General features: G+C 35.5%; 3 protein-coding genes across 8 annotated transcripts in view; 1 reads left to right on the top strand and 2 right to left on the bottom strand.

Moving 5' to 3' along the window:
• The window catches only part of LOC106881313 (mitochondrial import inner membrane translocase subunit Tim9-like), a 13,719-nt gene extending 8,050 nt beyond the window's left edge, over nucleotides 1–5,669 (top strand). Inside the window, exons 1-3 of one of the 2 annotated variants that reach the window (XM_089351814.1) lie at nucleotides 1,633–1,760; nucleotides 3,115–3,210; nucleotides 5,430–5,669. In XM_089351814.1, coding sequence (XP_089207940.1) covers nucleotides 1,719–1,760; nucleotides 3,115–3,210; nucleotides 5,430–5,600 — 309 coding nt within the window. In that variant the 5' untranslated portion in view covers nucleotides 1,633–1,718 and the 3' untranslated portion in view covers nucleotides 5,601–5,669. Of the gene's footprint in view, nucleotides 1–1,632; nucleotides 1,761–3,114; nucleotides 3,211–5,429 lie in introns of those variants that run through there. The other variant, XM_089351815.1, reaches the window with a different exon arrangement.
• Nucleotides 5,670–8,825: 3,156 nt separating this feature from the next.
• Nucleotides 8,826–15,473, bottom strand: LOC106881317 (endoplasmic reticulum membrane protein complex subunit 7). Its single transcript, XM_014931661.3, has 3 exons — nucleotides 15,296–15,473; nucleotides 12,134–12,427; nucleotides 8,826–9,711 (listed from the first exon to the last, which is right to left on the bottom strand). The coding sequence occupies exons 1-3, from the start codon at nucleotides 15,458–15,460 to the stop codon at nucleotides 9,457–9,459; spliced, it is 714 nt and encodes a 237-aa protein (XP_014787147.1). The 5' UTR covers nucleotides 15,461–15,473; the 3' UTR covers nucleotides 8,826–9,456.
• A 4,063-nt stretch (nucleotides 15,474–19,536) lies between these two features.
• LOC106881319 (etoposide-induced protein 2.4 homolog) lies at nucleotides 19,537–54,531 on the bottom strand. 5 transcript variants are annotated; one of them, XM_089351809.1, is made up of 11 exons: nucleotides 44,832–45,196; nucleotides 44,409–44,543; nucleotides 35,788–36,034; nucleotides 34,967–35,027; nucleotides 33,262–33,328; nucleotides 32,446–32,570; nucleotides 31,862–31,978; nucleotides 28,210–28,321; nucleotides 23,791–23,902; nucleotides 22,713–22,790; nucleotides 19,537–21,070 (listed from the first exon to the last, which is right to left on the bottom strand). In XM_089351809.1, the coding sequence occupies exons 3-11, from the start codon at nucleotides 35,928–35,930 to the stop codon at nucleotides 20,983–20,985; spliced, it is 903 nt and encodes a 300-aa protein (XP_089207935.1). In that variant the 5' UTR covers nucleotides 35,931–36,034; nucleotides 44,409–44,543; nucleotides 44,832–45,196; the 3' UTR covers nucleotides 19,537–20,982. The 5 variants fall into 5 exon arrangements, with proteins under 5 accessions (XP_089207935.1, XP_089207934.1, XP_089207936.1 ...); XM_089351808.1 differs by lacking the exons at nucleotides 44,409–44,543; nucleotides 44,832–45,196 and adding an exon at nucleotides 54,390–54,531; XM_089351810.1 differs by lacking the exon at nucleotides 44,409–44,543 and having other exon boundaries at nucleotides 44,832–45,198.
• Nucleotides 54,532–60,000: the final 5,469 nt, after the last annotated feature.

Here is a 60,000-nt window from a genome sequence, read left to right as displayed (position 1 = left end):
GTCATGTGTGTGTGTGTGTGTGTGTGTGTTTATGTAAGTGTGTTTGTGTTTCTGTGTGCCTGTATATATGTATATATATATATATATATAATTTATACGTGTTGTGTGTGTGTGTGTGTGTGTGTGAATATATACACCCATTATAAGTTATATAAGTTATATATAAGTTATTTTCAATATGAATGTCAAAACCAGCATCATTTGCACAAAACAATTTATAAATCACAATTTTGAATGTCTTAGAATTATTGTAGAATCTTCTCAGCTCAAAGAAGTTTTCTGTTTTCTAAACCTCAGATGAGTACTAATATCATAATTAAGAAGCATAATTAAGAAGCATGGCAAAGTACACAAAAGACAGACACAAAACTGGCATTTCAGCCTGTTTAAATCCATTACGTTTAACAATTTCTTCAGAATTTTGTTCCTTGGAGATGACCCAAGCCCTCATATGATGATATCCAAAGATTCTGGCTGACAATCCAGTTTCTACAATTTTTCTCTGCAAATGATGTCAAAGGTCTTTGTTATGTAAACAAGGATTTGATACAGAGGTACCAGCTGCTCAGTACTTTTTCTTGAAGTGAACTCACAGGGATCATGTTCTTAGTACTTCTTTCTGAACAAAAACCAGATTTTGCTTCAGTTGAAGCTGATGTCACTCATTAATTAAATTCACCAGTTGTCAAGGTAAAATTTTGCCAATGGCCTCCAAGAGAGATTGCAATGAGAATTATCACATTCAGATTTATACTAGACATAAATCCTATCAATCCATCCTAGTGACATAGGAGTTTCTTCCCGTTGGTTTGTTATCAAATTAAGTACGACAGATGAAGTCTTTTTGCTCTCATTTGAAAGGATGTTCTGTAGGCCACATAATTTGTTGATGTGTTGCCAATGGAAACCTTATCCATCATCATTATCGTTTAACGTCCGTTTTCCATGCTGGCATGGGTTGGACGGTTTGATTGGGGACTATCAAGCCAGTAGGCTGCACCAGGCTCCAATCTGAGCTGGCAAGGTTTCTACAGCTCGATGCCCTTTCTAACGCCAACCACTCCGAGAGTGTAGTGAGTGCTTTTTATGTGTCGCTGGCACTGGAGCCAGACAGGCGGCACTGGCATCGACCACGTTCGGATCCCAGTATATAAATTTTGGTTTAGGTAGTTATTTACTGTGAGAAGCTGTGTAATGGCGAATCAAGAAGTATAGTTGATATGTTATTGATCTGCATTATTTTTTCTGAATAAAAATTTATGAACGGATGATTGGTGTCTGATCTTCACAGAACCATTACAAATAGTTAACATCTATTACAAATAGTGAAACATATGGGAATTAGCAACGTGTAATTTAGTAATTTCCCCAAGGTGACGAGCTGCCAGAATCGTTAAAGCGTAAGTAGGTGAAATTCCTGGCAGTATTTCTTCCAGCTCGTTAAATTCTGGGTTCAAATCCGGCCGAGGTCAATTTTGCCTTTAACTTTACCGGGGTCGATGAAACAAAGAACCAGTTTAATACTAGCGACAATGTTATCGATTAATCTGTAGCCCTTGAGCTTAAATTAAAAACAGTTGTGTTATTCCCCAGTTTTATACTATGTTCAAAATAAAACCTTAAATTTCGAGAAAAATTTCAATAATCAGAAGTAAAATCAGATTGTAAGGGTAGATAACTCTAGGTGCTAGAGGTCACGTTTCTACAAGAAAGGAAATATGTCGGCAACTAATTTATCTGATGAAACTCAACAACGTAATGTGAGTTCGTATGCATTAATTATTAACATATCAATTTGTTTTCGGTATCCAAAAGAAAAGTTCTCATTACAATTATCTTAGACTATCGATTGCTTGTATTTTATAGCCTTATGTTTGTCGAAAGTCTCCGAATATTTCCAGCCGGTCGTGCGCAAACACTATTCTTAAAATGTTACTTAAGAGATTTTGGTTGAAAAAAAAAGAGAATCGTTGAGGAAAACAATTATTATTAGCATAAAATATCCATATTGTAGATTATTCATTTCTCGATGAACACTAATTTAACCTGACTATATTCAATTTGTAAATGAATTCAGATTAAAATTCAATTTTTTCATTAAGTATACTTAAAATTGATAGACATCAGCTAATTATTTGTATTACATGCGTAATAAAAGGTCAAACAAAACCAGCGGGTTCACAGACCCTTGTTTTAATAATTTGATCGTTCCAGTATTTAATGGAAACAAAAACAATGTATGTATGTAGGGTAAGGTAGTCTTGGATATTTATATCCGTTTACGTTAAAGTCGACTTCGCCCCTAGGGATGATAAAATAAGACCAATCAAGTTCTTTTCAAAAACAATATAGAAACGAATAGCAAGAAATATTTTATTTGCAATTTTGCATTAGTAGGATATAATATAAGTTGTTTGCTTTTTTTATTTTTTGTTCCTTTGTCTTGGTTCTTGCTTAAGTAGTATACATTCTCTCATTCATATTGCTCCAAGTGTGGAGGTGCAATGGCCCAGTGGTTAGGGCAGCGGACTCGCGGTCATAAGATCGCGGTTTGAATTCCCAGACCCGGCGTTGTGAGTGTTTATTGAGCGAAAACACCTAAAGCTCCACGAGGCTCCGGCAGGGGATGGTGACGAACCCTGCTGTACTCTTTCACCACAACTTTCTCTCACTCTTACTTCCTGTTTCTGTTGTGCCTGTACTTCAAAGGGTCAGCCTTGTCACATAGTGTCATGCTGAATATCCCCGAGAACTATGTTAAGAGTACACGTGTCTGTGGAGTGCTCAGCCACTTGCACGTTAATTTCACGAGCAGGCTGTTCCGTTGATCGGATCAACTGGAACCCTCGACGTCGTAAGCGACGGAGTGCCAACAACTAAAATTGCTCCAAGTAAATATAAATACAAGTCTAATCCACTATACATTCAATTCAATACTGTACCATTGCTGTCATCCGGTGTTCTTGTGTCTGTCAAACCCATCTATGCAATAGATTGAATTATTCACTATTAACACTTTATTGTTACTGAAGTTTTAAAAAATAATTATTGCTTAAACTTTCCCGTGTATTTATTCATTATGTATTTTTCTATATTATTTTATATATTTTAAAGGTAAAGGATTTCTTGTTACTGTATAACAAACTCACTGAGCAATGTTTTCAGAATTGTGTATCAATATTTTTTGAGAACAAAATCGAACATTTTGAGGTAAGATTTTTTTTTTTTTTTTTTTACTTTGCATGGAGAAATTTGAAGTGGAATTGATAAAATCAATTTTGTTACTTCATATACAATTTCAACCCACCTATTTAGCCTTCATTTTTTCATGTGGGTATAAATAAGGCACAGGAGTGGCTGTGTGGTAAGTAGCTTACCTACCAACCACATCGTTCAGGGTTCAGTCCCACTGTATGGCACCTTGGGCAAGTGTCTTCTACTATAGCCTTGAGCTGACCAAAGCCTTTGTGTGGATTTGGTAGACAGAAACTGAAAGAAGCCTGTCGTATATATATATATGTGTGTGTGTGTGCTTGTGTGTCTCTGTTTGTCCCCCCACCATTGCTTGACAACTGATGCTGGTGTGTTTACATCCTCGTAACTTAGCAGTTTGACAAAAGAGCCTGATAGAATAAGTACTAGGCTTACAAAGAATAAGTCATGGGGTCCATTTGGGATCTATTTTAAAACGGGGGCCACATTTTTCATTAATGTTTTACGTAGTGTTTTTGGTACGGAAAGACTTTCAAACTTCGTATACTTATCTATTTTGTGTTATAGAACAGAAAAATATTTTTGTATTCGAATTTATTTCATGTAAAAAATTGTCTTATTTCGATAATTTCAACCAATCACTGACAAGTATTCAGTTGTTTATATTTACTCCTTTGGCTGATTAAGCGATGTAAAGCGTATTTAATCTCCATACCTCCGTTTTATTTGCTTTTTTCATTTTAAATTTGCTTTAACCCTAACCCTAGGGTTGGGGTTAGGGTTAGGGTTAATTGTTTCAGAATCGTTTGTTTATGTAGTCGGCACTTAATGTATATCGGCTGAATGGACGTCAGTGATTGGTTGAAATTACAGAAATACGACAATTTTAACATGGAATAACTTATGGATTTCTTTTTTTTTTAAGAAGACTAAGAGAAAAAGATGTTTTATATGACACATTCTACCAGTGTTCCAAGTTTCAAAGTGTTTCATTAATGAAAAATGTGGCCCCCGTTTTAAAAAAGATCCCTGGCAGAGTTTCTACAGCTGGATGCCCTTCCTAACGCCAACCACTCCGAGAGTGTAGTGGGTGCTTTTACGTGCCACCAGCACAAGGGCCAGTCACACAGTACTGGCAACAGCCACGCTCAAAATGGTGTTTTTTACGTGCCACCTACACAAAGGCCAGTCCAGCGGCACTGGCAACAACCTCGCTCGAATGATTTCCTAACGTGCTTAAGTTATCATAAATTCTATTGTGGAATCTTTAACGACAAAGATCTGTCAATGAAAACTATATGTTGCTCATCTGTTTTCTTCAATAAACTATAGGATGTCAGAATTGATAGAATCATTATAGTCATTTGTATATCAGCAGTTATGTTTCACCAAAAGCAATGCATTTGCAGTTTCAAATCCTGGATATTCCATCTTACTTGGTGTTAATTCCCATTACCACTTTCCTAGCTTTAAACTCTACTCCATTCTAATATTTACTTTTGCTGAAATTGCTGTATGTTGAGTTATTTGATTAGTTTATGTTTAAGCCTGATTAATCATTTACAGTTTTTGCTAAAGCGTATCATTCATGTGCAAAATTTAAAGTCATAATAACTGATACCACATCACAGATTCTGTTATAAATTCTTGAACACAATAGTTTACTTAAATGAGAACACATACGAAAATTAGAGATTTGGATTGGCTGCAATGTTGACTAGAAATACAGTTTAGCAATTCAAAGCTAAGCCTTGCAACTATGAACAGAAAAAGAGCTAGTGGCCTCCCTTTCCTAATTATTTATTGTATCAGCAACCATAAAACACATTCTAGATCAGTGGTTCCCAAAGTGGGCGGTATTGCCCCTCTGTGGGGGATGGAAGTTCCAGGGAGGTGTTGAAGAAAAGTGGGGCGATAATGGGGTAGCAATTCATGTACAAATTGGGGTGACGATTCATGTAAAAACAACAAAATAGTGGGTTCATTAAGTTAAGTTTTATTTGTGAAATACAGTTGCTTTGAATTTGCTTCAGAAAGAGGTCTGTTTCGATGGTTAGTTGGGGTGAGGCCTGGGTGTCAAGGGGGTGGCAACTCAAAAAAAAATTGGGGAACCACTGTTCTAGATATTTAAAGAGTTCTGTAAAATACTTCAAAATGTTAACTGAATAGTTTTGTCAGCTGTGAGTAAATTTTTATATACTTCTAATTTTTTGTAGGCCAGCTGTTTAGAAGCCTGCACTGACCGCTATGTTGCATTTAACCAACGCTTAATGAAGGTCTTTATGGAGCATCAGAAATCCAGACAAGAACAGAATGGTGGAGCGCTCTCTCCTATCACAGCAGGAATAAATCCAAACCCATCACAGAACCAACCTACTGAATCTTGACATGCCTGAACCATGAAATGCATGTGTATAAATTTTTTTCTTATTAGTATAAATTCTTGTTTGTTCCAAGTAGTGTCTTGTTTTATTACCTTATCTAAAATTTCTTCAGAAATATCTTCCATGTTTTGGAAAAGAATTTGGAATCTGGCAATGATCAAGATAAAGGTTGCACATTCTAATGAAAAACAAAAAAGGAAGGAAATCAAAGAAGTCACATGATGTAGTTCTTCGGGTTTTTAACTCAGATAGAGGAGACATCAATCCGTATTAATTACTTTTAGCAACACCATTTGGAAAAGAAGAGCAAAACAAATTGAGCTGAAATATATATATATATGTGGGTATAGAAGTAAATGTAGGGATAAGCAAATTAGGCAGATCAGTATATAAAGTATATTAAATACATGAAATACAAAATAGGTATATATGTATACATATAAAAAGGTCCAACTTACACAGAGTACAAATGATATAGAGAAATAAAGGGATGGAAGAAAAGTATTACAAATCCAACAGCTGTTTCTGGGGGCTTGGTGGTCCAGTTGTTGGATTTGTAATACTTTTCCTCCGCCCCTTTAATTCTCTATATCGTTTGTACTCTGTGTAAGTTCGACCTTTTTATATGTATACTGACATACATTTTTTGTATTTCATGTATTTATACTTTATATATTGATATAAATATACTTAATATATTGATGTCTAATTTGCTTATCCCTACATTTACTTATATATATATATATATATATTTATTTTTTGGGGTCGGTTGCTGGTGTGGTTGTGTGGTTAAGAAATTTAGTTCCCAGCTACCTGACTTTGGGTTCAGTCACTTTGGGCATGTGTCTTCTATAGCCCCAGGCCAACCAAAGCATTATGAGTGGATTTGGTAGATGGAAACTACAGAAAGCCTGTTATGTGTGGATCTATAAATGTGTTTGTTTGTGTCTCCATATCTTGACATTGCATGATAATTGTATCATTGATATTCATTTCCAGTATTCTGCAAGAACGTGTCTACCACGTGCAAACAAGACCATAATAGGGCCAAAACATGTCCAGTGGTCCCCGGAAATGAAGATGTTGATTAATAGGGCTGGTTTTTATTTTGTATTTTTTCTCTCACTGCACAATAATTTTTGTGTATCTCTTAATTCTCGTTGGATCAAAAGTTATAAAGGCAGTGATTAAAGATTAGTTGATCAAGACTGGAAAAGGCAAACAGAACAAAAATGAAATTCAAAGAGAACAGGTTGAACAAATTGGAGAGAAAACTTAGCATGTTAAATTTTGGGAAGCCACTGAGGATGTATGTCAATAAGATCTTGGGCTTGATTGAAAAAGGGACAATTGAAAAAAGAAACAGAGAGTCTTATTATAGCAGCTCAAGATCAGGCACTGCAGACTAAAAATTTGATTTTAAAAAATATGGGGAGAAGATGTCAACAAAATGTAGAGCATGTGGAATTTTAGATGAAATGATGGCACATGCTGTTACAGAATGCCCTGAGTTCGCCCAGGAAGAATTTTAGAAATGGAGCATGTTCTTTTACACTGGAAGCATTGTCAAAAATAGGGATTTAAAGCAGGAAGTACATGGTACAATCATTGGATAGACCAAGTACTTAAATTGAAAACATGTAAGATTTTGTGGGATTTTTCTATCGAAATGGATAAAACCAGGTATTGCAGTTAAAGACAAAGTCAAATTTGTATATTGATTGATCCATTGTATCTATTAAATATTTAATATTATGAAGAAAGCTGATCAAAATTTGAAAAACTTCAACCAGTTGAAATTTGAGATTGTGAGAGTTTGGAACATGGAATCTGTAACAATTGTACCTGTATTTAGTGTAATTAGTGTATTTGGAACTGAGTGATAACAAAGACAAATGGATAAAGATCATAATGGTGTGTCTTGTAGAGCTTCTACAAAAGATTTGCCAATTAAGAACAGATAAGATCATCAGATGGGTTTTGAGCACTTGATGACTTAAAATCAAGTGGATATCTTTAAGTTTACAGGAGTAACACACCACCCACAAAATCTACCAGGAATAAGATCAATCCTCGGTAATGATAGCAAGTTCTTTCTAACTTTGGCACAAGGCCAGCAACCCCCAAAGGGACAAGTTGGTTACATAAAACCTAGTATTTGGCTGGTACTTTATTTTGTGTCTCCAACAGTATTTGAACTAAAAATGCAAAGAGCTTGAAAAAATGTTGCTAAACAGTTTGTTCTTTGCACTAACAATTCTGACAGGTCACCACCTTTCAATGGTCTCAAATTTTGGCACAAAGCCAGCAGTTGGGGGGGGGGTGAATCAATTATGTCAACTCTAGTGTTTAACTGATACTTATCTTATCAAAGCAAACTTCTCAATAAATATGCACAGAACTTGGAATTTACAATTGAAGCAGTATTAAACTAAAATAGCCATCTATGTATCACATTTAATGTATACATGTTGACAGGCTGCAGTTTTCTTTGAAGATAAAACCTCTTATGGACGTAGTGTTTTCATTACACAGTGTACACTGGAAGGAGGTAAAAAGTCATACCAGCAGCAGCTAGCAAATATGCCAGATGCATTTCAGTGTTGTTGAGCTTTGTCAATGATGTGTACTTGCAACCAGCCATATGACTAGACAAGATTTGTTGCCTTGGTTTTCTTACAAGCCACTGCTACTACAATTCTCCCCCACCACTACGGTATTTGTTTTCTTAAACATAGTATGTCTATAACAGATTTCAATAATATGAACATCATTCACTACTATCAAAGCAACAAATGTTGTTATACAGGTAAAACCAGTACGGTAAATGTTGATATGACTGTATAGTTAAGAGATTCGCTTTAGAATCACTGCCTAGATACTGTTGGCTGATGTCTTCTATAGCCAAGACTTGACCCAATCCTTTTCTGAGTGAAATAATTTGCTAAACAAAAACTGTAAGAAGTATATTATGTAATTGTGTGTCTTTTCTTTGCCTTGACATTCAAACTTTAATTGTAAACAAAATAACTTTCTAACAAATGACATCAGTTGTTCTACACTTCTCTATGAAAGCATGTCTAGCCCCTGAGTTGTTTGTTATTCAAAAGACCAGGGGAATATTATCTTATTTGGAAACAGGCAAGTCTTGGGGATAAGAAGAGCATCTGGCTGTAGAGATTAATTTCTCAATGGTTGCCCAATTCCCCAAAAAGATAATGTAACTGATTTTTCATCACATTTGTGTGATATAAATAAAATAATCTTTATTTATGACTTCACATAGTGATATTATATAGTCGAGTCTACAATCAATGTGCAATAACAATCTCACCAGTTTGCCTCGTATAACATTTGTTCAGAGACATACACTACAAAAATGTATAAATAAAACAATATTTAGAATATTTGCTGTGAACACATCTGGTCACAACTGAAAAACATCTTGTGAACCAACTACTCCAAAATCTATTTGTAAAGCTAAAACAATTAAATAGTTAATAAAATTTATTTATTAAATTTTTTTTTAAAGAATATTCTTTTTCTATTTTATCCCCAAAAATTTAATGATTTTTTTCACTTTTAAATTTTTATTGAATACTTTTTTCTTTTTCTTCTTTTTCATTTAAAAAATTATCTGGCAACAAATCATTACTTTTGAAATTCAAATAAATAGCTAAATTCAGAGATAAGGCTTTATATAAATCACAGTATACGAAATTGAATATATGTGGAGTTAATGAATAGAGAAAAAAAAACTGTATTTTTAATATTCTTCGAGATAAATTTTGAGAATAAAATCTTTATTATTGTTTCTTAAGCTTTTTAATGTCTAATCAATGCTCTTAACTTGTAACTCTCATCTTTTCTTAGAAGATGATTTGGATTTTATAGGTTTCTTGCCATCTGAAAATAAAGATGTAAAAAACTCAGACATGTCTGGTAAACTCTGTTTAGCATTAAGAGCATTCATTTGAGTTTGGACCTCTCTTTGAGTATCAGGATCTGCGGCATTCATCATCTTTGGTAGCACCATAATAATAAGTAATGGCAAAACCATAGTCAGAACCATTGGGTTAAACAGGAAGTCTGTCATACGCCATTGCTCTCGCATCTGACAAAAAGAAGAAAAAAAGAATAATGATTAAAAAAGAATAATGATTAAGACAAGATAAAGAAAATATAATTGCAATTTCTTTTGATATGACCAATTTTGTTATAGAAAAAGATATATACTCTCTCTCTTTTACTTTTTTACTTGTTTCAGTCATTTGATTGTGGCCATGCTGGAGCACCGCCTTTAGTCGAGCAAATCAACCCCAGGACTTATTCTTTGTAAGCCTAGTACTTATTCTATCGGTCTCTTTGGCCGAACCGCTAAGTTACGGGGACATAAGCACACCAGCCTCGGTTGTCAAGCAATGCTAGGGGTACAAACACAGACACACAAACATATATATATATATATATATATATATATATATATATATATATATATATATACGACGGGCTTCTTTCAGTTTCCGTCTACCAAATCCACTCACAAGGCTTTGGTTGGCCCGAGGTTATAGTAGAAGGCACTTGCCCAAGATGCCACGCAATGGGACTGAACCTGGAACCATGTGGTTGGTAAGCAAGCTACTTACCACACAGCCACTCCTTCACCTATAGTCAATTAAAATAATATGTGATTATTTTATAGACCACAGAGCGACAAAAGTCAATCTGATTAAAATTTAAACTTAGAAAGAACATTGAGGCACCAGGCTGTCAATGAATGCAAAGATTTCTGTCAGTAGTAAAGTATCTAGCAATAAACATCAATTTTAATTAGTAGCTCTAAATAAATGTCAAATTCATGAGAAGGGTCTCATCATCATCATCATCATCAACAACATTGTTTTATGTTCACTTTCTCAGCTGGTCTGGCTCAGGAGACCATAACTTGCTTTTAGGTTTCATTCTGGCTTGGTTTCTATGGCTGGATGCCCTTCCTAACACCACCATCTGCTTACAGTATATATATTGGATGCACTTTTTCATGACTACAGTACTAGAGAGGTTGTTGAATTTTCAACAAGATTAAAAGGATCTTCTCGACTTTACACCTGATGTTATGTACTGGGTGCATATTATTGCAGCATCAATACCACAAAGGATAGCAAAAGGCTTCAACTGCTTTGTGAAGCTGTATCAACCACATCCAAATTCATGAAAGATACCTCACCTATGATGGTATGGCAAACTAGATGAGGAACAATAACATTTAAGAAATTAATCGCAGACCAGTAATGTGAACTGTTAGAGAAGTTTTAGAAATGCTTGACCAAGCTTATCAAACACCAGGTACGAAAATTTCTTAAGATGCTAATTAGACTACAATAACAATTAGAGTATTTTGCATCAACCATTCTTCAAAATGAACATTTAAGATCTTGTCGACCACATTTTATTATTTTACCAAATCCTTTTTTTATTTCTGTTTTAAGTACAAATTTAAGCTGCAAAGTGTTAAGTAGCTCTGTTTCTTCAAGACAAGTTTATCTTATCACTGATGCACAAATACATTGCCTAGTGATGCAGAAGGTTTGTGTTGGTTTATTCAGACAGTGTCACTGTAATAGTGTCAGATACTTCAGAAATCTATTTCCAGCAGGAAATGTAAATTCATAAATTGATTACTTAAAAGAGGAATCAAACAAACAGAAATAAAAATCATATTTAAAACTACATAAACTTCACTGGATCTTTCACAGTGTTCAGACTTACTCTAGACATGGTCAATATTTCAATAGTAAAAGAATTGTATGGGACTGATTTTTGACAGAATGTGCAGTGGTGTTTTCTTTATTTATACTTGTGTAACAGAGAAGCCACGTTGTATCTGTAATAATCCCAATTCTTAGACATATACAGTGCATTCTATCATGTGCATGACATTGGAAACAGTAGCACCTTGGATACTGTGAGTATAGGGCCACCTAACATGAGTGGTTTTGGGTTTCATCTGACAATGTGGCACCTTGGCCAAGTGTCTTCTACTATAGCCCAGCTCTGGCCAAAACCTTCTCAGTGGATTTGGTAGATGGAAAGTGTAAGAAGCCTATTATGCAAGTGTGTGTATGTTCATTGGACTAAACAGAACAGGAGGATGAGTTGCTGAAGAGGTCACAGATGTGTAATGAAAGATTTCCAGACAATGAACATACAATAAAATAAAAAACAATAATAAACAAGTGAAGAATGAATATATAGTGAGTGGGTTTATTTGGAAAAAAAAAATGACCATCCCAAAATAATATAATATTATATGTATGGGCTTCTCTCAGTTTCCTTCAACCAAATCCACCCACAAGGCTTTCTTGACCTGGGGCCCTAATAGAAGACATTTGCCCAAAGTACTATGCAGAGGGACTGAACTTGACACCATGTGATTGAGAAACAGATTTCTTAACCACACAAGCATGCCAGTTAATACATACATACAAAAAGAGAAATAATAATTCTGCCCTGATAACATTAAATAGCACACTCACCTGAAAGTAGTTAGCTTTCCCTCGCTCCCGGAATTCTAAAGGGTAGGCTATTGTTTTTAATGAACCAGGCTGAAGGTTATTTACTTTACGACCTCGTATTTTACCCTTTGAGCTGATATCAACGCGTGCTGGTTCAAACAGAAATGCAGGATGGTGGATTTCTACAACATATGAACCTGATGGTAGAGCTCCAACTGTAAAAGTTCCATCAGTTTTTAAGAAGCCTGTATATTCTCCTCCATCCACCAAAATTTTGATATGAGGCATCCAGCTTTTATCAGAAGCAGATAGAACCTGAAATAAAGACAAGTAAATAATTATTTGTTAAATAGATTAATAAATTAACAATTACATATCATCATCCTCATTTTATCATCCCCTTTTCCAGGGTTACATGGGTTAGACAGAATTCACTGAGATTTTCTACATTTTTTTCTCTGTGACTTATGATTGAGCTCCATTCCGACTGACAGATTGTAAGTCAATCTGGTCATATGTCGAATTTATATTTTTCAACATAATTTTCATTCAAATGCAACTGAATGAGAGAGTGGATGCCTGAGTTGAGGGAGGCCTGCATTGCCAGATACTGCCATGGTTATCATACACACAGCTGCCCAACATTCAAATATCCATTTTTTATTTATTTATTTCTGTGGTCATAAGTCAAAAATAAGGTGTAGCTGGATATCCTTCTTGTCACCCACCCTTGCCTGTTTCCAATAAATTTCTCCCTGTCCTGACACATTTTCATGGAAAATTAGAAACAAAGGCATCCACTTGCATAATGGTAATGTTCATTTACAACTACAGTAATGTCAAGACAGACAAAGACACACATGTATATACATACACTGTGCTTCTCCCAGTTTCCACTTACCTACCAAATCCACTCAAGTTTTTGACTGGCCTGAGGTTATAGTAGAAGACAAGTTGCCATGCGATGGGACTGAACTGAAAACCGTGTGGCTGGGAGACAAGCAGGCTCTGCTAGATGTGTGATGTTAGCTATGTTATTGTGCATAAACAATGGGACACAGATGTGCAGAGAGAAAAAAACTGGGCATCATAAGGTGAAACGTGTCAAATTAACACAAGCGGAAAAAGCGTGTGGAAGGAGAAGACTTTAGAAAATATGGAAAGAAGTGTTAAGATTTGATCTAAGATGGTGGCAAAAGACTGCTTCAAGTGGAGAGCTGCTGTGTAAAAAAACAGACCCATACAACCCATGACAACATGAAAAATTGTTTAGTGGGAAGGAGTTTAAACCACAAACAATCAGCTAAAACAAAAAAGTATATATATATTAGCAGGTCATGGGTGGAAGAATATATATACTTCTGGTTGTGTCTGAATATTAAATATTTTTCAAGACAATGGTATGGCTGTGTGGTTGAGAAGATTGCTTCCCAGCCATGAGGTTTTGAGTTCAGTCCTACTTGGGGTAAGTGTCTTCTACTCTAGTCCCAGGCACACCAAAGCCTTGTGAGTGAATTTGATAGAGGGGAAACTGAAAGAAGTGTATCATGTGTATGCATAGGCATGGTTGTGTGGTAAGAAGCTCGCTTCCCAACCACATGGCTCCGGGTTCAATCCCATTGCAAGTCAACCAAAGCCATGTGAGTAGATTTGGTAGATGGAAACTGAGAGAAACCCGTCATACATATTTGTGTTTGTTTGCCCCCACCTTCGCTTGACAACCGATGTTGGTGTGTATACTTCCCGTAACATAGCGGTTCGGCAATAGAGACCGATAGAATAAGTACTAGGCTTACAAAGAATAAGTCCTGGGGTCGATTTCTTCGACTAAAAACCCTTTAAGGCGGTGCTCCAGCAAGGCCGCAGTCAAATGACTAAAACAAATAAAAGAAAAAAATATGTATGTATGTATGTATGTACGTACGTACGCACATGATGAGCTCTGTGTGTGTGTACGAATGGAGGGTTGTAGAATATCTGCTTCAACGCTGATCGATTCAGAAAAATTATCAGCTACAACTTCAAAAATGTAGAACTCATAATTCATGTAAACAAAAATACAGTTCGCTTATTAAAAAAATGTATATCAAAATGTTAACAATATACATCCAAAAATTCATACATACATGTAGACTATTTAATTTAACGTCTTTTAAAAAGTAGTCCTAAAACCATTTCTGTAGCAATATATTTTGAAAACCAGTCAGGAATCCATAATTTGTGAGTGTGTATGAATTAAATTTATGAGAAAATTATGCTTAAAACTACATTTCAGCTATTTTATAAGTTAGAAAAATAGTGCACGTTTTCCACTTCATGTACAATATAGAAATTAGTTCAGCGAAGTGGTCTTGCATCGTAGATGACAAAATCAAGCAAGACCGATTGGAAAACAACAATTTAAAAGGTGAGAGGGGAATTGCTTGAGGACTGGAAGTTCATTAAAATATAATAGGAAAAATATTAACGATTCAATAAATATTAATATCATCTGTTGTAAGCGGATTACAAGTCTGGGTCGTTTGAATAGCTAACACTTCAAGATTCCGTATTATATAAAGTAGGTAAGCGTAGAGAATAACAAGAGAAAAACTGCTAAACCGTATAGAATGATTGTTCACTTTTTTATTAAAATGTTTTTACAAATAACTTCGCATTAAAGCACACACATATATATTAGAGATAAAATCCAAAATTACAGGTATAAACTCAATTAAAATCAATTTATTAAAATTAAATTAAGTTTCTCGATATTTACTTTGTATTATATTATACTCAGTTATTGTGCTTTTAATTATTAATTTTTCTATATGTGACTGGATTTTCATCGATGAGTTCATGAACCTTGGTTCTTTTCCCTAAAACTATATATATATATATATATATATATTCATATGTTATGGACATATATATTTATATGATATTCATGTTATGGACATGTGTATCTAAAATAAGGAAACATGATCTTTCATTGAGTTACAAGGAATGTAAAATTAAATGTTTAGCCATCCTTGTATCTATGCTTTCTTCGTGTATATTCAGAGCAAAGTGGGGTTAAGTATAGTAGGAATTCATGAGAGTCATAGAAATATTGATATTAAAGAAATATACAAATCGGTCCCCATTTTAGCAGACATCAAGAAAAGAAGGCTCCTAAAAAGTGTTTGAAATATACCATCTTACCTCTACACGTCCATCGATTCTGTGGCCAATATTATTTGTAAGTTGTGGAGAAGGAACTGTAGCTTCTTCCAAGACTGATTCGGTTGCATTGCACGACAAAGAAACCAATAATAATAAGGTAAAATAGAGTGTGAAAGGAAAATACATAACAGCGGACGCAGCCATATTTAGTGACGTCAAGGAACAGGAAACACTTAAAACCGGAAACATTAAAACGGAATAGCAGCCGATATTTTATGCTTAAATTAATGCAGCGATCTGGCAGAATCGTTTGCACACCGGAGAAAATGTTTAGCGGCATTGTTTCCGGTTTTTCCGTTCTGAGTTCAAATTCGGCCGAAGTCGATCCTGCCTTTCACCGCTTCGGGGTGGATGAAATAAGTACCAGTCAAACACTAGGATCGATATAATCGACTAGCCTTCCTCCAAAATTTCAGGTTTTGTGCTTATAGGATATTATGTACTTTAATTTTCATTTCGTTCGCTGGTGGTGGATCTTTGTAGTACAACGACTAAGATTCAATTGTTCGGTCAGCTGATTATTATTTTTGGGGGGGTTAATGCTTACAATATTACCCAGAAACAAAAGAAAAAAGAAATAGTACAACGGGTGTTCCTAAAAACGTGTAGGAAACGAATATGAAAACAAAAATGCAAGTAAAGCAACAGGGTGGGGTGGGTGGAGTGAAGATTTCGGAAAATTCACAAGATCCGAGTTTTTCCCCCATAACTTTTAGGAAAATGGATATATTGATGAAATTTATGAGGAAAATGTTTTCCTGAAAGTTATGAGGGAAAAAACCCAGATCATTATGAGTTTTCCGAAAGTCCTCTAACCACCCCGTTCGTTTGCATAAATTTTTGGTTTCATATTCGTTTTCTACCCGTTTTTTTTTTTTACACCTAGTAGACTTTTTTTTTTTTTGTGACCGGGCGCTAGACTAGATCCTGAAAGTCATGAGGGAAAAATCGGATCTTATGAATTTTCCGAAAGTCCTCTCCCCACCCGGATCTAGTTCAAAACGGGGGCACCAGTTTTCATTTATGTTTTATGTAGTGTTTTTGGTACCGAAAGACTTTCAAACTTCGTATACTTATCTATTTTGTGTTATAGAACAGAAAAAAAATTTTGTATTCGAAGTTATTTAATGTAAAAAAATTGTCTTATTTCGATAATTTCAACCAATCACTGACAAGTATTCAGCTATTTATAGTTACTCCTTTGGCAGTTTAAGCGGTGTAAAACGTATTTAATCTCCATTACTTCTGACATTTTGCAGAGAGGCAACATACGCGTGTTCGTTTTCCTTCGTTTTATTTTTAATATAATTTCGTTAACATCTGCCTGAACTGTATGTGTACAACATTTGCCCTAACCCTTCCCTCAAAAACCAGGCCTTGTGCCTATAATAGAAAGGTTTATTAGCTACTGCCAATATGTTTCAGCCATTTTTTGACAAGGAAATAATAATTTTATCACCGCCAGAATCGTTTGTTTACGTAGTCAGCACTTACTGTATTCGGCTGAATGGACGTCAGTCATTTGTTGAAATTACAGAAATACGACAACTTTAACATGAAATAAGTTGCAATATAATAATTTTTCTTAAGAAGACTAAGAGAAAAAGATGTTTTATATGACACATTCTACCAGTGTCCCAAGTTTCAAAGTGTTTCGTTAAGAAAATACTGGCGCCCCCGTTTTGAACTAGATCCAAACTTCATCTATATATATATTCATTTTCCTGAAAGTTATGAGGGAAAAATCGGATCTTGCGAATTTCCCGAAACAATGTATTAAATATGACAGTATAAGACCCCGTTCGTATGTGCAATTTTTTTTTTTCCATATTCGTTTTCAGTGCTTTCTGGTTATCTCATCCCCATTAAAAAATTGCCATTAAAAAGTTGGGTTATCTCCCCACTAAAAATTTGAGCTTATGTGGCGACAAGAGATAGGATTAAAAGGGTTAGATACCTGTGATTCAATACTTCAACACATTGTTGACTTTTAGCCTCCTCAATAGGCATGGTATGATTTGTTATGAAAGTGTTATTAGATTCAATAAGATGTTTAATCGTTTCAGGTTTCATGTTTATTAATTTTTTCATTTTTTTTTTTTTTTTGAGGGTTAAACAATTTTTTTATTTGGGAAATAATCAAAAGTACCGATATTTTTCATAAAACGAGGGGAGATAACCCAATTTTTTTATGGGGTGAGATAACCAAAAAGTATCTCGTTTTCTACACACTTTTTTTCTTTTACACCCAATAAGCTGTGTTTTTTTCTTTTGTTTTTGTTAACAGGTTTCAAACTTTATATTGACCAAATTTTACACGTCATGTGATGCATAAGGACGAGGACAGATGTGTAAAGAAGTGCCAATCTTTGTGGAAGGAACCTGTGGTAGAGGTATACCCAGAAAGGCATGGAACGAGATGGTGAAGCATGATCTTCGAACTTTGAGCCTCACAGAGGCAATGAACTAACTGGTGACCAAGACCTTTGGCGATGCGCTGTGCTTGAGAGGACCCGTCAAGCCAAGTGCACCCATGCTGGTGGCACATAAAGAACATCTTTTGAATGTTGGGCCTCACAGAGGCAAAGTGGCTGAGTTCCTTTCAAGCAATGGGCCTCATGAAGGCAAAGTGGCTGAGTTCCTCTCGAGCGTTGGGCCTGATGGAGGCAAAGTGGCTGAGTTCTTCTCAAGCATTGGGCCTCACGGAGGCAAATTGGTGGAGTTCCTTTCAAGTGTTGGGCTTCATTCAGGCAAGGTGACTGAGTTTCTCTTGAGCATTGGGCCTGACGGAGACAAACCAAGGACCTCATGGTTGGTGGTAAATAAACTTCTTAACCATTTGACTATATTATGCCTTTATTTATTGAAATTTATATAAAGTAGGGTGGGGGAAACAGACTGACAGGCTGAGATACAGAAGCATACACACATAATCTCATCAAAAAGTCAGTTCCAGCAAACCCACCTCACCCACACATTAGCTGTTACTTGTTATGCATGACCACTTTCCCCAACCATCACACAAACACAAATGAATGACATTGCTCGTATGACAGTAACACTCACAGTTATCACACGATATCAAAACAAAGAGACACAAATATACATACATATCATGCATACATGATGGGCTTCTTTCAGTTTACATCAACCAAATCCACTCACAAGGCTTTGGTTGGCCTGGGGCTATAGAAGAAGACACTTGATAAAGTATCAGACAGTGGGACTGAACCCAAAACCATATGGCTGTGAAGCAAACTCCTTGACCACACAGACATGCCTGATAATTTTATCTAACAGATAATATTCAGCTCATTCCTTTCTAGTACTTAGAGATCTGCAGACATCATCCATGTTTCATTGTCTTATACTGTCATATTTAATACATTGTTTTCTAAATGGATGGAGAAACTTTCTACTTTAGCCAGTAAAAAATGACATTTTAAGTACTCATTAAAATAGCATATTCTTTCACAAGCAATTTAATTTTTGTTTAATACCATTAACATGCTAGATTTAGGGATTTCGTAAATTTGTGAAGAAGAAATTTAACACAGATTACATGTATATGAACCACTGAATCATCATCATCGTCGTCGTTTAACGTTCGCTTTCCATGCTAGCATGGGTTGGACGATTTGACAGGACTGGTGAACCAGATGGCTACACCAGGCTCCAATCTGATTTGGCAGAGTTTCTACAGCTGGATGCCCTTCCTAACGCCAACCACTCAGAGAGTGTAGTGGGTGCTTTTCCGTGTCACCCGCACGAAGGCCAGTCAGGCAGTACTGGCAACGGCCACACTCAAAATGGTGTATTTTACATGCCACCCGCACAAGAACCAGTCCAGGGGCACTGGCAACAATCTCGCTCGAAAGTCCTTACACATGCCGCGGGCACAAGTGCCAGTGCCAGAATATTACAATGAAAATAGCACTTATTCTTCTACTCAGAAGATTGGTTCAATGAGAGCACCTTGATAGTGCTCCGACATGTTGTAATACAATCACTTGACTTCTATTTCATGATCTCTGGGTATATAATCATTCACTTCAACTATCCAAACAATACATTCATGTGAGTGTAAGTAAACATACATGCAAGTATGTATAATAATGATATCACATATCGTTATTTTTGAGAGGAGTCACAGAGTAACATGTATTGGTGTATGTGTTAAAATACTGGAACCTGAAGATAAGAGAAACAATAAAACAATGTAGATAGTAAAATGAATGAGGCAGCTTAATTTATATCCATTCAGGTACCATTAACTGGAAAGATAAATTCATTACTCTGTACATATGTATTATTAATGAAAATGAATTTTATGTATCAAACTCTCCTGTGCAACATGCTTTATAATATATACATTTTATTTTATTATTGTCATTTTCCTTTTAATACTATTAAATAGTGTCATATCGAAAGCTTTATTGCTGTATAGTGAGATAGCATAAAATAGAAAATGTAGCCATGCCCTTCACCTTTTTTGCTTTTTACTTTTTTGCTATGCAGTCATCAGAACATAGATTTCAGTTATTTATTAAAGCATCTAAATGAGAAACCAGTCATCACTTATATTACATCCAATAGACAATTCTCAGTAGGGAAAAATGAGCCTGTCTGCATCCTTACTTCAAATTTTACTATTGAAACAAACTGTAAATGAATAAGAAGCACATGAATGTTTTCGTTACTTTGGCAATATTTAAGTTTAACAATTTTTTGGTATGAAGTTCCATTGTAAATGTAGTGTGAGGATAAATTTTTTAAACTAATAACATACATACATTTAAAAAAAAAATGGTGAAAGAAAAATTGGGGAAAATGTTCAAGGCTTTATTGAACCATCTAATTTTGAAAAATATATGTGATGAAATTTTTAATTTGTTGACACACACATATTAATTTCCAATGAAAATAAGCCTTTCTATGTTTTCACCAAAATATCCTTACTTGGAATTTTTCTTCACCAAGGGCAATAAGTATTTGAATATTTAGAAATTTGGTGAAAAATTACCACTGGTAAAATTGGACAAATATATCTTTTCACAGATATGTATCAGTGGTAACACTTCCTGATGATATGTCTCCAGGATATATATAGGATGCAGGTGCATTAGAAATGTTTCTAAAGCCTTCATTAAGCACATAAAATTTGCAGCAAGGACTTTTCAAAGAGTTTCCACAGTATATTAAAAAAAAAACTAGCAAAATGAAAAATTATATTTGTTGTCGTTTTGTTGCTGTTGTAAAATTGAATCTTGAATTGCAGTTTCATTTTCTTTCGAATGGAATTTAATTGCATAGTTTAACATTCAGTAAACACTTGTATAGTGGTATCGGTTGCTAAGATCTCCTCTGCAATTGGCAAACAAAACAGTTTCTGAGATCTTCAAATGAACTTGACATCATAGTGAGTATTTTATATGTCACCATCAAAAATGATTGTTTTATTCAGCTTTTTTATTGTTATTGTTTTTCAATTTTGTTTCCTCTCACATCATATTATCTATTTTCATATATCAACGCACATTTAAAAGTGCCTTTTTTTGGAATATATTTTAATCTCTGTTCAGAACATATCCTTCTTTGCTGTTTTGCTGCCTTGAAAGTACACCAAAGAGGTAGATTTAAGAGATAATATAAGTGAGGAAGTCTTTTCAGGGAGCTCGAGGATTTGTCAAGAAACAAAAGATTGAATTAGTCAGTTTAGCTGATGGTGTGAACAGTTTCAATGTGAAAGGACTACTGCAAAAGAAAGAAAAAAAAAATTTTTTTAGAAAAACAAAATAGGATATCAATTATTCAGGCAGTAGAAATTCATTTTGAAAATACCTCATTTATTTTGTAGTGTGATGTAGTTTGACTTTCATTTCTTAATATCAATATCTCAATATGTCATCTTTCTTCTTCATCACTTAGAACAAGCTCAATCATCTACCTCTCTTTTTTTTAACTATCATCATCATCATTTAGTGTTCATTTTCCATGCTGGCATGGGTTAGACAGTTTGACTGGAACTGGTAAGCCACAGAGCTGCACCAGGCTTCAGTCATCTGTTTTGGCTTGGTTTCTACAGCTGGATGCCCTTCCTAATGTCAACTGAGTGTCTTTTATGTGTCACCAGCACAAGTGCCATTTACATGTCACTGGCATGGGTGTCTTTTACATGTCACCAGATCTAATTGCCTAATAAAGAGCAGTGCTCATAGCTTGCTTAGGTCCTCCCATATAAGATGAATTTAATACAGAACAAGCAACAGAAAGAATAAAGTACAATGAAACTGCTATGAGGAGGGGAATATTCCAACCTTTCAGACAGAGTCCTTCTTCAGTTTAGAGGCAAGAAACACAGCAGAGTTTTATATTCTCTATGTTTTGGGAAATTGGCCAGCCACTTCACAGGGGAATTTCACTGTACCATTTCTGTTGCTTGTTCCTAATAAAACAAGTATCTTGCCAACATAGTCTACCAGCAGGAGTTTCCCTAGATTCTGTTTATTGCAGAATTGCAGGAAGCAACAAGAGTAGGAACAATGTTTTGTAGAATGACATGTTTTAGTATGTAGTCTGGGAGAAGAATACACAAACATGAGTGAAGCTCATGATGTTATAGAATTCATAAATTCTAGAAGAGACAGAAAAAAAGACACGACTCATTTGTTGGCTAATACTTTCAGACTGTACAGCAGTGAAGGTTGTCTTGCTAGGCAAACATTTAATTCTCAAATGAAATCTAATGTGTTTATGTGAGTGTGAGAGAATACATACACATACATGTGTGGTTCTGACTAGTTGGGTTATTATTTTTTTTTTGGAGTAAGTCTCCTTCAATTCTGTTTCGCGTCAGGCAATCAATAGATCCATTCGCTTGATAAAATGTTATCAAACAAAAATTGCCCATCAAAGCAGAAATCGATTTACATGAATGTTTAGATGGAGGCAGATAGAAGAAGTGAATGCATTGTTTTTAATAATAATGTAGTGAGAGAGAAGACTAAGAGGTCTGTGTAGATGATGAAGTGGAATATAATGTGAGTGTAGTTGAAAATTATCACAAAATCCCACTGAGGTAGTCATAATATCATGTGCTGGTTCCCCAGGAAAAGAAAGAAAATCAGAATTAGGAGATAGAAGGTAGTAGTAATGGTGGTGGTGGGTAGAAGAAGAAGAAGAGATGGTAAAGTAATACCTGAATCATTAGGACACCCAATCTACACAGGTCAGTAGTTTATTTATTTTACAGAAAATGCTTCAACTGTTTTTATGTTTACACAGTAAATGAGGAAAAAAAAAGTGAAATTGAAATTTTCTAAAATGATGGATTTCGCAAAGCATTCAATTTATAATATAGGTGACATAGAAGAAAAAAACAAAAACTAATACTTACAATACATTGCTTTGTCTAAGTTCAGCTTCATTTGCACTGATGATGAAGAGAGGAAAAAGAAGCGAGAAAACACAGCCACTGAAGATATATAAAACATATTGATAAGTACAATACGCAGCATATTTGACACCAGTAAGTATGAAAACAAATGCTGTTAAATTCATGCCCTTCCCCAGCAATTTTAATGCATTAAGTGAAATAACTACCATTCCAACCAAACCTATGTGATAGTCTTATTTTACCTGTATCTTGACACTTAATGCAATAGCATTTAACATTTTGCCTTTGTACTAATTAACATTAATGCGTAGTGTCCTAGAAACAAGGCAGACAGAAAATTACTCAGAATGAAATATTCATTGATTGTAAATAATTAGTAGATAAAATTTGCACTTTGTGCACTGACAATGATGACAGTCTCTTGTGCACCAAGAAAGATTTTTCTGCAATTTATAAACAAACAACCTGCACATAGGGTTTGTTTATAGTGAGCAAATCAAATTAATGTTGCCTGACACAGGTGTCCTGTGTACTGTCAGGTATCAAAGTGACCACAGAGTAATATGAAATGCTCAAGAACATAATGCATCACCCAATCCAGAAATTGAAACTATGATCTTGTAACACTCTAACCATTAGGCCATGTGCCCTCACACACTATGCATTAATGGGTTAAAAACACATAAAAACAAAACAACTATATAGTAAATTTTAAATTTCAAAAATAAACAATTATTATTTAGTGGTAACAAAATCATATATTTTAAATATTCTGAACAATTAATCTACAATTTATTTCTCAGTTATACCAACTTATAATATTATAATATCTAAAGAAACTACAATTTTTGCTTTGTTGTAGGTAACATTATTAGAGTGCATAATGTTCTCTGTAAGCAGAGATTTCTAAATATTTTAACTGGTATTTCTATCATAAAAGCAGCGTGTGTATTGTGTTCCTAGGAATCCATCAGTCAGTCAACTTCTCCAACCCATGCCAGCACAAAACATGGACATTTAATGATGATGATGATGATATATGAATAACCATTAGAAATTATGAAATAAAGATAATTACCTCACAAGTTGAGAAGAAACCATCAGTGTACAAAGTGCAAGAGGTAAACCAAATCCAAAGTAATATGGCCAGTTTTTCTCAACACAGGCTACTCTTTGGTGCACTTCCCAACCTGAAAATGGAAAGGACATGTCAGTCTGCTTTTAGGACAAATTGCATTCTATTGTATTGTTAACAGGCTTTTGAAACAGGAAGTGGGAGGGCAATATATGTAGTACCGCAATCAAATCTGAAAGAAAGTAAAATAACTTCTCTGCAGTTGCTGCTAGATTTGAAGGAGAGAGAAGCTTGCTGACATGCGATATAATGTTGGGTTGTGAAATCCTCATATTTAACTCCAGGAAATCAATGCTATACATATTAGATCAATCAAACTTCTGAGAGAACATTGTTATTTGTTACTGTTGTTGAACAGCACTAATCAGGTGTATTCAAGTACCTGAAACTAAATATGCATAGTTCTGTGATGCAACCAATCTTATGGTCTGCAATACCAACTTCAGGAAACCTGCCAGTCACCTAGTCACCTACCGCTCCGGCAGACACTCTAGCCAAATCGACTACATCCTCGCCAGAAATAGGGAACAAGGGCGGCTTATAAATGCCAAAACCTACCCTGGCGAAGAATGTACCCCACAACATAGATTAGTAGTTAGCGACTTTGGGATCAAGGCAAAATGGAAGCCCAGAATTAGACAGGCTTAGAGAAGAAGGGTGTGGAAGCTTAAAGACCCTGCAAACGGACAGAGACTTAGAGACAAGTTACTTGAAGCATTTAACGAAATAGAAGGGGATATAGCATCATACAACGTGGAAGACAATTGGAGATTTCTGCGGGACAACCTGTTGAAAGCCACCGACCAGATTTGTGGGTGGTGTAAGGTCCCCTCCCGACCCAGAGTAACGTGGTGGTGGAACAAGGAGGTAGACAGGGCTATTAGACAAAAGAAACAGTCTTGGAAGGACTGGAAGAACGGTGGTAGCAGGGAATTGTACCAATGTGCCAGAAGGGAGGCTAGGCGACAGGTTTATTTAGCCAGAGGGGAAGCAGATAAGGAAAGATTTGCCAATGTTCTGCACCGTGAGGACCAAAGACTCGAGGTATTTCGTGTTGCAAGACAGTGTAGGAGAGAGAATAGTGATGTTGTAGGAGAGAAATGTGTTCGCATGGATGATGGTACGCTTGCATTAAATGAGGATGCAAAGAAAGAGGTCTGGAGATGCCACTACGATAAATTGCTTAATAAAGAGAATGAATGGGAGAAAGAGAGCCTGCCGTATGTCGACCCAATAGAGGGACCAGCTATCCGAGTTGATAGTACCAGGGTAGATAAAGCAATTAAGAGTATGAAGACCGGGAAAGCCCCCGGCCCATCAGGAATCACTGCAGAGATGCTCAAAATATCTGGCAGTGTTGGCTATAGCCTAGTCACCCGTATTACGAACCAGGTGATACACGAAGGAGTCACACCCAATGACTGGTGTAGCAGCATCATAGTCAACTGCTACAAAGGTAAAGGGGACGCTTTAGATACAAATAATTACAGAGGCATCAAGCTGTTAGATCAGGTTATGAAAGTTACAGAGAGGGTCATAGCCCAACTAATTAGGGAGCGAATCAATTTAGATGAGATGCAGTTTGGGTTCGTGCCAGGTAAAAGCACTACTGATGCCTTATTTCTAGTGAGACAGTTGCAGGAGAAATACCTAGCTAAGGATAAACCTCTGTACCTGGCTTTCGTTGACATGGAGAAAGCCTTTGACAGGGTCCCCCGATCCCTTATCTGGTGGTCAATGAGGAAACTTGGGATAGAAGAATGGTTAGTGAGAGCTGTGCGAGCCATGTACAGAGATGCTGCCAGTAAGGTGAGGGTTGGAAATGAGTACAGCAATGAATTCCGGGTAGAGGTCGGGGTCCACCAAGGTTCCGTCCTCAGCCCCCTATTATTTACCATAGTCCTCCAGGCAATCACAGAGGAGTTCAAGACAGGTTGCCCCTGGGAGCTCCTCTATGCTGATGACCTTGCCCTAATTGCGGAGTCACTCTCAGAACTAGAGGAGAAGTTTCAGGTGTGGAAGGAAGGTCTAGAATTGAAGGGCCTTAGAGTCAACCTAGCTAAAACCAAAATCCTAATAAGTAGGAAGGTAGATAAAACACAAACCCCTTCAGGTAGATGGCCCTGCTCAGTATGTAGAAAAGGAGTAGGTAGTAACTCTATAAGATGTACCCGGTGCAAGCTATGGACACATAAGAGGTGCAGCAACATCAAAGGCAGGTTAACTAGCAAGTTAGTTTTTGTTTGTGGCAGATGTTCAGGTGCAATAAAGACTGCAAACAAACAGGAAACAACTTCTATCTCATTCCAGGGTGAAAAACTAGAGGTAGTCGATAGCTTCCGCTATCTGGGCGACCAAGTTAGTAGTGGGGGTGGGTGCGCTGAAAGTGTAGCTGCTAGAATAAGAATAGCCTGGGCAAAGTTTAGAGAGCTCTTACCCCTGCTGGCGACAAAGGGACTCTCACTCAGAGTAAAAGGCAGACTGTATGACGCATGCGTACGAACAACCATGCTACATGGCAGTGAAACATGGGCTGTAACTGCTGAGGACATACGTAAGCTCGCAAGGAATGAAGCCAGTATGCTCCGTTGGATGTGTAATGTCAATGTGAATACCCGTCAGAGTGTAAGTATCTTGAGAGAAAAGCTGAACATTAGAAGCATCAGTTGTGGCGTGCAAGAGAGACGATTGCGCTGGTATGGACATGTGGTGAGAATGGAGGAGGATAGCTGCGTGAAAAAGTGCCACACCCTAACAGTTGAGGGAACCCGTGGAAGAGGTAGGCCCAGGAAGACCTGGGCTGAGGTGGTGAGGCAAGACCTTCGTACATTGGGCCTCACCGAGGCGATGACTACGGACCGAGACCTTTAGAAATGTGCTGTGCGTGAGAAGACCCGGCAAGCCAAGTAAGATCGTTGCCAGTGCCCCTGGACTGGTTCTTGTGCGGGTGGCACATGAGATGCACCATTTTGAGCGTGGCCGTTGCCAGTACCGCCTGACTGGCTCCTGTAGGATTTTCGAGCGAGATCGTTGCCAGTGCCCCTGGACTGGCTTGTGCGGGTGGCACATAAAAGACACCATTTCGAGCGTGGCCGTTTTCGTGCGGGTGACACGTAAAAGCACCCACTACACTCTCTGAGTGGTTGGCGTTAGGAAGGGCATCCAGCTGTAGAAACTCTGCCAAATCAGACTGGAGCCTGGTGTTGCCATCCGGTTTCACCAGTCCTCAGTCAAATCGTCCAACCCATGCTAGCATGGAAAGCGGACGTTAAACGATGATGATGATGATGATGATATACATTCTTACATTGTTATTGTAGTGTGCAGTATGTCAGTTAGGACAGACATTATCGTTTTTTGTCAAGACTGTTCTCGTATATGGTTGAAAGATCAAATAGTAGCTACAACAGAGATGATCTTAATACTTTACTAAAATAAGTATCACTCATTGTAAGAGGCACCATAACTAAGACATTAAGGAGCTGGCTTACTCATTACATAGACAACCAAATCTAGTTACAGCTACACATGATACTGCTGACTAAGTCAACCAAGAAATCAATACACATCACTCCTACTTTTGGTTGCAATTATCAAGTTGGCAATTGACTTTGCAGCCATTTTGATATAAAGATATTGGGTTGGCAACTAAGTTCGTGCCGTTTTTTTTAAATTTTGGAATTTATTGCGTTTTTAAATTTTGGAATCTATTTTTTCGAGAATTCTATTTTTGAATCATTTGGGAATTTATTTTGTTTTTTTTTCCTAGTTAATTTTAGTTTATTTTTGTTTATTTTCATGCCATTAAAATGGAATGTCAAGTTAAGAAAAACGAGCACTTTCAACACCTCCTTCTTTTTGCTTTTAATCAAGGTTCTAAGACCGCAAAAGCTGCTCCCGGCATTTGTGCTGTGTATGGAGAAGGTGCCATAGTTGAAAGAACCACTCATGATTGGTATGCCAAGTTCAGAAATGGAAATTTTGACCTCAAAGACGCATCTCATTCTGGCCATCCAGCTGAGTTCAATGAAGAGTGATTAAACCAACTTTTGCACAAAAATTCTCATCAAACGACAAGGGAACTGGCAGAGAAAATGGAATGCACCCACACTGATATAGAGAAGCATCTTCACTCGATGAGAAAGGTTCAGAAGTATGTTGCATGGGTTCCGTATGCTTTAGGTGACAACAACAAAAATTAACGAGCCACACTCTCTGCTGGTTTGTTTGCTTGTCACCACTCAACTCATGGACACGAGCAACGATTTCTTTACTGAATCGTTACTGGCGATGAAAAATGGCGCCTATACATCAATATGAAGCAGCATTTACAATAAAAATGATAAACAGATCAATACTTACCCATATTAAACCATCTGTATTCAAAAGCGTAGGACGAAGATAGCAGAGACATATGTAGAAGACCAATAAATGTTCCAATTCCCTGAATTGGGATCAAACTTGCCAACATACTCTGGAAGAGAAAGGTTGGTAAAATTCTCAATAGGGTGTGTGCAGTGAACTCTCATTAAACTGGATCCCAATAAGCCAGGTCTCAGATAAAATGGACAAAATTAAGTTATGAGTGACGATCAATGTTGACTTCTAATGCTATCTTTGAATATCAGTATTGTAGAGATGTTTATTCAGAGTGTGCCACCATCATTTTAACTGGAAGAAATACTGTCTCTTTGCCACACTGTACTCCACATTTCCAAATACTGTATAACAGAGTTGTGAAATATTCCTTTATTCTTTTACTACTACTACTACTACTACTACTACTACTACTACTACTACTACTACTACTACTACTACTACTGCTGCTGCTGCTACTACTGCTACTACTACTACTACTGCTGCTGCTGCTGCTACTGCTGCTACTACTACTACTACTACTACTACTACTACTATGACGATGATGCCACCGCCACCATTGTCGTTGTTTAATGTCCGCCTTCCAAGCTGGCATGGGTGGGACTTGTTTCAGTTATTACCCTGTGACCATACAGGGATACCACCTTCAACCCCAGGACTTATTTTTTCAAGCCTGGTACTTACCTGTCTCTTTTGCTGAACTGCTAAGTTACGGGGACATAAACACAGACACACATATATGTGTATATATATATATGACAGGCTTCTTTCAGTTTCCATATGTGTATATGTTAATCACTAGTGTATTTTTTGGCAATTTAATAACGAGTTTATATATATATATATATGTATGACAGGCATTCTTTCAGTTTCCATTAAATCCACTTACAAAGCTCTGGTTGGCCAGAGGCTGTAGTAGAAGACACTTGCCCAAGGTGTTACATGAAGCAAAGTATGTTATATATGATGTATCGGCCATGTGAGTTCCTTCTGAACATTTGACTAACAAATCTCTTTAAGCTACATGGCAACTAAAATCACAAGCCAATAAAAGAGCGTCTACTTTGCCATTTAACTGCACTATCCCCAAACTAACTAGCATCTTAATTTATCTGCTATTTGAAGTCATTCACCCCTCCTTTCCAACCAAAAATGGTAAATTTACTATAAATATTAAGCTTGCTCAAAAATATAATCATAAATAATAATCCTTTTTACTATAGATACAAGGCCTGAGATTTTGTGGTGGGAGGGGACTAGTTGATTACATCAACCCCAATGTTTCACTGGTACTTAATTTATCAACCCCGAAAGGATGAAAGGAAAAGTTGACCTCAGCAGAATTTGAACTCAGAACATAGCGACAGGAAAAACACTAAATATTTTGTCCAGCATGCTAACGATTCTGCCAGCTCACCACCTTTATAATCATATAATAATAATAATAATAGCAAACTATTTGTCCCTTGTTACATAATGTTTTGGTAGTTGTTCAGAGATTGCATGCATATCTCATAGATAGTTATATCATGATATGTCATGGCTAGATGGCCAGATTAACAAACAATGCCAAAAATAAGGGCCAAGGGAGAGTGATGTTTCACTAGAATACATCCTGTTATTTTACACCTGCAAAAAATATACCTTTTCTCCCGAGCACTCTGCACCTTCCCCTAAATAACTAGCTTGTTAATTTACCTACTATTTGAATCCCTTCAACCTTCTTCTCCCTACATCTTTTAATATATTCAATATGGCTTCATCTCTGAACCCAAAATTGGAACTTACAAGGCAATTAGAGGAGAAATAGAAATGATATTAACAGTCTAGACAGCTAGCCAACTTATTCATAAATTAAAATTAGGATAGGCGCAGGAGTGGCTGCGTGGTAAGTAGCTTGCTTACCAACCACATGGTTCCGGGTTCAGTCCCACTGCGTGGCATCTTGGGCAAGTGTCTTCTACTATAGCTTCGGGCCGACCAAAGCCTTGTGAGTGGATTTGATAGATGGAAACTGAAAGAAGCCCATCGTATATATGTATATATATATGTGTGTGTGTATATGTTTGTATGTCTGTGTTTGTCCCCCAACATCGCTTGACAATCGATGCTGGTGTGTTCACATCCCCGTAATTTAGCGGTCGGCAAATAAGACTGATAGAATAAGTACTAGGCTTACAAAGAATAAGTCCTGGGGTCGATTTTTTCAACTAAATGCGGTGCTCCAGCATGGCCTCAGTCAAATGACTGAAACAAGTAAAAGAGTAAAAAGAGTATAGGAAAATACTAAGGAGCTACAGTTAGATTGTCAAAACAAGTCATAACAAATCTAAGTACCAATAGAATAAACATTAGAATCTATAACAATTACTAAATAGTTTTTATCTATCTCTCAAAATACTATTGTAAAAGTGACATAGGAAATTATAATGACTACGAAAATATTCACAATGCGACTTGTTTGTAGGGAAGTTATAGAATCTACAGAATGAAAAGGATATATTTATCATCATCACCATCATTTTAAGGTTTTTCATGTTTGCATGGGTCAAACAGAATATTTTGGAGCAGATTCTTTTCCTCCTCCACCACCCCCGCCACTCCCTGCAACTCGCTTGTTTCCAAACAAAGTAATAATCTTGCAATCTTTTAAACAAGATGCAGCCTGGGCATAGTTATGTGGTGAAATGGAAACAAATGACATGGTTTGAATGAGCCATTTTTGTATACAATATCATACAGCATGTCATGACGTGTTGAAAATTCTGAATATGCTTTTGCTGTGGACTGCAAGGAAATGACACAATCAGTGAAGCCTTTGTTTTACAACCCATGAGATTAGCTACCCTGGTAATGACCTTGTCCCAGTACCTAACCACTTAGAGGCTGAACCAAACACTGAGCATTCTAATCAGACCACTGTTCCAGCAACAAACACTGGCTAACAAGACTTGCCTCTCCAGGCACTGAACCAGAAGACCAACAATATATCATCATTAATCTGTGCACCATTAATCAGTTTATATTCCTCCAGTATTGGTATGGATCATATAAATTTCTGTATCATATAAATAAGGCAGTGAGCTGGTAGAATCGTTAGCATGCCGGGTGAAGTGCTTAACAGTATTTCGTCTGCCACTACATTCTGAGTTCAAATTCCGCTGACGTTAACTTTGCCTTTCATCCTTTCGGGGTCATTTAAATAAGTACCAGTTACACACTGGGGTTGATGTAATCGACTTAGTCCCTTTGTCTGTCCTTGTTTGTCCCCTCTATGTTTAGCCCCTTGCGGGCAATAAAGAATTACATATAAATTTCTGTAACATTTGATATGAAGTCAGCTGGGACACAACAGCTCTTGTATCCCAACTTCAATGGGTTGTTCATCGACACAAGCTAACTTCTGTAGTAACACCTCAATAACCAAAACCTAGGGAATGGTGATAAGAGACATTCTTGATGTACCAAGTGTGCAAAGCTAAACAGTTCTGATAATTGCCTATTTGCTTTACATTAGTAGTTTATACCTTAGACATTCAGAATTTTAGATTAAAATAAATATTCTAAGCAGGACCTTTTCACAAAAAAATATATAAGAAAGTTGAACCTCTGCTAGATTAATATTTGTTATAATTACCTGTATCAGGAATATTAGATGAAGTAAAACACTGAAGCATGTATCAGCTACCATGGTACTGAATGGTAAAGCCCGAGGTCGTCCACGTGTGGTCTTGTAGGCTTGGTCAGCAATGTCCTATGAGGAAGTAAATAGCATTTTGTTTTATAATCATCATCATCATAATCATTTAACATCCACCTTTCTATACTTGCATGGATCATATGGAATTCTGTCAAGGCAGATTTTCTACAGCCAGATGCACTACCTGTCACCAAACCTCATTTGTTTCCAAGCAAGGTAATATTTTCCCATGACCAGGCATGTTTTTACAGAAGATGAATGATGTCTTAACTATACAATTTAATCTCCACTTGATTTACATATAATTCACCAGCCACTTAGCACAGCAGAGTAAGCTACTTATCATCACAAACATCAAACTGAGATAGGATACTTTACAATTTCAGATATTGCTAAAATAACCTATCCAATTCCCTTCAATCAAATCCTACCAACTGATTTATAATAAAGATGGATATAAAAATGCAAAGTCTATTAAAGTGGCAGGATATTCAAAGACAATGAAGAATAAATATACCAACCTGAAACCAAAAGCAGTTTACTATTTTACTGACAACAAACAAAGGAAGAACCCAAAGAGTATTAAATGTCCATGAAAGAATTTGGTAGATCCACAGCCAAACTACTCCATCGTATACTGTTTCACCTGCAAAAATCATTAAAGTATCCAATGAAGAACAATAAAACAACATATGACTTCATAGGCCCTATATATGTTGAATATCAACATTAGATAGGATAATTTAGTTATTACATAGGAAGACATTTTTAGGGAAAAGGGTGATTGAAAGGACGAGTGTTCTGGTGGTAAATGACAGGAAAATAGTTTTTTGCGGAAAAGTAAGTATTGAATGGAGAATAGCAGATTATAAAGTTCACAGGAGTAGGAAATACCGTCTATGGACTCTGACATTTTGAAGAGGTCTTTATAAAAACCAATAATCACAATGTTGGTCTTCCACCATCACTTGTGGAAATCACACATCATTGTCAACTGGGAAACATTCACAAAGAAAGGTATGGAATATGAGATGAGAAAGCAAAAGATGCCTTCAAGCATCACTTTAAAATTCCATGGGTTCTTCCCTTTCTCCTCAATGAAGAAAAAAAATATATATAACAGTTTATCTACATGAAGTGTATTGACTGATTTAGACATTATTTTCATTTGAACTTTACACCTTAAACTGTTATACTTTCCTTATCAGTTATAATCCATTTCTCCACTGTAACAAGTGTCTGGAATTTTTAGGTGAATAAGCAAGGGTGGGTAGTGTGTAGAATGTTTGACTTTAAATCTAAAATCAAATTGGCATTGATGAAATAATAAAACTTACCAAATATAAACTGGATTACGTTTTGCACAATAGGGAGCAGAATGTAATTAAAACCTAATATACTGGCCTTGAAAAGAAAAAAGAAATGTGCTAAATACAATGAGAAAGTAATATATATTATATACATATAAACATACAAGTTTATCAGACATATGTTCATAGAGGTGAGATAGCTAACAATTGTGAACTAAGCATGGAACCCTACCCACCAGCTCTTAATTTTAAAACATGAAAAGATAAATTTTTTAACAATCACAAAATATTAATAATGATAACATGTAGGATACAAATGAATGCAATTTTTACACAGCCACAGAAGTAGTAATACACACACACACACACATTACATTGCAATTCTAGTTGAAAATAAAAACAATAAATATAATCTCTAATTTAGAGTCAAAGACATTATTAGGATAGTTATAGCAGGCATTGTTCCATGAACAAAATATAACATTGATTCTCATTCTAGAATAGGTTTTTACTCTTATTTATCTTCATTCCTTCTTTCATTTTGCATCTGCTTCTCTATGTTAGCATGGATTAGAAGGTTACAAATTAATGAGACATTGTTTTACAGCCAGTTTACCTTATAATTGCTAATGTACTTGTTTTTCAAGAAGGGATATATAAAGTCAACTTGTCCTCAAAAGAGCAAAGCTTGAGGATGGCTTTTTGAAGTCCTGATTCTCAGTCAATCAAGATAAAATTGACATGGATTTAGATGTACTGAATTGAATCACAAGTGTTATTTTTGAGAACAGGCATCAACATTTTTCCATTTCTCCATGAAGCCAATTCAAAGTAAGTTTGAGAGCAGATGTTTTTGTAAGCAGACAAGGTGGTTCTCAATGCAGGACCAAATCAGAAGTCACAAAAAAAAAATTTTAAACATGTTATGTCTCAAGGTACTGCTATCTAGCACCTTCGGATGATCTTTACTCGACTGTTCCTCGTCAGCTACTCAACTGTCAGTCCGCTGCCAGTCAACACCTACCACGGTCAGACTACCTCTATCTATATGTCTTGGTCGAGCCTACTTCTTCGCTTGGGGGCATCAACACAACAAAACACCAAGAATAGGACTCAAAACATATCAGAAGATAAACTTGATTTAAGAATAAGGTGCTCATAAACAGCTCAAGGTCAACAAAGTCAAAAGATTTGATTGCAGAAAAAGGGGTGTATAAGAATTCTTATTTCTTTATTGCTCATGAGGGGCTAAACATAGAGGGGACAAACAAGGACAGACAAAGGGATTAAGTTGATTACATCGACCCCAGTGCGTAACTGGTACTTAATTTATCAACCCCGAAAGGATAAAAGGCAAAGTCGACCTCGGCGGAATTTGAACTCAGAACATAACGGCAAACGAAATACTGCTAAGCATTTCGCCCAGCGTGCTAATGTTTCTGCCAGTTCCATTGGTATAACTGACAATGTAAAACAGGATGTGCACCGAAGTTTTTAATGTACCAAATGCATTTATATATAAAAATGTACAAAGTATTTCAAGAGATTACATGAGGAAGAGGTGGACCAGAGAAACAAGGAAAGAATTGAAGCAGATCTTTAGTTAAGAGCACTTATGTTAAGATGATATAGGAATCAGACACATGTTAAAAACTTACTTAATCAATAGTAGCATGAAAAAAAGAAAATGATGAAAAGAGAGAGATAATAATATAAGGCAAAAGATATATACCAGAAAGACACCTCCATTCCAGAAGCAGCAAGTTAAAATGTTCTTCATCAAAGAAGGTTCTCTACAGTGACAAAAGAGAGAAAGAGAAAAACACTGAAGTTTAATAATACATTTGACAGAGTAATCTGAATGCCAAAGGGTTAAAATTCACTTTTCCATGCTTGCACAGATCAGATGGAATTTGTTGAGGTGGATTTTCTACAATCAAATGCCTTTCTCCTCACCAACTCCCAAGCAAGGAGACAGTAACACACAAACACGCATATACATTGTGTGTAGGTGTGTTCCACATAAAAAGCACTCAACCCACTCTGTAAGGTGGTTGGTGTTAGGAAGGGTATCCAGCTGTAAAACCCTGCCAAAACAGACAGTGAAACTGGGTGGTCTTCTGCCTAGTCAGCTCTTGTCAAACTGTCCAATCTATGCCAGCATGGAAAATGGACGTTAAATGATGATATACATACGTATATATATAAATAATATAAATATATATATATATATATATATATATATACATACGATGGGTTTCTTTCAGTTTGTCTACAAAATCCACTCACAGGGCTATAGTAGACAGCATTTGCCCAAGGTGCCACATTGTAGGACTGAACCACAGACCATATGGTTGGGAAGTAATGCCTGTACCTATCTAATTACTGGAATATTTCACACGTCCTTTCAGTTGAAATGCATCACCTTTCTTTAATCAGTTTTCAAAATAATGAAGAATTTAATAAAACAAATAAATAAAAACAAAAATGCATTTTTACATCAATAATAATAATAATAATAATAATAATAATAATTCAATGAGAAAAACTTACGTGTTTTTCTTTTTCTTCTTCTCTTTCTCTTTCTGAGAAGATTCTACACAAATCTTGTAAAATTTTATGGTACCCCTGAGTGAATCACAGATGCCTTGGAGAGCACCACCAAATATCACCTGGAGGGAGTTGGGTGGCATCATCACTGATTAACTATAAACCCATCAAACTGATGAAATGATTATCATTGAGTGTTTTAAAATAAAATATAATTACAGCTGGTTCTGAGGCAATTCATCATCTTTGGCTGAAAGAAGAGAATGAGAAAACATATACTGACAAAGATGCCCAGAAAGATTTGCTGTTAAAATTAAATAAACAGGACATATCAATACAATTAGCAAATAAATAATATAATGAAGAGAGAGTCCTAACTCCTGAAATTAAAAAAAAAATGTGGCTGTGCAGTAGGAAGTTTGCTTCCTAACCATATGGTCCTGGGTTCAGTCCCAATGCATGGCACCCTGGCCAAGTGTCTTCTACTGTAGCCTCAGGCAAACCAAAGCCTTGTTAGTGGATTTTGTAGACAGAAACTGAAAAAAGCCGGTCATATATATATAGATATATATGTAAAGCAAATTTTAGAGGTAATACTTGATAATTGCAAGTACCTGTATATGCCATATAGTGGCCGGGGTGAAAGAATAAATTAAAAACGTAAAATTAAAAAACAGAACACAAAGGATTCCGCGGTACATGTGTTTCAAGTATAATGATGCAACGACTGTTTGTGTATAAAGCTTGAAACACGTGTACCGCGGAATCCTTTGTGTTCTGTTTTAATTTTACGTTTTTAATTTATATATATATATATATATATATATATATATATATATATATATATAATATATATATATATATTTATTTATATATATATATATATATATATATATATATATATATATATATATATATATATATACAAGAAATGAGGGCAGGGAATTGTCAATTAATAATAGAATTAATAATTAACAATTTTGCCAAGTAGTTCAGTATGAAAAAAACCTTTATCGGTAAGACCATTTATCATCATAAATATAAGGGATTAGCAATTGAGTTGCTTCTCCAACATACTGAAAATTTAGAAATAGCAGTCAAAGAACTACTGATTCCAAACTACAAATTTTTCTCTAAAACGGATGGCGATATTTATGGCACACATAGAACATCCGTTTTAGAGAAAAATTTGTAGTTTGGAATCAGTAGTTCTTTGACTGCTATTTCTAAATTTTCAGTATGTTGGAGAAGCAACTCAATTGCTAATCCCTTATATTTATGATATATATATATATATATGTATATATATATATATATATATATATATATGTATATATGTGTGTGTGTGTGTGTGTGTGTGTGTTTGTCCCCTCCATCACTGCTTAACTACTGGTGATGGTGTGTTTACATCCCAGTAATTTAGTGCTCTGGCAACAGAGACTGGTGGAATAAGTACTAGGCTTTCAAAATAAGTCCTGGGGGTCGATTCGTTCAACTAAAACCCTTCAAGGCAATGCTCCAGCATGGCCACAATCAAATGTCTGAAACAAGTAAAAAAAAAATAAAAGAACGACTGACATACAAGCAAGATTTTTTCCATTACTAAAATGTCAGCTAAATAGCTTCAGAATTTCATGAGTGAAAAACTGCTGCAGCTACCAAAGCTGTTGTGGGCAGCGATAGAACAATTACACATCTCTCTTATTGCTCACACTTCTATACTTGATGATGTAAATATTGATTTGTTGCCAGCAATATTTTCATTTTTTTTAATTTCTTTTTTAATTAATAATGTATTTATTCTCTCAACATTTGGGGTTTTGATTCCTGTTTGAAGTCAGTTTACTTTGTTTGTATTGCAAAGTTACCTGTCAAATTCTCTGCTTCCCACCCACTTCCACCAGACTCCTTCTTTACCTTCTTTGTGCTCAAATCATTTGTCATTTGTATTACATCATTAATATATGTAAAAGCTTAAGCTGCAGTAGTCAGACTGGCAGTAAATCTCCCTCGATAAAACTTATTGTTTATAGCCAAGTTAATATAGTGCAACACCTATGAGTCAAATGACTGGTAAATTTTCTCTTTACCTGTACAGCACATTTACTGGCAAAAGTACTAATTTCTCACAGTAACAGCTGGAGTACTTTTTATCAGGGGTTAAACGAAAAACTTACTAAAAATCATTCTACGCTCAAAGCATCAGAGAATTGTTTATGCATTGGTTGTAAATGAATGTCACTGTTATATAAGCGGTGTCGTTTGTTTGCAATCTTCTGTGAAAACATGTCCGGCCATTGAGCTGCTTGTGTTCAAAGGAATAAGGAAAATATTACCTTACTTGAAAACAAGTGAGGATTGGCAACAGGAAGGGCACCATGCTGTAGGAAATTTGCGTTGATTAATTTTGATTACCCTTGCAAACATGGTAAAGGGGACATTAAAATGGTGATAATATATATACACACATACAAACATATGATATATGTGTGTGTGTGTGTATGGATAGATAGATGTGTGAATGTGTATGTGATATTAAACAGCCAGAAGGGAGATATATATTATATATCTCCCTATTAGTGACATAAAGAAGTGAACATTTTGCACCAAAAGCTAATATGAGAGTTTCTCTCATTGTAACTACCATAGTATAGTTTGTTCTAACAAAATATCCTTGTTTAAGTGGGTGATGATAATGATGATACAGCCTGATGCAGCCATCTGGTTCGCCAGTCCTCAGTCAAATCGTCCGATCCATGCTAGCATGGAAAGGGGACGTTAAACAATGATGATGATACATACACAGGTATGTGTGTGCATGTGTGATATTACACAGTAAGCTTTCTACTGTTTCAGTCTACCAGTTCCACTCATAAGGCATTGGTCAGCATGAGGTTATGGCAGGAGACCCGTTTATTTAAGCCTGTTACTTATTCTACCAACCTTGTTTGCTAAACTGCTAAGTTATGATATTTACTTTGTATTATATTATACTTATTTATTGTGCTTTTACTTATTAATTTTTCTATTAGAAATATTAGAAAGAATTTGGTGGGGAGTCAGAGAGAAAAAACATTTTTTGGTGGTGATTAACAGTTTGTACCCATATTTGAGTTCTTAATGAAATTTTGCTTTAGTCATTCTCTTGTAAATATTTTGTTTATGTTGGTTTGGGGTGGAGTTCAAAAGTTCAAGTTTCAGGAAGTCTTTTGAATTGAACTGGAAGCTTTTTATTCATGGTTTAGCCAGCTGTGTATGTGTGTGTGTGTGCGTGCGCATGTGTACTTGGAATCTATAGTCAAAAACATTTTTCTGTTTTTCTTTTTCTACTGAAAGAAAATGGTTGAATGTTTTTTAAGAATGGTTATTCAGAGAATTAAGGTGGAATTATTTGCCATTTGTTTTGCTGTGTGTGTATGTGTATGTTTGGGATATGTTGTCAAAGTATTTTTCTTATCTTTTTTTCTATTGAGGGAATGTGAGCAGTAGTATTGATCAGCTGTGTGTGTGTGTGCTCCTGTGTGTTGTTTTTGTTTATTGGAAATATGCTTTGTATATTGTGGTGTGTGTGTTTTTGATTTTTGGGGGACTGCTTTGCGTGTGTGACAGATCCTTATTTGTTGATTGGTAGTGGGTGTTTAGATATTTAATTGTGGTTTTAAATGTGTTAAGGGATTCAGTGTGTATGTGTGTTTGTTTTGTCTGTGCATGTGTGTGTGTATTTTTAGCGGTGTGTATGTATGTTTTTCGTTTTTTGATGGTGTATGTGTGTTGTTTTTTTGGGGGGGAAACATGTTCTGGAATTTGTGGTGTGTGGGTTTATGCTGTGTGACAAGTTTTCATGGAAGACTACATACAAATCGCATCAGTTGTATGACCATGACACTCATTTACAACTATTGTGCAATGTCTAGATGAGGAGATACAAACATACACATATACATAGGCACATATACAAACATACACACATACATACACATAGGCACAATGGGCTTCTTTCTACCAAATCCAATCTCAAGGTTGTAGTCAACGTGACACTATAACAAAAGACATTTGCCCTAGGTGCCATGCAGAGGGACTGAACCCAAAACCACATGGGTGGGAAGTGAACTTATTAACTGCACAGCCACACGTGTACCCTACAGCAGTACTGTGTATTATGATTTATTAAAGTATTACTAATGTACTTGTAATGTAGCAGAATAATACTACAGATAAATAATATCTTCAATATTGCTTCTTAATTAAAATTAATGAATTTATTGTAGGTATTATTTTTTTGTTATATACATTATTCTGACCACATCTTCAAAAGTTTCAGTAACATCATCACAATAGAACGGTAAAGAGAAGCTCAAGAGTATTTTCTCACAGATGACTATATGTAGCTCTTTTTAAAGTGAGTTCACTATTTGACAAAGATTAAAATAGATAACAATTCTCACTGTAGAAATGATGAGTGTACAATGAGTCTAGCTTTAAAAAAATGTTCTCTCCTAAGACTGCACCTTCAGCACTACCCCTGTGGACTTGACACCATGACAAGATCAAATATTTCAGGAAAACATAAATTTTTAAATATAAAAGATGTTTGCAAAAATCCTTAAGCAATGCAGAGGAGTTAAGCGAAACATGTCAGGTGAAGTTAATGAAATGATAACATAATAATTCAGAAAAAATTCCATTTTTCAAATAAAAGAAAAGATTTTGGAGATGTGTGTTGTTATCTACAGGCCATTCTAGTAGAATTCATGTATTTTCCTAGTTCCTATAAAATTTCAACAATCATATAAATTTTCAAATTAACTGTGATATTTCCACAAGTACTCTAGTTTGGAATTAATAGCAAATGTACAAATATCATTACTCAGAAATAGATTTTGATTTCTGTAAGAGACTGGTCAAAAGAACACAGTATCCTGTTTTCGGCAAATTACAAAATGATGGCATTAGGAAGGGCATCCAGCTGTAGAAACTCTGCCAAATCAGATTGGAGGCTGGTGTTGCCATCCGGTTTCACCAGTCCTCAGTCAAATCGTCCAACCCATGCTAGCATGGAAAGTGGACGTTAAATGATGATGATGATGTTGATACTCACAGTTTAGTGGCTTTCAAACTTATTTGTAATACTGAAAACAATCGACAGTCAGAAATCCATAATTTGGACAAAATAATCAATGAATGCATGTATGTGTACTCATCCACATGCACAGACATATTTTTGTTTTTGTTCTTTTTTTCATGTTACCAAAATTTGGAAAGCATTATTCACAAATAAATTCTGTTAAAAATGCTTTCTAATTTGAAGCTGTTTTTTTTACGTAGACTAAATGCCTGTAATTTCAAAATTCACTGTGCAACCTGAAGTGACCAGGCTCAGAGTGCAGTGTTCCTGTATTTTCTTTGGTCTTTATATGACTTAACAACTATTAATAATATGAGATAGTGATGGCACAGTTTGTGAATGTAGTTTTTTAGATTAGGAAATCTATTTATCAAATTATGACAATGAAGACGTCAATTTTACAGAAACGAACAAATTGTTGAAAAATAACCAGGAAACAGATAACAGTAATGAACTGGTTAACATCTCCACTATATGTTATTGACAAGAAGGTTGTCAATAATATATAGGTGAGAGTTCTGTCTCTGAGATTATAAGGCATTTAGTAAGAATATTTCAATCAAATTTCTAGCTGTAGCCATTCACAACTTAAAACATGTTCCCAGTTTTCAAGATGGTGAGAATTTGTTGAGGTAAATTTAGTTGTTACATTGATCAAGCTGAATGTTGGCTATATAGTCTCCTACACTAGAAGAGTTCTAATGCCCAAAGTAACCAAATTATTATTATTGATGCCTTCAATTTCTGAGTAATGGGCCCAGTTTAATGTTGGTTAGAGAGCCAGATTTCCTGTTGTCCACATGTAGAATATAGCAGAATCAGAGCAATAAAAATACATCAATAAAGAAAATATACCCCCATGACATGAGGAAAGATATTTTTATCTCAATGACTTTAAATTCTAGGAGAAGAATAGACAGAAAGAAGACCAGGTCTCCTAAACAAAATTATAAAAATAACAAGTTGATTAGTTAGCCCTGTGTAATAACTGTAACAAATAAATTAAGATACCTGCACTTCAACATACCCAAAGACATATGGCTATGCAGTTAAGAAGTTTACTTCTCATCCAGCCATGTGGTTTGGTTCCATGGTGTGATACCTTGGGCAAGTATCGTCTACTATTGTCCCGTGCTGACCAAAACCTTGTGAGTGGATTTGGTAGATGGAAACTGAAAGAAGCCCATTATATACTTATGTGTAAGTGTTGGTATCTCTTTGTCATGACATCATGTGATTGTGTAAATGAATGTCATTCATTTCCAATATTCTGGGAGATCATGTCTGGCCATGGGGAAATATTACCTTGCTTGGAAACAGGTGAGGTTGGCAGAAAGAAGGTCACCCAGCCGTAAAAAATCTACCTCAATAAACTCCATCCAACCCATGCAAGTATGGAAAAATGAATATTTAGATGATAAAGATGACGACGATAAACGTCCACTTCTATGCAGATGAAGTGACTCCTCTTTCTTCCCAGACCTTTCCCAACAATGTAGCATCCACACATCAGTCTTTGAAAGCATATTCCAGTAGGAACAAAAGAATCCAAAAATCAGGAGAACACCTAGCATGAAAAAAACTCAGCTCAGTCCCTCACAGCTACTCCAAATTCTAGGCTTCACTATCACTGAGGACCTCTCCTAGTGAAAACACATCCTTAACATAACAAGAACCACATCCCTCCTAGTGAAAACATCCTTAACATAACAAGAACCACATCCCTCCTAGTGAAAGCACATCCTTAACATAACAAGAACCACATCCCTCCTAGTGAAAGCACATCCTTAACATAACAAGAACCACATCCCTCCTAGTGAAAGCACATCCTTAACATAACAAGAACCACATCCCTCCTAGTGAAAACACATCCTTAACATAACAAGAACCACATCCCTCCTAGTGAAAACACATCCTTAACATAACAAGAACCACATCCCTCCTAGTGAAAACACACCCTTAACATAACAAGAACCACATCCCTCCTAGTGAAAGTACATCCTTAACATAACAAGGACTACATCCCAAAGACTGGTTATTCTCTTCAAGGTCAGAGAACATTACATCCCCCAGCAATTACTGGTACTCTACAAAAGTCAAGGCCCACAATGAGGTAGAGTGCCCACATCTGGAACAGTGCTGTTGCTACACACACAGACATCATGGATTGCACTGAGAAAAGGGCCATTCAATTGATTGCCATAAAATCACCCATTTCAGACTTTGAACCACAAGTATGCTGTTTCCTCTCTTTACCTATTCTACCACCACAATAATAACCTCTGTTCCTTGTACCTTCTCTACAAAGACACTTTCAACTATTCATCACCCTAGTTGTATTTAACCCTTTTTCTCCAAGCTCTGTATTAACCAGTTTGCCCAAACCTGCTGATAGTACTCTGGAATCTCCTCCCTGCTCGTGTATTTCCTGCAGTCATCGATTTGCAACAGAATCAATGGAACATTAATGGTATTAGTGTCATCGGTCTCAGAGGTTCTTCAAAGGATACGAGAACTACCCTTACCTCTAGACCCAGTAAGTTATAAAAAAAAAAAATCATGATCAAGTCACTGAAAAGTTAAAAAGGTATCAAATACCTTTTCTTTCATAATAATAATAATAATAATAATATAGAGAAAAAATATCAATATAATCGTTATCTATACTTTCGGAAATGTATCTGCAACATTCCATGAAAAAAACAAAACATGCACTAACAAAGTTATGAGGGAACAAACTCGTGATGGTGGAGGGCAATAACCAGTAGCATCAATGAAAAACAGGTACTATATCAACAAAAGCAACAAATATTACGATTCATAACACTAAAGAAATACAAACTTGTACATTACAAATAACAGCTGGAAATAAAAGTATATCTGGTGAGCTAGCGAACTTGCGAAACAATAATTAGAAACAAGAAACATATTTTTGAAAGTGTGTTGTTGCTTTTTAAAGCTAACGATGGCCTTAATAAGTTGGACTTCATTCCATGATAAAAATATGAAAGGCAGTTGTTTTTATGCGCTTACGTCAAGTTTCATGCCATGGACTTCGGACTGTGCTCCTAGATCGTTGATCACAAGAAAAAAAAATTGTAAACTATCACAATGTTAGTAAACAGATAATAAATGATTAAGCATAGCATTAGTGCACATATACGGCACGATTAAGTTTTGTTCTGTTTTTCTTTGTCACTTTTTTTACAAACTTTACAGTGACCTTCGTGGTCATTACGAATACCAGGTAAAAAAGAGAAAAACTCCTTCGTTCCGTATTTGTGTATTCATGTTCTAAACTTTTTTTTATTATTGTTTCTCTCACATTCTCAGGGTTTACGAAATTTTCCTCGTGATCAACAAATTCGGAGTATTCTAATGATGTCGATGACATTTAGCTTGTCAGGAGCTATTTAAGAAAAAAAATATTTTTATATGTTTTGTTATTAACCATGAAAAATTATGGATGCGTTATGAGAATATATATTTTGTTACTAACCATTAAATATTAAGGATAAATCGTAAGAATCTATCGTACTCAAATGATTATTTTCACTCTTGGGTCGCTTTATCTGAATTTGACTCGTTGAACTACATCAATGTCGAAATGAACAATTATTTAAATCCAGTAATACTGTAAATTAAAAAGGTTTTATACAGTTCTTAGTGGGGTATTTATTGCATGAAAATTCTGAATAAATGATATGACCATGGATAAGTTTATCGAACAATACGCACAACTGTTGTAATTTTTATTACGATTTTTGTATTATAATTTAATTAGGGGACAATTTTCCCCTAACACCTACAACGAAGAAACATGTCTCATTTTTCAAAAGAGTGCCAGTTACCTGACATCTTATTTTAGTAGTTATTGTCAGGTACAAAATGTATTAAGGAATTAAAAATAAATAACCTCTACCTCGTATATTGCGTATTTTCCCCGCTTAGTTTGTAAACACAAACACATTCTATATAAAGAGAGTAACAGACAGAGGATCAAATAGACCTTGGCAAAATAAACTTCGAACCTCCGCGTAGCTTTGGCTAAACAGATTACTATGAAAAGTACTCCAGATAAGTTCAACAGTCTTTAGAGGTTTACTGGTCCCGAGTAACTGCAAATGTATATATACACGTGTGTGTGGGGTGTATTTCATAGTTTGTAGCAACAGTCAGCTAGAGCACACAACGATTTCGACTTTATCGTTACTTCAAGTGAAGTAGTACCGAACAATTTTGATGTACCACAGAATGTCTGGCTTCTTTCGGCCTTTACCACACATATAAATGTGTGTGTGTGTGTGTGTGTGAACATATGCATATAAATATACACGTATGTTTATATATATATATATATATATATATATATATATATATGTATAAATATACACGTATATTTATATGTATAAATATACACGTATATTTATATGTATAAATATACACGTATATTTATATGTATAAATATACACGTATATTTATATGTATAAATATACACGTATATTTATATGTATAAATATACACGTATATTTATATATAAAAATATACACGTATATTTATATATAAAAATATACACGTATATTTATATATAAAAATATACACGTATATTTATATATAAAAATATACACGTATATTTATATATAAAAATATACACGTATATTTATATATAAAAATATACACGTATATTTATATATATAAATATACACGTATATTTATATATATAAATATACACGTATATATATATATATAAATATACACGTATATATATATATAAATATACACGTATATATATATATAAATATACACGTATATATATATATATAAATATACACGTATATATATATATATAAATATACACGTATATATATATATATAAATATACACGTATATATATATATATAAATATACACGTATATATATAAATATATATATATATATAAATATACACGTATATATATATAAATATACACGTATATATATATATATACACGTATATATATATATATAAATATACACGTATATATATATATATATAAATATACACGTATATATATATATATATATATATATATAAATATACACTATATTTATATATATATATATATATATATATAAAAATATACACGTATATTTATATATATATATATATATATATATATAAATATACACGTATATTTATATATATAAATATACACGTATATATATATATATAAATATACACGTATATATATATATATATATATATTGTAATTAATAAATAACCATTAATTTAATTCTCTCTATTTTCTTTCGTCTGGCCGTAAAGCCTTTTCTGTTTGTTTTCCTGTCTTGTTTTTTGTCTGCCACTACATTCCTCCATTGCAAGATTTAATTTGTGTATACAAATTTAATTTGCGGTCCATGGGAAGAGCCGTTTTAACGATGCGTCCTGCCCAGCTCTTCGAAACGCCGGTGTTAAAACGGGGTTAGCTGATGAAGTAGAATGTTCTCTATGTGGCTTGTGTGTTTTCTCGTCTACGTTTTGTTTGCAATGTCCTGTACCCAGGTATGCACCTATACATACAGGTGGATGTCGGTACGCACATACCTGTACGTATATATGCATATACTCATTTACTATTTGTTTATATATATATATATATATATATATATATATATATATATATATATATATATAAGTAGTACCTCTGTTTTCGAACAACTCTGATCGCGAATAAATCGTGCTTATATATATATATATATATATATATAGAGAGAGAGAGAGAGAGAGAGAGAGAGAGAGATAAAGCATGATTTATTCGTGATCAGAGGCGTTCGTAAACAGGGGTTCTATTGTGTGTGTATATATTAATATATATATATATATATTAGGGATAAAATCCAAAATTACAGGTAAAAACTCAATTAAAATCAATTTATTAAAAATTAAAATTAAATCAAGTTTCACTGTGGATTTTCATCGATGAGTTCATGAACCTTGGTTCTTTTCCCTATATATATATATATATATATATATATATATATAATATATATATATATATATATATATATATATATATATATATATATATATAAATACGCACACATATATACATTCACATAAATATATACATGTATACATACACACATTATCATCATCATTTAAGATCCATCTTCCATGCTGGCATGAGTTGGATGACTAAACAGGACCTGACCAATCCCAGGACTGCATTACACCCCAGTGTCTGCTTGGCAAGCTTTCTTCAACACTAGATGCCCTTCCTAACGCCAACCACTCCGAGAGTGTAATAGATACATGTATAATGTTGAATAAAATGAAACAACAAAGCCAAGGCTGTGTGGACTTTCAAGACATTTATAAAGGGAAATTTAGTGTTACAGCTGTTTCTGGGATATTAGGGATATCCCTTCATCAGAGACGATATGGGATGGTTAAATAGAAGAAAATAGTAGAGTTCAATATAAGGAGTTATTTTGGAAAAGGATGGAAATAGGAAGTATAAAGGGAAATAAGAGAATGAAAAATATATGTAGGATGTTATAGTTGCAGTTCCATTATCCAAGGAAAGTGGTGTGTAGAATGGGTAGAAATGCTTCTTGTCCAAGGTATGTAAATTCTGATAGGAGTTCATATTTTGTCATTACAAATGGAAAATGTGGAGACATAGATTCCATGTGCTGTTCATTCAAAGGGGTCTTGCGGTGGGAATGAAATTTTGAGAATGTAGTGATAGTATTAAGTAGATAGAGAAAAGAGAAAAGGAGAGAAAAGAGAAAAGATGTGTATGTTAAAATGAGGAGAATGGTCAAAAGGAAGAGAAAATGAAAAAAGAGGTGTTAGTTGGTGATCACGATATTATGAGGTGCAGGTATGGCAAGAAGCTTGCTTCCCAACCACTTGGTTCCGGGTTCAGTCCCACCATGTGGTACCTTGGGCAAGTGTCTTCTATAGCCTCAGGTTAACCAAAGCCTTGTGAATGGATTTGGTAGATGGAAACTGAAAAAAGCCTGTCATGTCATCATCATCATCATTTAACATCCATATATATATATATATATATATATATATATATATATATATATATATATACATCGGCAAGCTAAGTGGGATTGTAGCTATGGCCTATGCCAGTGTCGCATAATCAGCCCATTTAAAGAGTTCCCTTCAATCGTCATGCAATGTGCTGTGCTTAAGAAGACCTATTGAGTCAAGTAAAATCGCTGTCATGGCCAATGTCAGTACTGCCTGACAGGCACACATTCGTGAGTGGTTGATACCAGTGCCGCCGGACTGGCTCCCATGCTGGTGGCAGGCAAAAAGCACCATACAAATGTGGTTGATGCCAGTGGCAACTAACTGGCCCCCATGCCAGTGGCGCATAAAAAGCACCCACTACACTCTCAGAGTGGTTGGCGTTAGGAAGGGCATCCAGCTGTAGAAACATTGCCAGATCAGACTGGAGCCTGATGCAGCTTGTAGTCCTCAGTCAAACCTTCAAACCCATACCAGCATGGAAAGCAGACGTTAAATGACGATGATGATATATATATAAACTTATTGTTAACATACATATTTATGTATATATCTATGTGTATCTTTGTGCCTCTGCTTGTCCCCACCACTGGTTGACAACTGGTGTTGGTGTGTTTACATCCCTGTAACAGTGGTTCAGCTTAAAAGGACTGATGGAATGAGTACCAGGCTTTTGTAAAAAAAAGTCATGGAGTCAATTTGATCAACTAAAGCCCTTCAAGGTGGTGCCCCAGCATGGCCGCAGTCAAATGACTGAAAAAAGATTAAAAGATATATGTGTGTGTATATATATATATATAATCTTTTATTTCTTTCAGTCATTTGACTGTGGCCATGCTGGAGCACCGCCTTTAGTCGAGCAAATTGACACCCAGGACTTATTTTTTGTAAGCCTAGTACATATTCTATCAGGCTCTTTTGTCGAACTGCTAAGTTACAGAGACGTAAACACACCAGCATCGGTTGTCAAGCAATGTTGTGGGGGAGAAGAAACACAGACACACAAACATATATATACATATATATATATATATATATATATATATATATATATATATACATATATATACATACACAACAGGCTTCTTTCAGTTTCTGTCTACCAAATCCACACACAAGGCTTTGGTCGGCCCAAAGCTATAGTAGAAGACACTTGCCCAAGGTGCCATGCAGTAGAACTGAACCTGGAACCATGTGGTTGGTAAGCAAGCTATTTACCACACAGCCACTCCTATATTAATAAGAGAAGAAAGTAGTCAACAAAAGTTGAAGAAACACTATTTCTTATATTCTAAGTTCTTTTATTTCTTTAAGAAAATTTTCACAGGTTGCAGGTTATTGAGTACTTTCACTTAATATAAATGTGTGAAAAATGTCAGCCTTTTGTTGAAAAAAAATGCCAGAGGAATTAAATATTTTAAGATTTGTATACAAGAATCTGAGTGGATTGAATAAGGAATGTTTGTGAATGTCCAGCTAAGAGGTTGACTGCCAGTTTGTTTGTGTGTATCCTGTTTGTTTGTTAAACAAAGGAGAGATAAGCTTTTAAAAGGGTCAAATGCTTATTGATTTCAGTGTATAAAGCAAGGTCAGCTGTTTGTTGGTTTTTATTTGGGGGAGTGACTAAACGGTTGACTGATTTCTGTTCAAAATATGGGATTTTCATGATTTCTTCCTCCTTTTCTGATTTGTATCTGTTCCTTATTCTGCATGGGTGAGAATGTGTATGTGTGTGAGATGATTGTTTAAAAACTTTCTTTTTTTTATCTGTAATTCGTTTTATATAACAGCAATAACAACGGTTTTTCTGGAGACTGTTTTTTAATAAAATTTTTCTTGTTTCAATGAAGATTTTACATGCTTAACTTTGATGTAAATTTTTTTCATAAAAAATTTTTCCATTTCCCTACAATATCTAAAATCATCCCTTGGGTATTTATGAAATGCTTGTAAATGAACAACATGGTCATACATACAATGTTGCTAGTTTCCTGTCTTCCATGGAAAACATGTTTGGCTTGGGGAATATTACTTTGCTTGGAAACAGGTGAGGGTTGATGACCAGAATCTGCTTCAACAAATTTCGTCTAACACATGCAAGCATGGAAAAGTGGATGATAAATGATTTATAAGTATAGCAATTAACACATATCCACCAATATTATCCAAATGGTATCAGTATTATGTTTACAATTCACCTAAGACTAGGCCCCCATGCAATGCACCCCCTACGAAGGTTGAGATCACATCCCATAATTTGCAACATAATTTCTTCACTGCAAATGGTCCTGCTCTTTCCAATGTTATCCCGAAAGAAATTAAAGTAGAAGACCCCACAAATTTCAAACGGTACATGGACAAATTCTTCCAGGAAATACCGGATAAAGCACCTATGCCTCCATACATCTCAGCCAATAACAACTCTTTGTTTGAGTGGTCCATGGTGTCCCGGAATAATTAATTAAAAAATTTTTCCAGGTGGTGCTATTGAGTTAGTCATGGCTTGAGCCGATAATAGCTGAAACCAATCTAAGTTATAGATCTTAAAGCTTCAGAATATCTTACTATTGTATTTGCACCTTCTGTTCACTATTCAGTTTAACTTCTTAGTCTTTGTGTGAGGGGTTGTAGGCTGTACTTTGACAAAATCTGAGTCCATGCTTGTTACATTTGCATACTACTTTTAATCAGTGATTTCATTGTATGGTTTATATGATGCTTTAAGTTAGTATTTGGTTGTAAGTGTTGCTATAAACTCTATGAAGCTTATGGTTAAAGCATAAATGTTTTTTGATGTCAATGTTTATTCTGCTCCTTAATATTCCTGTTCTAGTATTATGCTTCTATGTTGTGCTTCCATTTTTCATGGTCCACAATCAGTGTATTCTGAAAAATTATGTCCATAGAAATGAAGTCTTCATTATGTTTTCTGACTCCCATGACTGTAAGTTCTTCAACCTTCTTTAATGTGTTTGCATCTAGGCTTGTGATAGGACTAGCATATTCTACAATGGTCTATTAATGGTTTTGTAGTTGGTTTTAGTTATGTTCTTTTTTTCTGGGAGAACATGTGACTACTTCATAATTTAATTGTGTGTAATATTGTTGAATTCATGAATAAGCCAAGGGTTGTAAGTGAAGGTACTGTTTTGATGCTTATTATTGAGTTGACAAGCATGCACATGCTCTTGGAAGCTGACACCACTACCCATTTACTATGTAGGCACGGGCATGGGTGTGTGGTTAGGAAGCTTGCTTTCCAGCTACATACTTTCGGGTTCAGTCCCACCGCGTGGCACCTTGGGCAAGTGTCTTCTGCTATAGCCCTGGGCCGACCGAAGCTTTGTGATTGAATTTGGTCGGTGGAAGTTACTGCCGCATGTGTATATGTCTGAGTATGTGCTTGTGCCTCTCCGAAAGAGAGAGAGGGATATATATATATATATATATATATATATATATATATATATATATATATATATATAATAGATAGATAGATAGATAGATAGATAGATAGATAGATAGATAGATAGACAGACAGACAAACAGATAGATAGATATTAGCCTGCACTTCCAATGACAGGTCCTTTTAGAGGCAATGGGATTCTATGTTGGTGTTAGTGGATTTGTACATCAGGGAATCATCTCTGTGAGGAGGAAATGATGACTCAAGACATATCATTTATGAATGGCAGGAATAGTAAGAGTCCTAACACAAAACACTGTGATATTCCTATGATACAGTTGATTACTACTACTTGTAGCACTCTGTCATTTAATCAGGCTTTCATGCATTCTGGAGTCTTAATGTTAATTCTATATTGCTTACATTTGACTATATAGTTATTAAAGGATAGTGTCAAGAATTTTTACAAAATCTAAACTATTACATCTATAATGATCTTTTTGTTCCAAATTTCTCTCAGTCATCATACTATTGTTAGGATTTGGGATTCACAACTATATCATGGTCTAAAGGTATCTTTTATCCTTTTTTACGTGTTCCAGTCACTGAACTGCAGTTATGCTAGGACACTGCCTTGAAACGCTTTAGTCAAACAAACTGACCCCAAGACTTATTCTATTGGTCTCTGATGCTGAAGTGTTAAGTTACAGGGATGTACACAAACCATCACCAGCCGTCAAACAGTGGTGGGAGGCAAACACGAAGACACACACACACACACACATATGTATATATATATATATATATATATATATATATATACATATATACATAATATTAATAGTTTCTTATTAGGAAACTAATAGATTTTATACAGGGCTGCAAAGAGAAGTGCTCAGAACAATTCAGACAAGAGTAAAATATTAGTTATGGAATAAAAACACACACACACATATGTGTACATATATATATATATACGTAATATTAATAGTTTCTTATTAGGAAACTAATAGATTTTATACAGGGCTGCAAAGAGAAGTGCTCAGAACAATTCAGACACGAGTAAAATATTAGTTATGGAATAAAAACGTTGGGTTAATGACTCAACATATCACATCCCCTCAATGAACATATATAAGAAATGCATTTTGTCCAACTTGCTAATGATGCTGTCAATACACCAGCTTAGTAAACCTTAATAATGGCAAACTCCTACATTTAGCTAATGGTTCAGTTTTCTGCTAATGCAAAGGTTTCAATAGATGTGTTGGCTATTTCTTTAGGACTATCATTGTTGTAGCTATCTAAAAGATCCTCTTTTCCATGTTATATATTTGTATAGGGGTTTAGGGCTGGCCTTTTAAAGTTGGAGATTATTTGTTAAGATCATTAGTATTTTTATTTTAATATATAAATTGTTATAAGGAGATGACGGAGGACTGAGATATGTGACACACTGTTGTACTCAAGAAGACCTGCCCACCACAACAGAATTGATATCCTAAAACCAAGGTGTCATGTAAAAAGCATTGGTGTGGGTGCTGATGCCACATAAAAAGCACCCAGTACACTTAGTAAAGTTGTTGGCATTAGGAAGAGCAAGCAGCTGCAGAAACCAAGCCAAAACAGACAATGGAGCCTGGTCCGACCCTGGCTTTGCCAGTTTCTGTCAAGCTGTCCAACCCATGCCAGCATGGAAAATGGACACTGAATGATGATGATGATATTTGGTACTTCCATTTCATCTTTATTATCTAGGGGTAAGGGTCAAATTGTAAGGTGTTAAACAGTCTGTGTTTTTTATACTTCATCATCATCATTTAACATCTGTTGTCCATGCTGACATGGGTTGGATGGTTTGACAGGAGTTGGTCATCTACCAGTTTTAATATGATTCTTTATGATCAATAGGAAGTTCCTGTCTGAGATGTTTATCTTGGCACCAACTTCAGTACCAGCTTTTCCCCGTTAACAGTGACACTAATAACTAGAGCTTCAATCCACTTAGTGAGATCCCATGTGATCTCAAGGTGTTGTCTGTCAGTGTTTTTATTTTTTCTTTTATCTTTTGGACAGAAGGAAAGGCAGCGCCTGTTACCCATTACAGGACCTCCAAGACTTGTGGGAGGGACAGAGGGAGATATCCTCAAACCAGAAACTTAGCCTGAATGTTTGCAACATAACTCTGTTAAAAGGACTCAGGGTGCCAGATGATGATCAAGCAAAACTCTCATATATAATTACATTCTTCTTACTGGATTGCTCATGTGTAATTTTGATATTTTCATTATTTATACCAATCAATATGCTACCATCTCTGGTTTTAGAGTTTTAAGTGTAAAAGGTGAAGTCATGGATATCTAGATGGGTTTCTGGTCGTGGAGTTATTGAGGAAATAAGTAGTTTAATTTATGATTCTAAGAAATGTTGTTTATTACGTATGCCATTGTGATTCTATATTAGTGAGTTAACCATTTAGAACTGTAGACTGAGTTACTTTCTGATGCTATTATTTCTCTTCACACACACACCTATAACACTTAAACATACATAACACATACATTACACAAGCGAAAATATATATAGAATATACGTGATATATATGTAGGTATACGTGTTTTCCCCTCCATCCTGTGTATTAAAGAACACTATTTTTTGTATTTTTAAAGCGACATAGTGAGGTGAGATAACTGTTATTATATAGAATGTAACATGTCACGACATATAATATACACTGTATTAATAAATTGTGTACAGTATAATCTGAACGATAACAAAACATTTTAAAAGAAAGCTTTGTTATTTTCTTTGTCTATAAAGCAAAAACGAGAAAGCTTTCCTCATATAAACAATATGATGATAAACGTGATACAAGCTAATAAAAACACTATTACGAGAGGTTTTTCTAATGTTACATAAGTTATCAGAAACAAATACATATGTATGACGAACAGAAAGAAAAATATATATACATTTAGATATATTATACAGATATGTTGTTTTTAGACTGATTGCTGAGAATGATAGAAAAACATAATTACCTGACTCCCTTATGGGAAAGGTTCTCGATAAGCACATGCTTTTTTATTTTTATTTTTTAATATATATAAGTATACTAATATGGGATGGAAAGTGCGAAAAGAACACAGCGCACCTTACCAACGTTAAACGACTAAACACTGTGATTGCGCTGGTTTACTCATCTGGACTTTTGCAAGAGACGTCATTTGGAGTTATCTCCCTTGTGAAAATCCTCACCGCAATCAATCACTTCATCAACCCACAGCATCGATCATTATATTGTGTGTGTGTGTGTGTGTGTGTGTGTGTATGTGTACTGAGGCGGCGAGTTGGCGGTATCGTTAACGTGCCGGGCAAAACGGCATTTAGCGGCATTTCATCCATCTTTACGTTTCGAGTTCAATTACCGCCAAGGCTGACTTTGCTTTTCATCCTTCCGAGATCGATAAAAAAAAAATAAGTACCAGTTGATCATTGGAGTCGATGTAATCGACTGACTTCCGCCTTCAAAATTTGAAACTAGTATTTTGTGTGGACCGCTTACATTGAAATTGCTCCTCTCCGTGAAACAGTGTTGTGGTTACAATCACGCTTAAGATATCATGGTTTTTATCTAGCTGTTAACATATTTTATAAATCATTTGATTTAGTTATTTATTCATTTATTCATTTTGCGCTTGTATACTATCTATAGTGTGGAGGCGCAATGGCCCACTGGTTAGGGCAGCGGACTTGCGGTCATAGGATCGCGTTGTGAGTGTTTATTGAGTGAAAACACCTGAGGCTCCGGCAGGGGATGGTGACGAACCCTACTGTACTCTTTCACCACAACTCTCTCTCTCACTCTTTCTTCCTGTTTCTGTTGTGCCTGTAATTCAAAGGGCCAGCCTTGTCACACTGTGTCACGCTGAATATCCCCGAGAACTACGTTAAGGGTACACGTGTCTGTGGAGTGCTCAGCCACTTGCACGTTCATTTCACGAGCAGGCTGTTCCGTTGATCGGATCAACTGGAACCCTCGACGTCGTAAGCGACGGAGTGCCAACAACTATCTATAGTATAGTCAGTATAGATTCTATACCTGAGGTTCTCAACCATTTTTTTTTTATATATAGACCCCTTTTATTACTATTTTATTCTGGTGCATCCCCATAGCCATTCGATATTTACAAAACTAGTTTTATAGAAACTTCTTTCAAAATTTCTATTTGTTTTGTTAATCACACATAAACTTGTGTAGGTCGAACTATGCAGGATGTTAGGGAAAGAAACCTGGCTGTTTCTTGCAATAAATACCAAAACCTACATCTAAAGCAAAATTTTTTCTGGGGCCCATAAAATATTATAATGGACAATTTACTATTTGGTTGCGTGCCCCCCCCCCCCCCCAATCTTATATGGACCCTCAGGGCCCATACGGATCCTGGTAGAGAAACCATGTTCTATACTGACTCCGTCCCTTTATATAATAAGTGAAACAGTGCCCCTTATTCCACGTATGCTTACAACTAGCCTGTTTCGACCTGGCTATGAATACTGATTTTAATTAATTAATTTATTTATTTATTTATTGCTCGTGTGTATCACCTACATTGAAACTGTTCCCACCTATAAAGAGTGGGACTGTTTTCAGTCAAGACCAGCCCTGGGCAAATTGTGGCCCGAGAGACTTTCTGAATGGCAAGCCTAATGATAGATTAACTTGAATGTTTTTAATAGTGCGGTCGGTTTGATAATGAGCCATGACTCACGCTGTCCGCTCCTCGAAAAGATAGGAGCTATAAGGAATTATGCAACTATTACCCATTCATATTACTCCTTCATCTGTAAACCCATGGCTCTTTATCTGAGAAACCAACGCTTTATTGAATTTCCGAGGTCGGATTGATATTGATTTTTATTTGTTCAGTATTTACAATAAAAATAGTAATGACCCACGGGAAGTGAGTCAGTCTACTACACCTGTGTGTGTGTGCGTCTGTGTGTTATTTAGTATGCGCTACAGCGCGTGAAGAAGAATAACTGAAATAAATATAAATATTTCGAAGCCTCACTACGAGTCGAATAAGAATGTAAATGCATTGTTTCTATGGCATTGATGTGCGGGAAACAATTTTGTATGTTTTACCGTAGTATTGGTACAATATTCTCTCTCAGTTGCATTTAACCATGATGCATTCAGGTTGAAAACTTTCTTTTCGTTCCAAATTTTTGACCGTGTACATTACGTACATAAGTAAGTATGTATGTATGTATGTATGTATGTATGTATGCATGCATGTATGTATGTATGTGTGTATGTGTGTGTGTGCGCGCGTGTGTGTGTGAGCGGTTAGGAGATGGCTACTTTGTTTCCCGCGTCAATCCCTCATATGTCCTTGCCCATATATATTATATTTTAGCGGCTGCAGTAATCGCTAGTGCACAAACTATTGGTAGAACCAATGTGTAATATTCGGAACGCCTTGAACTTCAGCTTCTAGACACATATTATATTATAAATCCTTCAAAACACATATATTATAAATTAATTATTAATGTAATACTAAAACAATATTATAGATACTAAATTATAAAATTAATATTGGCATTTGATCTGAGAATATATTCTTTTACTTGTCTGTTTTCCTACAAATTTGAATTTCTAAAATTTGCTAATTCTCCATTATTTTATTTCCAGGCCATGTCACCTGTGGTCAAAGCGCTCGACGAGATCCAATGGGAGGAACAAGCCCACCTTGGGACTCTGCTACCAACAGTAGCTGCGACGATCTTTAGGCTCAAGGGCTTGAAGTCCAAGGGCCTCATCTAGTGCAACCCCTTGGTCGACGCACTTTAGGCAGGCATCGACAAAAAGTTTAGGACCCTCCTGGAGGATGAGGAATGCCAGCTGGCTGATGCCTTCCACCACAGGTTTCGTTTCATGTGGTTGGATAAGTATGACAACACCAAGGTGGCCAAGGTAAGGAAAATCGTGGAGGGTAAATGCGATGAGGCTAAGGGGCAGCAGTCTGACGAAGTGAGCAGCAACAACGAAGAGGTGGATGACTTCTTCATTTGTGTCACCCAACCAAAAGAGAACAGCAGGAACCACAGGTCACTCAAGGACAAGGCCCAGAATGTGGTTAGAGACCAACTCCAAGGACTTGCTGACAGATGCTGTCTTCTTGGTTGAGTAAGTGTTGGTGGACTTGTTCATCAAGTTCAACATAACCATCTTCTCCAGTGCTGCAATGGAGCGTTTGTTCTCTATGGGCAAGGACATCTTGAGGGCCAAGTGAGCATCCTTGTCTGATGAAAACTTTGACATGCTAATCTTCATGAAAGGCAACATGCATCTCATGAACAAAATGGAGAACGAGAAGAAGAGGAAAAAATGAATTATGTATATATCATGTTTTTCATTATTTTTGTTCTTATTTTTTTACGGCCACTTTATCAATAAACTTTTTTCAGTTTAATACTAATATTGTGTTTTATTTGAGTTTGTTTTGTTTTTTTTGTTTTTTTACCCTTTTCTGGCTCTAAAAGGTTTTAAAAACCTAAAAGGGCCAAAACTATGAAATCAGCCTTTTTTTAGGTATATTAAAATTTAAAACTATAAAATCAGCATTTTTAACTCTAAAGCAAAAAAAAAAGACTATAGTTTTGGGGTTCTAAAACCCTTAAAAAGACCCCAAAAAGGCTAATTTAATAGTTTTGGCACTTTTAAAGATGCTTTTAGAGCAGGAACTGATTTTGAGGGTTTTTTCTATAATAAAAATTAACGTTAACGGTTTATCAATTACTTCCGTTACATTTTAAATGATTTTACTGATCAACGGTTATTGAAGTTAACTTTTTGGTTAACGTATTAACGGTTAACGAAGTTAACTTTTCGATTAACGATGCCCACCTTTAGATATTAGTTAGAAGAGCAATGAGCTTTGAGTAGCTGATACACTCTAGATAAATTTTGTGAAAATAAAGTCTTCAATGGGATTCTGACGACCGACTGGCTTCCAGGAATGTCGTAACTATGCATTGTTTGTATCATAAATGTTGGGGAAAAAAACTAGGTCACGTGAGCATTCATCATATCATTTTGGTCCAGTTTTTTCCTATCTTGCATTATAGAACCTGGAAAAGCAATGCTTTTCTCTTTAGATAAACCGATAAAAATGAATAAATAAAAAAGAATTGAATGAAAAATAATAATTTAGTTGTAGAATGTTAATGTATCTGAAAAATTGACATACTTCTCGGTAACACACTGGACTGAATATAAAGTTACATGAATTTCAAGCTCGCTATTGTCTTATGTGCGTATGTGTATGCATACATAAGATCATTATAAAACTGGAGAATCGCTTACATTTCTTTATTATAACATCATAAATTACGTCATTTTTACACGTGTTTTATTAGCGTATACTAGTATACTATACGGTAATTGTTACAAAGATGGATGCATAACCACTCTACAACATTAGATCATCACAGGAAAACAGTAATTTACTCCATTGTTGATTACCAACGTCGGTTGGTAAACAGATATACCACACAGCATGCTAGTCTACGCGAGTGTAAAATTTATATAAATTATAAAAAAGAAAAAAATTATAACTGAATCTCCATTTTTACACTGTAAATCTTGGATTTACACTCTGTAATCTGGTCAAATTTATATAATATCAAACGAAAATCGGAGACCTAATTATGTTTACCACGCCATTAGAAGTTGGGCATACATGGGAGTATCTAGTTCTAGACAAAGATTAACTTGAAGCGAACTCTAGTGAACTTCTTCTCTCTCTCTATTATATAACAGACATACGAACGTAGCAGGTAACAGCTAACTTTTGGGCGGACCCGTTGTGTCCACCACTCCGATTGGTTGGTATTGGCGCAATTTGTCACTTACTCTATCGTGCGCCAATATGCAACCCAACCAATCGCAGCCTTCAAATAAGTCACGTGAGACAGTCAGCTATAAAAGATCACCTTCTTCTAGTCTCAACGTCTGTTGGTTCCCGACCTTCTAAGGTCTAACCACTGACCACATTACAGCGACCTTTATCTTCGTCACCACTATGAGCTCTTTCACTAACGTTGTCAGCAACATCTACACAGCACCAACAAACTGCACTGGTTTTAACATATCGCCAGGGTTAACAGCTAACATACAACCCACGCAGATGCATGTAGATATATGAATAAATGTCCATCGATCACTTCCATTCAGCTTGTGTATATATATATATATATACGTGTGCCCAAAATACCCCATTATCGCGGTTCGGTATCAGTAACTGGTGGAATAAGTAAGTGCCAGGATAACAAAATGATAAGTAGCGGGGTCGGTTTGTCTGACTGAACCGTGTCTCGTGAATGTGTTTGTTCTTGCTACCCCCAATACTGCTTGACAACTAGTGCTGGTTTGTTTACATTCCCGTAACGCAGCAGTTTGCCAAAAGAAACTGATAGAAAAAGTATCTAACTTTTTTTTTTAAATGTACTGCGGTCAATTCATTCGACTAAAATTTCTTCAAGGCGGTGCACCAGCATGGTCGCATTCTGATGACTGAAACAAGTGAAAGATAAAAGATGTATATATTAGTGTGTGTGTGTTAAATAAAATGAGACAACAAC

Source organism: Octopus bimaculoides, chromosome 5, assembly GCF_046866305.1.
Source record: "Octopus bimaculoides isolate indiv1 chromosome 5, ASM4686630v1, whole genome shotgun sequence".
NCBI lineage: Eukaryota > Metazoa > Mollusca > Cephalopoda > Octopoda > Octopodidae > Octopus > Octopus bimaculoides.
This window is presented reverse-complemented; position numbering and strand designations above follow the sequence as displayed.

Bases quoted from the DNA above. Each gene is read 5' to 3' on its own strand.
- LOC106881317 (XM_014931661.3), bottom strand. From the start codon at position 15,460: ATGGCTGCGTCCGCTGTTATGTATTTTCCTTTCACACTCTATTTTACC. The intron at 12,428-15,295 runs GTAAGATGGTAT...TCTTTATTTCAG, and splicing joins GAATCGATGGACGTGTAGAG to GTTCTATCTGCTTCTGATAA. The intron at 9,712-12,133 runs GTGAGTGTGCTA...TCTTTTTGTCAG, and splicing joins GGAAAGCTAACTACTTTCAG to ATGCGAGAGCAATGGCGTAT.
- LOC106881319 (XM_089351808.1), bottom strand. From the start codon at position 35,930: ATGATGCCACCCAACTCCCTCCAGGTGATATTTGGTGGTGCTCTCCAA. The intron at 31,979-32,445 runs GTTGGTATATTT...ACTTCCTCATAG, and splicing joins TAAACTGCTTTTGGTTTCAG to GACATTGCTGACCAAGCCTA. The intron at 23,903-28,209 runs GTAAGTATTGAT...TTCCATTTTCAG, and splicing joins ATACAGATGGTTTAATATGG to GTTGGGAAGTGCACCAAAGA.